At 41.3% G+C, this 60,948-nt stretch overlaps 1 protein-coding gene and 1 long non-coding RNA gene across 5 annotated transcripts; one reads left to right on the top strand and one right to left on the bottom strand.

Annotated features, from left to right (window-relative positions):
• Positions 1-2,226: 2,226 nt before the first annotated feature.
• On the bottom strand, positions 2,227-21,186 carry GVQW3 (GVQW motif containing 3). Of its 2 annotated transcripts, none has more exons than XM_079928431.1 (2): positions 20,207-21,186; positions 2,227-2,948 (listed from the first exon to the last, which is right to left on the bottom strand). In XM_079928431.1, exons 1-2 carry the CDS (start codon positions 20,669-20,671, stop codon positions 2,682-2,684), a joined length of 732 nt encoding a protein of 243 aa, XP_079784557.1. In that variant the 5' UTR covers positions 20,672-21,186; the 3' UTR covers positions 2,227-2,681. The 2 variants fall into 2 exon arrangements, with proteins under 2 accessions (XP_079784557.1, XP_079784556.1); XM_079928430.1 differs by lacking the exon at positions 2,227-2,948 and adding an exon at positions 17,907-17,952 and having other exon boundaries at positions 19,594-21,186.
• Positions 21,187-21,295: 109 nt separating this feature from the next.
• LOC307189754 lies at positions 21,296-48,271 on the top strand. 3 transcript variants are annotated; one of them, XR_013829307.1, is made up of 6 exons: positions 21,296-21,755; positions 34,997-35,117; positions 35,987-36,081; positions 38,755-38,862; positions 43,197-43,233; positions 44,742-48,271. It is a non-coding gene; the product is annotated as an uncharacterized lncRNA (long non-coding RNA). The 3 variants fall into 3 exon arrangements; XR_013829308.1 differs by having other exon boundaries at positions 43,197-43,291; XR_013829309.1 differs by lacking the exon at positions 35,987-36,081 and having other exon boundaries at positions 44,742-48,270.
• The last annotated feature ends 12,677 nt before the right edge of the window (positions 48,272-60,948 follow it).

Below are 60,948 nucleotides of genomic sequence, written 5' to 3'. Positions count from 1 at the left end.
CAGTGCTTTCCTCTGCACCATGACGGCAAGTGTCAACAACCACCACGTTATCTATGGGGCATCCCTTTTTACATGGCCCTGGCATCTTTCTTCAGTCTTGGGGTAACAGGGCCAAGACTGTGTGGACACCAGAGATTGGCGGTAAGTAGCAAAATGGAAAAAGCTGTATGATGACATATTCTTATTGCTTACAAAGCTGAGCAATAAGAATATGTAATTGTATCAGTGATCAAAGCTGCCCCCCAAAATTGTGCTCACAGTCAACAGCAGGAAGGGGCAAAAAGAAATGGAAACAGATAATGTGTGAATGGGTTATCTCTTTCTCCTAGTTTTGAGGTTTCTGTTCTTATCACTGTATTATGTGCACAATAAAAAAACAATTTACGGGGCTTCCCTGGTGGTGCAGTGGTTAGGAGTTTGACTGCTAATGCGGGGGACGCGGGTTCGAGCCCTGGTCCGGGAGGGTCCCACATGCTGTGGAGCGGCTGGGCCCGTGCACCACGGCTACTGAGCCTGTGCTCTAGAGCCTGAGAGCCACGACTGCTGAAGCCCATGTGCCTAGAGCCCATGCTCCACAAGAAGAGAAGCCACCGCAATGAGAAGCCCGTGCACTGCAATGAAGAGTAGCCCCCGCTCACTACAACTAGAGAAAGCCTGTGTGCAGCGACGGGGACCCAATGCAGCCAGAAATAAATAAATAAATAAATATTAAAAAACAAAAAACACCAATTTACAATGAAAAATGGAAACATGGAGAAAATATGAGTCGCTGGGGTGGCCCATGGCCATGCCTGGAGCCCAGCTGCAGCTCCTGGCCTTCCAAAACCATTCTGACAGCAACACACATAAAGAAGAAGTTGGCTTCTTCTGAACAAAGGAGGAAAGGAGAGAAATGTAGTGTGTGACCCATGCCAAGAGGCCTCAGGTCCTTGCCATCATGCTTCAGATGTTGGTGTCATGGCTGCATCTATGTGACCTTCTCACCTGGGCCAGGGATGTATGGTTGTGACCAGAGCTTCCCAGTCCAGGCCACTTTGTATCTGATGGTCGTTGCTGTTCCCCATTCATTTTTGTTGTTGGCTCTCCCACCTGGGGCTTGAGTTTGGCCTTGCTGGAGGAAGAGCCAGTACAGGATTCTCTCTGATTGAGGGACAGAGGCCAAGGTAACCTCAGCCAGCAAAGAGAACAGTGAAACAGCAACATCCATGCTTGGGTTTCAGAGCTGGGGCCCAGCGAGTCTTCTTTTGTTCATGCTCACACTCCCTATCTCACTCAGTTTTACTCTGTCCTCTAGATCACCATTCCTATCATGATTTCATGCACTTGCCCACGCTGTTCCTTCAGTCTAGAGCACCCTTTCTGGTGCTTCCTGACAGAGCTAAACCCTGCTTATCCTTTAATACCACGTCCTTGATGAAACTTTTCCCGATCTCCTTTTGGGGAATGAATCATTCCCTCCTCTGACTCACACAGAACTTGATTTGTATCTTTCCTATGGCAATTGTATTTTTCTGCAGTATGTTATAGTTATTTGTGTCCATGTCTGTTTCTCCCACTGAATGGCGAGCTCCTCAATGTGGCCAAGGAGCATGTCTTATCCAACTCTGATTCCCCACACAGCGTGGCCAACGCCTGCTATATGGTAGGTGCTCAATCAAAGTGTGGAATGACATTAAATTACAAGGGCTGAGTTCTTTGTCTTCCTGTGTCATGGATTCTCTGGGAAAGCTGTTGAGATTGTGGGCAGATGATCAATTGGTTTTATATCCCTTTCTTTCCTGTGCATTTTGAAAGGGGCTGGAAGAGGAAGAGAGTTAAAGCTATCTGCGGATCCATATTGCAGAGATTTCAGCCAGGGGTCCTTGGAGAGGGTAGTAATATGAATAATAACTAACGTGTGCAGGGACTCTTATACTTTTACACCCATTAACTCTGCTGGGTCTCACAAGGACTGTAGGATGTAGGCTGGGTAGGCAATATTTGGCTTGTCCCAGTGTTATAGCTGAGGAACCCAAGGCTCAGAAAAATGAAGTGATTTGCTCAAGATTACATCAACTCAAAGGAGAGCTGGGACTCAGACCCAGACCTGTTGACTTCAAATCATATGCTCTTGGGATTGCAGAGGCGACAAAAACACAGACTCTTCCTCTTGATAAATGTTTGCAGAATGAAGGAAGGAAACCAACAGTTTAACCCTTGAGGAGGTGTACCTGCATCAGACCCCACTTGTTATCCTCACACATGTTTGTTTGCTCATCTAGGGGTTTAGCTCCTCAAAGGTAGGATCCATGCCTTCTCCTTTATTTCTCTCCCCACAGCTCAGGCCTTTGGCAGGCGCCTCACTTTTGCTGGCTCTTGGCTTCCATGTCTATAAAATGAGGAGGCTGAGCTAGAAGTTTAAGTCGGGTCACATTCCCACCAGCGCCCAGCACAGAGCCTGGCCCACAGTTTCCATCAGCCTCCCCATGGACGACTCTCAGCTCCAACACTAGAGGCCTCCAGGACTCTAGCTGACATGATGGAGTGTGTACCCTGCACGTTGCAGCCTCTTCCCAGGCTGGCTTTGGAAACCGAGCTTCCTCCAGACAGCAGGACTGCTCCGCTCACACAGATCAAGTTGGGAACCTCATTAGTCATGTCAGATGACACAGTTAACACTTGGGGCTGGCATGACCAGTTCATCAAAAGCTCCTATATGCCTGGCTCCATCGCTGCAGCTGAGGAACTACTGTATGTGGAGCAGGCAGCACGTCAGAGGAGCAGTGCCAGAGAGCTTCCAAATTGGTTTTGATTAATTGCATGGACATGTCTTTAATTGGTGCCAGGCTAGCGGCCAGAGAACTTATGGGAAAGCAGGATGTTATGCTTTCATTCCCTGAAGTCCCATAAAGCAATGAAAGATGAGGAACAGAATCACTGCTCGTTGAAAATTTATTGACCGTGCAGACCCAGAAAACAAAAATTAACTATCTGAATCGAAACCTAACCTCATTTTCCCAACTCATTGGAAGCCATGCATGTTCCCCTTTGTGCCCCTGGCTTCCTGCTGAGATGTACAACTGAGTGAAAGGTGTGATTTCTAAGGAATGAGTGCTGTAGCATGGAGATGGTACCCTCAGCTTTCCCAGATGGGCGCAGAGGTATCTGGGAAGGTCCCTCGCTCAGAAACATCTCTTCCTCCAGCGCATCACCGTCCCATGAACTGATATCAGTCGTTGATCCGTTTTGGGTGAAGTATTCATTTACACATTCATTCTTTCTTTTCCATCCTTAGAGATTTGTGTTGAGTGTGTCCTAAATACATAGCACTGTTCTGGTGTCATGGAGAATACAGAATGGAATGGTGTCAAGTACAGATCCTTCCCTAAGGGAAAAGGTTATCTAGGAGAAAGGAGAGGATGGGTACACAAATGAACTGATGCATGATGGGTGCATCACAGAAAATGAAGCATTGAGATTTGCCATCAAGAGGACTTGGGTTCAAATCTCAGCCCTGATTCTTATTTCTGAGTCACCATGGAAGTCACTCCGATCCTCTGAGTTTTAACTACAGGATAGGATAATAACACTGCACCTGGCTGCCATGAGGCTTATAAGAGGTAGCAGAGTTGAAAGAACACAGTGCAGGACCTGGCACCGACCAGTAAACGGTTGCTAATTCTGAATAAGCAGTACCAGGGAGGTTCTGAGAAAGTGCTATATGACAGTTCATGTATTCAAGGAACAAATGTTTACCAATTACAGACTCTGTGCCAGGCTCTGTGATGGGCATTAGGGATTTAGACATGAAGTTCTGCCATTGACAAGACTGAGATCCACTAGGGAGTAGCAATGCTATAGTATGGTAAGAATGGCAAGTCGTTACATGTGTGCTGACAGAAGTCTGCTCTGAGCCAGTGGGGAGGAAAGGAGACAGTGGTCACTTTCACTCAGGGAAAATAAATAGGATAGATTTGCCTGAAGAGGCGATGCTTGAGCTAAGTCCTAAAAAATGAGAAGATTTTTGTTTGTAGATAAAGCACAAAAGGGTATTCCATGCGCAATACCACAGTGTTCTTTTTGTTTCTAGAACAAGCAGTGGTTATCCTCTGAGATTTTGGAGTTAGCTGCTTTCTTTGTATGGAAAGTTCTTCCCCTAAATTTCCCCAAAGGGGACTTCTTGACATTTATAACCTGGTATTTTCTTTTTTTTTTTTTTTTTGTGGTACGCGGGCCTCTCACTGTTGTGGCCTCTCCCGTTGCAGCGCACAGGCTCCGGACGTGCAGGCTCAGCGGCCATGGCTTCACGGGCCTAGCTGCTCCGCGGCATGTGGGATCTTCCTGGACCGGGGCACGAACCCGTGTCCCCTGCATCGGCAGGCGGACTCTCAACCACAGCGCCACTAGGGAAGCCCAACCTGGTATTTTCTTATTCATTCCTTTGTTTATTTTATGTCTCCCTGACTAGAATGACAGGTCCAAGAGAACACAAGATCTTGGCTGTCTTTCTCTCCACTCTATCACAATGTCTAGGACACTGCCTAGCATAGTGTAGGTGTTCAATACATGTTTGTTGCCTGAATAAATAAATAAACAACAGGAGGCACAGGAGGGCCTACTGCAATCAAAGAACCATAAGCACACAGCCTGGTGCACAGCGGGCATTGAATTTTTTTCTCATAAAATTGAACAACAAGGAATACCTAAGGCATAGGCTGGAGGAATTGAGGTGGGAGATAACAGAAGAGGTGGCCTCTGAGCTGCTCCCTGAAGGCCAAGAAGGATGACAATGTGATGGGGATGTTGGGAGGGGATCAGGAGGACTAAGTAAGATAACTTTTCAATCTCTTCCAACCTTGAGCTTCTAAGACTTTCTCCCAAACAAATCAGCTCTTGCCAACCTTCCGGGTCTCCTCACTCACACTCCTCCTTTCTACTCCACTCTGTCTGGAGGCTGTAAGGACATCTGACACACCATTTCCTGCCAGTGTAAATCACGGACTGATATGTGATGCTTGTTCTCAGTTTTTACCATCCCCCAGGTGGAGATGGCCCTATAACTCAGGGTGGAGGCCCCAAGCAAAGGCAGCCTTTCCACAGGATGGCAAATAAGGGGGAACTTGTTTACCCACCAGCACCTTCCTGGCCCTGCTCCCAGGTAATTTTATGTCCTCTGGTCCTGGATCTGCTTCTTAGTTGGATGCACCTCAGTTCACTTGCTGGAGCACTGATGTGTGACTGTTTAACTGCCGCTGCTTCCTGTCCCAGGGATCCTGGGCCTCAGGGAGCATGAGAAAGAGACAAGAAAGAGAGCTTTATATGAGGTAAGCTTTGACAGTCATAATAAAGGCCAAAAACTAACTTACACTTATATAGTGCTTAACAATTTACAAAGCCCTAGAGAACTCCTGTTCATCCTTCAAGACCCTGCACAAATGTTACCTCTTTTCACCCAACTTCAACTCCAGGTAGAGCTAATCCTTCCCTCCATTATAGCCCTTATTACCTTGTAATGAATTTATTTGCGTATGTGTCTCATTTCCTTCATCAAACCATCAGCACCTTGGGGACAGATCTCTTCTCTCTAGTAAAACACATTTCTTTTTTTCTTAAAAAGTAATTTTCATCATACATATTTTTCTAATTATGAAAGTAATATTTATAGATATAATGATAAAAAATTGTATATATAAAAGTATAATGAAGAAAATTTTAAATCACTTATCAATTTCATCACCCCGATAAAACCACTGGCACCATTTTGAGTATATCTTGAGTCTTTTTTTAGCATACAGAAAGTAAAAATGGACTATGTAATGCATCTGGTTTTATAGTCTGGCTTTAGCATCTATTCCATTGTGAACATAAACACGTCATTGACAGTTCTTCAAAAACATCATTTTAAATGGCTGCATTATTTTCATTTAATGAGTATACCACAGTTTACCTGACAATTTCCTCATTGTGGGACATTTGGACCAGTTACTTCTTTTTACTGTCTTACAAATAAAATCAATAACTGTATACATAAATCTTTGTCTGCATCTTTGACTATTTCCCTAAGAAAGATTCCTAGAAATGGAATGTCTAAGTCAGCAAAATGCCAGGGGTGAATTATCCATAAAGGCTAATAATGGAGAGAAGCCAGAGATACCAAGTCAACTTTAAGATGCCTAGATATCTTGCATGGGATTTTGCAAACAGACTGGACACAAAACCCATTTCCCCATTTAAAGTTTTATGGCTTTGGCAATTTGGACAACCATTCTGAGTTTCCATTTTCTTATCTAAAAAATGAAGACAATAAATGTCTTTCTCACAGAATGATTCCTTCTGATCTGGGAACTTCCAGAAACATGATCAACTATCCTAATATAGATGGGTTTCCCATCCCACCCCCTGCTACAGACACGTAGAGATGCTGGATGAACTATAACAGACGTTATATTTTTATTGCCAAATTTGAAAAAAATAAAGAGAAATCCCCAGATATCAAAAATGAAAAAGAAATGAAAAGCTCAAAGCCAGAACAGGTCATAGGTGACGTGCCTTAGCTGCCACAAGGATTTCACACTTAGCTATAGTTCCTGAGATCTGCAGGCCAGGGTTCCACCGAACACTAAGGAGTAGGAGATGGGGCTCCAGTCCTGGGCAGGTGAGAAAGCTGGAACTGAGCCCCTTGCATACAGCTCTGACATTGGAAGCTTTGTCCCCTTCCATGAAAAGGAGACTGGAAAAACTCTACCCCAAGGTTAGAGAAGTTCAAGGAACCTTGATGTCTGAAGAGGCCTTGGGAAGGGAAGAAATGGCACTCAAGAGAAGCAGAAATCCCAATCGGTGCCAAATGCATATGGAGGTTTAAATTTACTCTACCTGTATGTGCAGACAGCTAGTGAGATAAATTAACAGAAACATTGGTCCAGACCTTAAAATTCTTAGGTTAGGGCTGAAGTAAGACCTATTAAAATTCTTAGGTTTAGGCTGAAGTGAATTCAAAATAGCTCTGCAGGGATGTTTACCAATCCAGGGCTTGCAGAATCCACTAGAAAAAACAATCCCTGATGAAGCTGCTCCTGAAAAGTATCAAACCACATGAGGAAAGAAATGAGCAAAATGGAGAGTCAACCAACACAACAAACTAGAGAGAAGAAGGGTTAAAATAGAACCATTTAAAAGAGACTGTGGGTGGGAGGGAGTGTCAAGAGGGAGGGGATATGTGGATATATGTATACATATAGCTGATTCACTTTGTTATACAGCAGAAACTAACACAACATCATAAAGCAATTATACTCCAATAAAGATATAAAAAAATTAAATTAAACCTCTTTTCTATTCAACTATAAATAAATAAATAAATAAATAAATAAAGACTGTGGGGACTTCCCTGGTGGTGCAGTGGTTAAGAATCCACCTGCCAATGCAGGGGACACGGGTTCGAGCCCTGGTCCAGGAAGATCCCACATGCCACGGAGCAACTAAGCCCGTGCGCCACAACTACTGAGCCTGTGCTCTGGAGCCCGCGAGCCACAACTACTGTGTGCCACAACTACTGAAGCCCACGTGCCTAGAGGCTGTGCTCCGCAACAAGGGAAGCCACCACAATCACACCGCAACGAAGAGTAGCCCCTGCTCACCGCAATGAGAGAAAGTCCGTGCACAGCAGTGAAGACCCAACTCAGCCAAAACTTGTTTCTTTAATTAATTATTTTTAAAAAAGGAAGAAGAAAATTCAATCTAGAAAAATAAGTTAGATGTAAGGAGGGGGATGCAAGTGAGGTGCTAGAGTCAGCTCTTATCAGCCCAAAGAGCGACTGTTAAATTTTAAGGAATTTTGAGAACTGGTTGTAAAACACAGTCATTGCTAAAAATTAAATTATACAAACTTGCAATTAAACGAATTACTTTCAAAATAAAGGTAAAAAATCCTCACAGTGCATCACTTCTTAATTATTTTACTACAATTTTTCTATTATCTATGCACTTGAGGTTATTATCTCCCACATCTATATGGTAGACATACTATAGAATGGTGTGCTGCTGTGCATCTTTTTCCTTCTCTATATTTCAGTGATGTCACATTGGTAACTTGAGTATTTGCACCTCAGAGCTCAACAAATGCTACAAGTCAGGGCTCCCTTACTCCTACTACATGAGAACTGGTTGTTAAACATCTAAACACCACTGAATATAAGAAATAATGGTTTACACTGCTAGGTATATATCCAAGAGAACTGAAAACATATGTCCACAAAAATACTTGTACACAAATGTACGTAGCAGCCTTATGTATAATACCAAAAAGTGGAGCTAATTCAAAAGTCCACCAACTAATGAATAGATAAATAAAATATGGTTTATCCATAAAAGGGAATATTATTCAGGCATAAGAAGGAATGAAGGACTGATACATGTTCCCACATGGATGAACATTGAAAACATTGTGCTAAGTGAAAGAAGCCAGACACAAAAAGCCATATATTACATGATTCCATTTATATGAAACACCCAGAATAGGTAAATCCATGGAGACAGAAAGTAGATTAATGGTTGCCAGGGGTTAGGGATAGGAGGAATGGGGAGATTTCTTTTGGGGATAATGAAAATGTTCTAAAATTAGATCGTGGTGATGGTTGCACAATTTTGTGAATATGCTAAAAACTATTGAATTGTGTCTTTAAAATGATGAATTTTATTGTACACAAACTATATTTCAATGAAAAGAAAGGACTAAAGAAAGGTAGGCAGAGAAATTGGTATGCATGTTTGTAAATATAAATAAATTCTGGTTGTTAAAACATCTAATGGGGGGGTGAGTGGTTAAAAGTCAGTTGGAACTAAAATACTAAAAACCAAATTAAGTGGAAGATAGAGGGGGTGGAGAACAGAATTAAAGAACTCTAAAGTTCCTGAAATTTTCACAGTGTGCTAAAGATAGTGATTAACTTAACAATGTTAGGTTGAGTATGCACATTGATAACATAAGAACACCCACTGAAGGAATATAATTAGAATGTATAACTTCCAAACCACTAGTGAGGCAAAAAAGGGAGTAAAGAAAACAACCAAAGTAAAAGAGGGCAGGGTAAGAGAATAAAGCAAATAAAACACATGGCAAAGGACAAAACAAAGGGGGAAAATATCCACAATAGGTCATAAGTAGAAGAAATGTAAACACGCTTAAGAAAAGACAAAGATTCTCAGATTGGATTCTTAAAAATCCAGCTGTATGTTGGTTACAAGAATGCATTCGGGCTTCCCTGGTGGCGCAGTGGTTGAGAGTCCGCCTGCCGATGCAGGGGACGCGGGTTCGTGCCCGGTCTGGGAGGATCCCACATGCCGCGGAGCGGCTGGGCCCGTGAGCCATGGCCGCTGAGCCTGCGCGTCCGGAGCCTGTGCTCCGCAACGGGAGAGGTCACAACAGTGAGAGGCCCGCGTACGCAAAAAACCCCAAAAAAACAAACAAAAAAAACAGAGTTGCCCCCACTTGTTGCAACTAGAGAAAGCCCGCATGTAGCAACGAAGACCCAAGGCAGTTAAAAATAAATAAATAAATTTATTAGGAAAAAAACAGAAAAACAGGTGTTTAAACAAAAACTTGTACACACATGTTCATAGTAGCACCATTTATAAGAGTCAAAAGGTGGAAACAACCTAAATATCCATCAGACATTTAAACATCAACAGATAAACAAGAAGTGGTATATCAATACAACAGCCTGTTACTCAGCCCTAAAATGTAATGAAGTTCTGATGCACGCTACAACATGGATGAATCTTGAAAACATTATGCTAAGTGAAAAAAGCCAGACACAGTGGTCACATATTGCATGACTCCATTTATTTGAAATGTCCAGAACAGGCCAATCCACAGAGACAGGAAGTTGATTAGTGGTTGCCAGGGGCTAGGGGAAAGGGGGTGAATGGGGAGTGGCTGTTCAATGGATACAACGTTTCCTTTTGGAGTGTTCTGAAACTAGATAGCTGTGATGATTGCACAACACTGTGAATGTGCTAAATGCCACTGAAATGTACACTTTAAAATGGCTAAAATGGTGAGTTTAATCAGAAATTTAAAGAAGCAATTTCCATAAGTCTATTCTTTCATTCATCTATCAGACATTTATTGAACAGCTCCAGGGAAGCTTTATTCCGGATGCAGGCAATACAGAGAAATCAGATGTGGTCTTGGCTTTCAAGTTCATGGGTTGGTAGGGGAGGAAAAACATTCTGCAGACAATTAAGTGCAATTAAGTGTTAGGGTTTCCTTCACTTAAGAATGGGCATTGTACACTGTGGGGACTGCTTTGCCACGAAGTGAGGGGTAGAGAATAGCAACGGTAAGGCTGAGGCTTGAGTGCTGAGTAGGAGTTTTCTAGGTGGATGGCAGCAAGGATGGATTTGAGACAGCGGGTGTGACCTGAGCAGGCTCAAAAAGCTGGCATCAAAAAGCCTCCGGTTTTCAGCAAACTCCAAACTAAATAGCACGTGTGCAGCAGCGCAGAGGATGGACTTCAGGACAGTGACGTGAGAGGTGGGTGACCACCCTGTCCGGTTGCAGTAGGTGACGCTAAGACATGTTAGGGGAATGACCTGGACTTGACTGCATGTGAGAGTCAAAGGAAGTATGATGCCAAGATTGGGCTACTTTGTTGGTAGTGGAAACTGCCAGTCCCTAAAGTGGGTCTGCAGGACATTCTGTTCTCAGGGGACGTGAAACTAGAATTTACACTCCCCCCCATCTTATGTATTCTACTATTTTTTAATGATTTTTTTTCTTTTTGTATTTATATTTGAAACCTACTTCCCTTTTCTTTGGGCTTCCTCTGTTTTCCTGTTTGAAATATATGTTACTCTGGAAATGTCATGGCATAGTATAGTGGCATTTACAAGTGAAATGTAAAGAATTTTCAGAACATCTAGAAACGCAAGTCTAGGGTTTAGGAATATAAGCCCTAACGATGTGATAGCGTTCATGCCTTCAGACACTGTGTCATAAATATAAACACACCCGAAAATTTGAGACAGCATAGAAGAGATAGTTGAGAACTTTATTAGAATTTATGTGCCCAGATTTTTAAAAATGTATATGAGAAATATTAAAAACACAAAACATAACACACTAGGGAAGAACATCTGGAAAAAATGAATGACAGAATGCCAACATTTACTTGTGAATACACAGTCTGGGAGAAGGACCAGGGGGCCTGGACACCCCAGGAAAACTTGGAAAAACCTTTGCACCACCTTCTCTGTCATAAATATGTTCCCCACAAACTGCATGTAAATCAGTTGTTGGTAAATCATATTTATCAAATGCAAGGGTGACAATTATTTTAAAGTTATCTTAAGAATGTACACTTTAGTAAAGGATATTATTACCAATGGAGTAATGGAAAAAAACCTCACTGGACCAAGAGAAATTCAAGGTCCTTCATTATTATCCTGGCTCTGCCACCAACTAGATGTGTGATTAGAGAAAATTCACTCAATCTCCCTGGGCCAATTTCCTCATCTAATCTGGGTTGTACCTCTGAATTTTCACTTATTAGATTCTTAAAGCAAGATACAGGGGTACTGGCTCACAGCCTAATGTCTAGTTTCTTCTGAAAGGTGATACTGCAGGACAGAACTGAGGGCCCTTTTACATAAGAGGAGCCGGGGATGGCAAGGCCAGCAGGCCAGTTACCAATGCTTTACCAATGCTTTGTGTGTTTTGCCTCTTTATACTCCACTTTCTCATTCCTACAATCACCCTAACTGTGATGATAACAACTTTTGTTCCAAATTCTTTACAAAAGCTTGTTCCTTAGAGCTGTGCTCTGGGAGAGACTGACAGTCTAAGGTAGGAGCCCATTCCCAGTGGTCTCTCCACCTCTGGCCCTTTCCCTACCCCCACAAGGCTGGTACTGCCTAAGGGCAAGGGCTATACCCTCTATGCCTAGTACAGGCCCAGGCCTAAAGAAGGAATTCAGTAAATGACTATTCACTGGATGTTTTTGAAGGAGCAAGCTGAGGCAGAGAGATGGGTCTGGTGAAATAACTGAATCCTAGGGGTGAACTTTTGGCTACTTCTTTAAACATTTCTGAACTTCCCAAATTTTCTACAATGGGCAAAAATATATAGAAACCACAAGTATTAAACCCTCTTTTTCCAGGCTTTTAGTCAATGCCCTGGTTTCCCATAAATAATGTAAATTTTGTCCAGTTCTCCGATGTTTGGAACAGGACAAAGGTCACACATCTTTTAAGAGAAACAGCTAGTACAGTTTCCTAGTTCATTTTGCTTAAACAGCAAAGAAACAATGCATTTGTCTTTGTGGACAAATGCCGTCTAGCTCCAAGCAAGGACCCCTGCCAACTGGCTTCAGAAAAGGCCATTTATCAACAGTGTTTAGGCACCACCTTGATTAATCTGCCATACAGGAAGTACAAAGCACATCTGTAAGCATTCTTTTGTCTTCTTAAGCAAAATAGGTTTAGGCCGTATTAACTTGAAAGAGGTAGAAGGCAATGGGTCAGGCCTTCCGCTGATTACTACCATGCTGTAGACTAATTCAGGAACTGTTCGGAAGACTGAAGAAGCAAAGGAAATTACTCTCTGTTGAGTACTTACTACATGCCAGATATTGTGCTGGGCACCCCATATACATTATTTTAATGTAAGCCTCACATCTAACAATAACTATCTAACATACTATATTTTCACTCATTTATCTTATTTCTTGTCTGTCTCCCCCACTTAAATGTAAGCTCATAAGAAGAAACATTTTTTTTGTCTTGTTCACTGCTGTATCCTCAGTGTCTACAACAGGGTCAGATACATATAAACAATCAATAAATATTTGTTGAATGAACAAAGTGAACATCTCCATGAGACAGGTTTTATTATTCTCCTTTTATGGATGAGTAACCTCAAGTGCTCCAGTGGTGCAAATGAACTGCCCAAAGTCCCATGGCTTGTTAAGGAGCAGGACAAACCCCAGTCTCACTCCTTTGTTCTTTCTATAGACCAAGAGACTTAGACCTTGAAAAACTTTTCCAGCTTGACAAATCTGTAGCCTAGATGCCTATAAAACATGTATTTACTTTGGGTACTCATTTGAAAATCTGAAATTTCACCGAGGAGATATATTTGGCATTTTAATGGTAAACATTTTGCTAAAATAACAATGAAAGACACATTTTCCCAACAGAACAATTTCATCTATGGATATAGACAGGAATTATCTACATCATTTCATACCTGAAAATCCTGTGAATAATTACTCTTCAGATATAAATAAAAGCACAGTAATTCTGGACACCAACAAAAACATTTGCAAACCTTCGAGTTTCCTAAGTTACATCATTAAGATGACTATTGATATTCATGCGGTATTCTCAGTGTGGAATATCAAATACTCCCATGTACATCCGTGTTGAGTGTCCCAGCATGGGAAGAGGTAGACTCGGCACATCAAAAGCCATTCCTATCCTAAAGAAATTATATGGGAAGCTCAAGGATTCTTCAGAGAATCAGTTGTAATAAAATCCATCTCAAGAATATTCATTTTGTATGAGAGAATGGAAGAATGAGGTTAATTTTACCCAGGAGAATACTTCAAATCCTTTCCATTTGTCAGAATATATTTGATCCATATGTGCTCCTTTACCTCCCTAGGACCACATAACAGGAACATGCCGTTTGTGGTGTCTTCTCATATCACTCGGGATTTTTGTAGGGATTCTGGTCCCCTTCTCCTTCGGGGAAGGCCCCTTTCCCTTCTGTCCCACTCCTGCTACCAATACAATAGTATCATACAGTCTCCATGTGGACCCAGCCAGTTAATTGTTCCTGGACCAAACTAATGGTTTGGCCCCATTCTCTCCATTGCCAACTTTTGGTGCTATTGTTTTATTCTGATAATAAAAGTATTAATATTTTAGAAAAATATTTTTGGATTTATGTATATAATTTTGTATGTCACTCTTTTCACTTATAAGTATTTTGCCATGCTGTTTTAACACTTCACAAACATTAATTATAATGACTGCATAATAGTCTACTATATCATCATAGTGTAATTTACTTAACCAATTTTCTACTGTTGGACTTCTGGATTGTTAAAGCATAAACTCTGCCCACATTTCAGACCATTTCTTTTTCTTTTTTCTTTTTTTGCGGTACGCGGGCCTCTCACTGTTGTGGCCTCTCCCGTTGCGGAGCACAGGCTCCGGAAGCGCAGGCTCAGCGGCCATGGCTCACGGGCCCAGCCGCTCCGCGGCATGTGGGATCTTCCCGGACCGGGGCACAAACCCGTGTCCCCTGCATCGGCAGGCGGACTCTCAACCACTGCGCCACCAGGGAAGCCCCAGACTATTTCTTTAGGACAGATTCCCAGAAGTAAAATTAGAGGATCAGAAGTTATAAACATTTTTAAAGCTCCTGATAGATACTGCCAAATTGCTTTTCAGAAAGCTGTTGCCAATTTACACTTCCAACATTGCCAGCGTGTTTTTCTACCAATACAGATTGGTCTAAAGAATAATAAAATTTAAGTGGAACATATAGTCCTTAAATTATTAATGCAGCTGGAGAGGCATCATGACCACAGCAGAGAGGCCTGTGGCAAACGTCATACCTTTTTCCAGGTATGCAATTAACAATGAGTTAGTGTGAGCACATGGAACAGAAGTTTTGCAAGAGTAAACAGCAATATAATTAGATTTCAGACTCAAATCTAAGGCTTGTGTCTGCTTTGTCTGTTGCTGTACCCTAGCACATAGGACAGTGCCTGGCACATAGAGCCACTCGATAAAAATTTGCTGAATTAACACAGAATCTCCTTTCAGATGCAGTTTTTCAGCAGCTGTAGGATTTAGCCACTCCTGGATTCAAAGGAAACATGACTGGCTGGATTAAACATCCTTGCAAAGGTCTGTTCAATCCTGAGATTCTATTTCAACTTTGGAAAATCAGTTTAAGTGAAGGTGACACAATATGGCACTCTTTAGGAGAAAAACAAGTAAACATATCTAAAAGAACATAGCTTGGTACCAGTTGCCAATATATATATATATAATTTTTTTACAAGCATGCAAAAAAATATAATTCAATGAGTTTTGTCACCTCCATAGTAGTCCCTTTCATAGATGATAACAAACTTATTCAAATGCTGCTCATGGTCAAGGCAATTTTGGAATTACCTTCAGTTCATTCTGTTATCACTGGTTGTAACTTGGCACCATTTTCAGTATTGCCAATTTTTTTTGGAAATATTACAAGGGCAAAATATAGGTAGTAGTTTGTGTACTATAATTTTTAGCCGAGAACAGCACAAAACTTATTTTGTGAATCAGAATATGGTCAAGGTAATACAGTCAATCATTCAGCTCTAGTTCATGCTCCTGGCACCATAAAGACTACCTTCAATATTCCACAATTTCTATAGTAGTAAATTGTCAGACATTGCCAGATCAGTTTGGCATTAACAATGTTACTGATGGATCAATCATCTGTCATTTTTATATACACATTTTATATACATTAGACCAGGGGTCAGCAAACTATGGCCCATGGACCAAATCTGGCCCACCATCTGGTTTTCTATGAACTTACTGCAAGCTAAGAATTTTTTTAATACTCTCAGTGGTTTGAAAAAAATATTTTGTGACATGTGAAAACTATATGAAATTTAAATCCCCGTATCCATAAATGAAGTCTCATTAGGACACAGCCATGCTCATCTGTTTCCATATTAGCTATGTCTGGTTTTGCATTAAAATGTTGAGAAATTACAATAGCCACTGTATGGCCCACACAGCCTAAGACATTTCCTTTACAGAAGAAGTTTGCTGACCTCTTCACTAAATGCAAGTGGGACCTAAGAAGTACTGAAGTTTCCCACTACAGATTTTTTGTTTCTGGATATTAATACTGGGAGAAGGGTGATGCAACTGGGACAGTATTTGCAAGGATCTGATAAGACAGAGACTAGAGAAGATAAATATGAGTGTTGCCTCAAATAGGATGTCAAAGCCTGGCAGAATCTGAGGGGTCTGATCCAACTAAGGAGTTAGAGAACACAGGGTTACATATACAATCCCAGCAGCAAAGAAGACTCTTATTGAGCCACATAGGACCCTGGTGACCAATCCCAAGGAGCCTAGTGAGACTTGCTGGCAATGAGGTCTGTAAACGGCAGGCTGGCTGATCAGTAGATGTGATACAGCGACAGTTCCCAATAGTACCCCACTCCTGTACTAGATATCCTCAAGTCATTTAGCATCCAGATTTATCCGGGCACCTCCAAAGTCTGAACTCTAAGAAATGGATCTGAAAGGAAGACTCTGGAAAGCAGGCCCCATGTACACATTCTTCCCAAACAATAACATTTCAGTGAGAACTCAGAGCCAGGGGCAGAATTCAGAAGACTGCAGAACTACCCACGTTTTTCGAAATCAAAGATTGGTGAATACTTTATTCTTTCTGTTTTTGATCATTACCAGTGGGACAGGTGGAAGGTGGGATGATGGGTGGAGAACGGACTGGATAAACTCAATGATGAAATGATCTGCCCTGGAAAGTGTTTATTCCTCCCAGACTTCCAGCTGTAGTGTATAACATTCCATGTGGATTTTGAACCAGAATGGGGAAGGGGAAGTTCAGCCTGAAACCCAGAGAGATTCCTTGACTGTGTGTTTAGCTTGAGAATTATGGTCAAGGTTTGCAGATGGCCAGCTCTCTTCCTGACAACCTACAGAGAGCCAGGCTTCATCTCTTATGGTTAGATGGAGCTTCTCCTGCCAGGGAAAATACAGTTGCTGGGAGAGTGCGATTTGCATATTATATCTCTGAAAAACTTTCATAACTCCTGAGTACTAGAGGTAACCAAATTGCCTCAAGAAACTGGTAATACTGGTTGCCTCTGGGGAGTGGAACCCCTCGTGGCTAAGGGTGAGAGGGAGCTTTTTTGTTCCTTCCCAGTGTGCCCCTTATATATGAAGGCAATCTGGGGCCAGGGATGGAGCAATTTCTTTACTCAAGACTATAGGGCTGGGAATTCCCTGGCGGTCCAGTGGTTAGGGCTCTGTGCTCTCACTGCTGAAGGCCTGGGTTCAGTCCCTAGTTGGGGAACTAAGATCCCACAAGCTGCGTGGCACTGCCAAAAAAACCCCCCACAAAACAAACAAAACAAAAGACTATAGGGCTGAAGTGGGGAGCTGGAAGAGGGATCTAAAAATCAGAAGAGAGAAAAGTTGCAGTTGAGTGGAAAACCATGACCAAAAGGGGAATTCAAGGTAAGCATACCAAAGTGGCCAAAAGCAGCTATTGGAGGGTGCGGTCCAGAACCAGAAAACAAAGCCCAGGGAAACAGAAGAGCAAGAGCAAACTGGAGAATAAACTGAGTGATATCTGAGAAAAGTCAAGGACAAGGGCCTAGGGCATGATGGGTGGAACCCTGAGATTATAGGATCAAAAAGCTCAAGAGGCCTAGGCAGCAAGGTGCAGGCTGGGCAAAATTCATGTCAGAAATAAAACAGATTCGGCAGGTGGACAGATAAGGGGTACTGTTACATGAGAACTCTCTTGTGTGAGGACAGTCTTTTGAGATTATGCTCTAAACTGGTGTGTAGAGATTCTGAGCAGCCATGTGTGAATGGTTTGCTCTGCGTGAATATTTTTACTTCCCTCCAAACTCGAGGCTTCCTAGGGTGTATTATCATCTTATTGAATATTTTCTGAGAAGCCTTGCAAACGGGCAATGGGTTCAGGTAGTGCAGTTCAACCTGACTACCGTCCAGGAGATGATCTAAGGTTATAAGGTAAGTCCTTTTCATTACAGCTACTTGTAACAATTTGAATTCACCCTCCTGATTACCTGCTTCTGGTTGCTTTGCGTCCAAACCCTGTCTGGGACAACATGGCTTCCAGTATCCTACTCTCCAACATGGTCGTGGTCCAGCACCTTTGGCAGGGTCACTCCAGCCCTGTTTACAGGACAGGGATAAATCCAGAAATAAGTTCTCTCAGGACCTCTGTGTTATCACAGATTGGAAATAATGCCTGTAGGTACTGTTGTGGGAACCTGGCCTAGGCATAGGGGCATACAATTCTGCAACAATTACCCCCTGGGCTGAGCAAGGATTAATATTGGTTCAGTCACCAAGTGGCCAGCTGTGGCGGCTTTCTTCCAGAAGTGCAGTGTCCCTGTTGCAAAGGCCTTATGGGGAGCCCAGGGCCTTATCCGATGTAGGAAGATGTAATGGTCCTGAGATGGAATGTCTAGAAATTGCTAAGCAGGCAGACGTCTGTGAGCTGTTGCTTGGTTTGAGAGCTTTCCTGAACAATATCTTTTATTTGTGAGATAAGGTCTAAGTTTCAGAGTGCCTCAAAGCTGACAGGTATTAGTGGGAAACTTGTAATTTTTTGAAGGTGACAGAAAAGAACTAAAAACAGCTGTGTTGAATAAATGTTGGGCCTCTACTATCAACCAATACTGTTTACTAACTTACCAGTTAAATAATAGGAATGTAAGAATCCTTGGGTTAAAACATAGACATTGGCCAATCCTGTGAAATGCTGTTACTAACCATTCCCCCCACCCAACACACACACACACACACACACACACACACACACACACACACACACACACACACACACACACACACACTCCTCCACCAGCCATTCTGAGATGTTTCCAGTCTATGTGGTATTACTTGGAACCCAATTGGGAAACGTTCCATTCCATAAATCCTGGCAGAGAGCCAGAAAGAGATAAAGGAGTCTCAACTAGGAAAGACTGCTTTTTTGAAGGTTTGATGAGAAACTTAGATAATCAAATAAGTAGGCTATTATATAAACCTACCCACAGACTCAGGGGAAGCAATTTATAAACTACTAGCATAGAGTTGGGGGCAGAGAGAGGAAGCAAGTCATCCCAAATTATTTATCTTCTGTATAACACCATTATCTTCCTCTTTGGACTTTGCTATTTCAGCCAATAGTGCCCTCATTGTCCTACTGACGGAGGTTCGGAGCCTCATGCTGTTCTACCCGCCTGGGAAGCATGCCCTCATTTCCTAGCCTCCTTGTCCCATCCTTCCTTACGGATCCAGTCCAGGAACTACCTCATCCATGGAGTCCACCCAGCCCTTGGTGACCTTATTTCATAATATCACACTGTCAATGCTCAGCAGTGTTCTAAACACTGAAGGTGCTTAAAAAAAAAAAAAAACCAACAAGGTTGATATTAGTTACTAGAAACAGGCTGCGGTGTGGGAATCAGCACGTAGGCAGCAGACTCCCTTAATTCAAGGTCTAGAGTGTCACCTTGTCTTCCTCCTCACATATCACAGCCTGGACCTTAGTGCCCTGGTTTCTATTTTCCAGGACCAGATCCTCCTCCTCCATCAGAGGGGATACACCCAAATGAGGGGGGGGCGGGGTTCCAAAGCACAAGACTAGAATGAAACAAACCCAGCACTTCTGTGAGGGGTAGGTCTGTGAGAAGGTCAGGATGGGTGGCCAACCCCTGAGTTCTGAGGGGCTCCCACTGAGTCATTTGGGAGGGATCGGCCCTTAGCATTGCTCACTATGTCAGTATGCCACTGCCTCCTGTACCATACCTCAGGCCCTGACTGTGAAGCAGGCTGGAACTGTAGGCCTTCTTTTGGGGTCCTCCCAGCAGAGTATGCCTCCCTGGGCACAGAGAGAGAGACTCCAAGAGGTCCTGCTCCCACTTTTCATTCGTATGATCCCCTGAGGCAGAATATTGAGAACAAAGGAAGAGGACAGTCACAACAAGCTAAGGTCTGGACAGTGAAGAAAAAACTTGGTAAGGAAAAAAAAAAGAAAAGTCAAGCACAAGCAAGTACCAGAAGCCAACAACCAGAAGTTCTTCAAAGTTGTGGAGAACAGCAAGGAAGATGACCCAAGAGTCCAGCAAAGAGTAAGTTGCAGGGCCATGACATGTAGAGAGGAGTCATAAAGAAGCTGAAAATAGATGAGCGGCAAATGAAGGTGCCTAACCTTGAGGCAGCTTTCTAGTTTGGGTTCAGCTACCCCAGATTCCTTTCACCACGGTGTGAACCAATCCTGAGCCGCCCTGCTGGGAAGGCTTGTTGAAGATGAAGTCTGCAGCAGCTGGCTGGCAGGAGGGATTTTGGGATGGGATACAGGCAGAGGCATTTCCCCACCAGCTTCGCACTGGAGATGACTCCATGGTTCAGAATTTGTTACTTTTTCCCTTACACATGAGCTATTTTTCCTAGTTTCCTTTGAATGATCAGACCGAAAGTCAAGTTTTCGAGGTTTAGGCTCATCCTTCAAAATACCCGATATAACTTTTGCAGATACCTTCCTCATATTCAAGTTTTCTTTCAGAATGAGCCTAACGGTTTCTTTATCTAAATTTAACTCTTCAGCCATCATCCTCACAGTTAACTGCCTATTCGAACAAACCAAGTCCTTGACCTTCTGGATATTTTCATCCGTCCGGTGGGTGACTGGACGACCACTTCGGGCATCATCTCGAATGTCTTCCCGCCCTTCTTTAAACCTTTTATGCCAGTCGAAAACTCTGGCCCTTGACATGACTTCATCCCCATAAGCTTCTTTTAAAAGATGGTGAGTTTCACTTGCAGACTTGTTCAATTTCACGCAGAATTTGATACTAATCCTTTGTTCTAGATATCGGTCACTCATTTTGGCACTCAAATAACACAGGAACGTTAAAATGCCACGAGTGTGAGGGGAAGACAGAGGGACCAATCTCTATAGGGCTGCAGGTGGAATCATGTCGCTATTCTTGCTCCTCTGAAGACTCATCAGGGAAGAGTAATTGCTTTTCTGAGTTTCAGACCCTCGGCTTCCAATCTAGAAGCTAACGGGGCCAAAGAGTAGCTGCAAAGCTGGGGAAAATGAAAGCTCCTAGAACCCACGTCTGCGTCCAACTCCGCGGCACGGAGATCTGCTGGGGGTGTGAAAACCAGTTACTGAGGCCGTCCCGTTCCGCGGCCCTTAAGAGTCTATGGCGATTTCCGCAATAAAAGCCTATGTGGTGTTAATTTAAGCAAGCAAGAAGCGATGCACCGGTGATGTAACGTGCAAGCTCGCCCCAGACCTGCAGAAACCCGCGCACGCGAAACCTACCGGAGCTGCCCCGGGATCCGAGGCTCTAGAGGCCGGGAGACACGCCCGCACGCGCCATTCCCTCCACTCTCGGGGTAGGCCGTGCGCAGGCGCACTGCGGCAAACTGGGCCAGGCCCCGCCTCCGCCTCCGCCTCGCCACGCCCGAGCAGGCGCGCTTCCTTGCGCGTGCCCGCCTACGGAGAAGTCGGCGGAAAGGAGGGGACGGGGAGGAAGGCTGAGGGAAGAGAGGGCACCCACGGGCGCCAGGGTGCATTGTGGGAAGGAGGCGGCAGCGTCCCGGGCGGGCGGGAGGTGCACCAGCGGCGGCGGCGGCGGTAAATCCTCCCGGCCGCTCACAGCACTGTCGAGCCGCATCCCCAGCCCGGCCTCGGACCGCGGCGCCCCTCCTGCCCCTCGCGGCTTCTCTCCCGCCCGCCCCTCCCCCCGGCGCGCCGGCCCTAACGAGCCGGCCGGCCGGCCTGGCTCCCCTCCCCGGCCCCGACGGGCGGGCGGGCTGCCCTGAGGAGGCGGGGAGGGGAGGGCTGGGCCGGCCGGCGGGCAGACAACGATGCCGAACTTCTGCGCGGCCCCCAACTGCACGCGGAAGAGCACGCAGTCGGACCTGGCCTTTTTCAGGTTCCCGCGGGATCCAGCCAGGTGAGCGGTGGGCGCGGAGCTGGCAGCCCGGGCCCTCCTCCGCGATGCGCGCTGCCAACCGCCGACCCCGGGCAGGCTCCGGGGCTAAGAGGGGCTGGGGGGGCACAGTTGTCGACCCCAGTCCGGCTCCGAGGTGGGGAGCGGGCCTCTAGCCGTGGGCGGGGTGGCGCTCTAGGGCCTTGGAGCACGTGCGCCCGCGGGGGCTCGGCGCGTAGGGCTCCACCCGAAATTAGAGGCAACTGGGGCGGCGAGGGCGGGGTAAGGTGGGTTCTCGCCCTGATGAGCTCGTGTGACCTCGGACAAGTCTCTGTCCTCCCTGGGCTTTAGTTTCCCCAGCTGTCAAAAGACGGACTTGGATTCTATGGTTGTGGTCACCGGGGCCCTTCTACCCCTGGGACAGTGTTTCTTTTTGGAGTCCGGCCACCTTTGATCTCAAGTCAGGTCACAACTACTCCCTCCTTCGGACTTGTTCATGGTTCATATTCTGGCTCTGACCGTTACTCATTATCTCACTTGGTTAATGTGGGGATAACGGGGGGTGGGGCGGGGGCGGGGTACGCAAGAGGGCATGGGAGTTGGTATTGAAACCTCTTCTCTGAGGTAACCCACACGCTCTGACTTGTATTTAGAGAGTGGTAGAGTAGGGACTGTGTTTGAAAGGCTGAGGATTTTTTCCTTGGCATCCCTTGTTGATTCATTCATTTCAAATCAACACCTACTGTGTGCTAGGGCACTAACATTAGAGGTACTGGAAATTCACAGTGAACGAGGTAGCGGTGCTGCCTGCAGAAAGCTTACAGTCCATTAAGGAGGCAGATATGTAAGCAAGCGATTATAATATAGCATGCTGTTTATTAGTTCTACAAATATCTATCGAAGGCCTACTAGGTACTAGGCATTATTCTGAGCACTGGGAGGGTACAGATAAATAAATCGAAGTCCCTGCTGTCATGGAGTTTACGTTCTAGTGGGGTGAAATAAGTAAATATACCTTGTGTCAGACGGTGATAAATACTATGGAGAAAAAGCAAGTGTTTGATGGGAGATAGGGTAGGGGAATAGGAGTAGCAGGGGAGGCACGATTGCTATTTTAAATCGGATTATCAGAGAAGGCTTCACTAAGAGGGTGTATTTGAGCAAAGACCAGAAGTAGGTTAGGGGGTCAGCCATGGAGGTATCTAGGGGAAGAGCATTTCAGTCTCTGGAAACAGTAAATGCATAGGCAGGGCATGCTTGTTAGAGGTCAACCAGAAGTCTGGTTGGACTGCTAAAGCTGGTTTAAGGAAGGAGGGAGAGGAAAAGATGAGACCAGAAAAATGTGTGTGTGTATGTGGTAGGGGCAAATTGTGTAGGCCATTGTAGGCGGTGGAAAGCACTATGGCATTTATACTGAGTGAAATAGGAAGTCGTGGAAGGGTTTAGAGGGGAGAGACGTATACTTTAAACAGGATCACTGGGTACTTGTTAAATACATTGTAGGGAGGCAGAGGTGGGAGCAGAAAGGCCAGTTAAAGGCAATTGCGATAATCCAGGTTAATAGAGGAGGAGGTGGTAAGTAGTTGCATTTGAGATATATTTTGGAAGGTGAAACCAACAGGATTTGTTAATGGTGTAGATGTAGGTTGTAAGAGAAAAACTGAAGTCAAGAATGACTCTAAGATTTTTAATCTGAGCCTTTATTGAGCTATGGAAGACAGGGAGGAGCAGGTTTGGTGGAGGAATATTAAAAGTTTGGTTTAGGACATGTGAAGTTTGAGAGGCCTGATAGACATTCAAGAATAGATGTCTTCATACTATATACATCAGTGAACTCAAAATGGTCCATATTTAGATCAATGATCTAAATATTTAAGAGCTAAAACCATAAAAAGATATACAAGTCAGGAATTTAGAGACTTCCAGACTGGAGATTGTAAATATGGGTGTTCTCAATTTATAGAGGGTATTTAAAACCGTGGAACCAGGTAAATAAAGCAGAGTAGGTATGAGGATTGAGCCCTGGGGTGTTCCTAGTGTTTAAAATTCCGGGAGATGAGGAGGAACTAGCTCAAGAGAGTGAGGAAAAGCTGTTGGGTTCTGTGGGAGCAGAGAAGAGGAGCATCTTAATCTGCCTGAGCCTCACTCCATTCAGCATTATCTTCCTTTGAGACAAATTGGGAGTATATTTCACTTGCGTAATGAGGACACCACTAGTCAATTCTGGACCACAGGTTGTTCATGTTCCTAGGTAGTGGATACTCTTTTCATTATACTTCTTAGTCAGGGAGTATGTCCTTTAGGGGCTTACAGTCTCAGATTTGGAAGGAGTTTTTAGATCTAGTGCAGTATCCTTTGAAGTGTCAGAATTCCCTCAAGAATAGTGGCTTTTAAACCTTTTTTGGGTCTCTGTCCCCTTTGGGAATCTAATGTAAGGACCGTTGAGAGAAGACATCGACACAATTTCATGTCAAATTTTTTATGGACCCTTTAGGGATCCTGCGCATTTCTGACAGGTGAGCCTTTGCTAAAACACCTCCAGTACCAGTTTCTCTGCTTTGTGAGGGGATACTTGAGGATTCTGGACAGCATTGGCTATTGTTTCTTCCTTTTATTGAGTGGAAATGTGCCTTCCTATAATTTATGTTTGGGAGGTCCTAGTTTTGTTCTTAGGGTGACAATGAACAAAGCTGTTCCCTGTTTTATTTTATTTTTAAATTTTATTATTTTATTTAATTTATTTTTGGCCTTGCCGTGCGGCATGCGGGATCTTAGTTCCCCAACTATGGATCAAACCCGTGCCCCCTAGAGTGGAAGTGTGGAGTTTTAACCACTGGACCGCCAAGGAGGTCCCTGGTGCCCTTTTTATGTAAGAGCCCCTTGAGTATTTCAAGACCAAATTATGAACTTTTCTTAATTTTTTTAAGAAAACATCTTTATTGGGCTTCCCTGGTGGCACAGTGGTTAAGAATACGCCTGCCAATGCAGGGGACACGGGTTCGAGCCCTGGTCAGGGAAGATCCCACATGCCGCGGAGCAACTAATCCTGTGCGCCACAACTACTGAGCCTGTGCTATAGATCCCGTGAGCCACAACTACTGAAGCCCACGCCTAGAGCCTGTGCTCCGCAACAAGAGAAGCCACCACAATGAGAAGCCCATGCACCGCAACGAAGAGTAGCCCCCACTCTGCAACTAGAGAAAGCCCGTGCCCAGCAATGAAGACCCAATGCAGCCTAAAATAAATAAATAAAATAAGTAAATTTATTTAAAAAAAATCTTTATTGAGGTATTCACATACCGCACAATTCACCCACTTAAAGTGTGCAATTCAGTGGCTTTTGGTATGTTACATTATTAATTTTTAAATTTTTTGATAAAAATATACTGTTGTCCCTTGGTATCTGCAGGGGACTAATTCCAGGACCCCCCCCACCACCGCGGATACCAAAATCCATGGATGCTCAAGTCCCTTATATAAAATGGCAGTAGTGGGCTTCCCTGGTGGCGCAGTGGTTGAGAGTCCGACTGCCAATGCAGGGGACACGGGTTCGTGCCCCGGTCCGGGAAGATCCCACGTGCCGCGGAGTGGCTGGGCCCGTGAGCCATGGCCGCTGAGCCTGCACGTCCGGAGCCAGTGCCCTGCGGTGGGAGAGGCCACAACAGTGAGAGACCCGCGTACCGCAAAAAAAAAAAAAAAAAAATGGCAGTAGTATAACATAAAATTTGCCATTTTAACCATTTTTTTAAAACTATTTTTGAGTGTATAATTCAGTGGCATTAGTTACATTCACTGTGTTCTGCAATCATCACCACTCTCTATTTCCACAGCTTTTTCATTACCCTGAGCAAAAACTCTAACCATTAAGCAATAACTCCTCATATCCCAGTCAACTTTTCAGTCTCCATGAATTTGTCTGTTTTAGGTACTTTCTACTCATACTGTGAGTGGAATCATACAATAATAGTCCTTTTGTGTCTGGCTTATTTTACTTAACAGTGTATTAAAGATCTTAACTTTTTTCTGAACCAAAGGTCAATACTATAGGATTTCAAATTCTACTGAATTTGACAGTTTTTTTCCACTGTGCCCAGAGTTAATTATAATAAAGGAGTACATAGTTTCCAGAGTTGTTTATTGAATTAATAACAGTATTCTTAGGGTTAGTGATTATAACTAGTTTTTTTTTCTGTAAATGGGTTGTAGGGAGGATTGATAAAAGGTGACATTGCCACCCTACCTATTATTCAAAAGTTAACTCACATTGTTAACTAACAGTAAAGATAAGTATATTTAATGCTATTAAATAGTACATTTCCCATTCATATTTATAAATGCCTTGCACACTTTTAGAAACATCTATTTAGAGGTAACTTAAAATTCAAGAGTGTAGGGCTTCCCTGGTGGCGCAGTGGTTGGGAGTCCGCCTGCCGATGCAGGGGACACGGGTTCGTGCCCCGGTCCGAGAGGATCCCACATGCCGCGGAGCGGCTGGGCCCGTGAGCCATGGCCGCCGAGCCTGCGCATCCGGAGCCTGTGCTCCACAACGGGAGAGGTCACAACAGTGAGAGGCCCGCGTACCGCAAAAAAAAAAAAAAATTCAAGAGTGTAATCAATAAATGGCACTATGTGGAATTTCATACTCTAATATCTCATTGGTTTAGAAAAAGTGGCATTAATGTACTTTTTAAAAAATATAAAATAATAGAATCAACTCACCTTAGGGCAGTGGCAGGGAGATAGATTACCTAAAGTTAAAGTTTAAAAAGAAAAACGCCTGAATCATGATTGCCCCAGGATGGCTTGACTAATAATGCCCAAGCTTGGCAGGAACCTGGGGGCAGGTTACAGTGGAACTCATCCCCAGACCAGGTAAAGGTAGAGCTAATGAATTGCTCTTATTATTAGAGAGAGTTGGGCAGTTAAAGGGCTCTCCTTCCTCCTCAGGCAGTTAGTACTGACTCATCCCTGAGCTAGTGAGGTCTTCCAAGTTTCTTTGGTAATTTAATCAAAGTTAATTGAGAGTTGATGTGCTCTAAGATGTAAAATGTAAAACGGTGGTTTCCCAGGCACTTGTGAGGGTCTCCAAGACCCTTTCAAGGAGTCTACAAGGTAAAAACTACTTCATAATAACACTGATATTATTTGCTTTTTTCATGCTCATTCTCTCAGGAGTGCACAGTGGAGTTTTTAGGGGCTAAGTAACATTGTGAAATCACTGCTCAGATAAATTACATTTTGTGTTCTATAAAATTTTCTAACTGTGATTATTCAGATGCAGGTGTTTGGTAGATATTTTCTTGGAAATGAACAAAAATAAGCCTGCCACTTCAAGGAAAGCAACTGACAGCCAAGCATTAAAGGAAAAATTAGAATTTTGGAAAATTTATATTCATCACTTTGAGCTTGACAGCTCTCTAATATTTAGACTTTTCTGATGCGATCAGTGGTGATATTGATAAATGTGACTTTTAATATATTGTATAGTGAAATGTGTTACCATTCCGATGGTCTGCCTAACTCAAACTGATAAATTCATGATTTTACAAAGACATGCATGGATAAAAGTTCTATTCAAAGTGCAAGTTAGACTAATGGATTTTAATGAAACAGTGTGAAAAGGCTCATTGGTCTGGTTTCAGATTCCACATTGCAGCTAATCTTTAAGAAACCACCACTTGTGGACTTCCAGTGTCCTATCAAAGAACATCCACAACTAAATGGGAAACAGAGGAATATTGTAATAACCTTTGAAACTACATGGCATTGAGGAGTCATTGTCTTTGGTTGAAGTCAACCAGAATAACATTTGGCAACAGATTAAATACAAAAGCAGATGTGAGAATCTAGGTATCTTCTGTTAAGTTAGACATTAAAGAGATTTGCAAAGATGGTGAACAGTGCCATTCTTTTCACTAAATGTTTTTTGTTTTGGAAAAATAGTTATTTTATTAAAATGTTTTCTGTGTTAACGTGTAATGGGATTGCTATTTTTAATGAATTAATAAATATTTTTTAAAATTCTAAGTTTTAGTTTCTATAATTATGAACATTGTTAGGTAAAATGCACATAAACAAAAGTTCTTTAGATAGTTAATAATTTAAGAGCTAAAGGGGTCCTGAGATTACGAAGTTTGAGAATCACTTCTGTAAGGTACAGTCTTAAAGTACTTTCATATGCTCTCATTTAATCCTCCAAACAATGCTGTGAGTTGTAATAATAACAATAATACTTAGAGAATACTTTATTCTGTGTGCCAGGTACTATTCTATGTGTTTTATGTACACTATTTCAATTAACCCTTGCAATAAATTTTGAGATAGTTTGAAACAGGAGGGAAGGGGGCAGGGCACAACCTTTAAAAGAATGACATAGCCATAGGACATGACAAAAACTTATTAGAACCAGCTAGCCATAGGACATGACAAAAACTGGTTAGAACCAACTAGATCCAAGATGGCGGAAGATTCAACTTCCAGTAGACCTTGAGCCTCATTATATGCTCATTGTAATATATTAGCTAAATGACACACCCACCAGCGCCATGACAGTTCTGAGGCCAACCATAAAAGGCCCAAAAGTGGGAGGTGGCCTAATTTCTGGAAATCCCCGCCCCCTCCCCGCCCCCCCCAAATAGTTGGAATAATCCTCCCACTTATTAGCCTATGAAATTACCCAGCCCATAAAAACTAACGATGCCATATTTTGAGGTTCTGTTGCCTTCTGAGATGGCCCACACTCTGTCTATGGAGTGTGTTTCCCAAGGCCTCTCGCCTTCTGAGATGGCCCACACTGTAGAGTGTGTTTCTCTCTAAATAAATCCCATTCTTTTTAAAAATTTATTTAGTTATTTATTTTTGGCTGCATTGGGTCTTTTGTTGTTGCACACAGGCTTTTCTCTAGTTGCGGCGAGCAGGGGCTACTCTTTGTTGCAGTGCGTGGGCTTCTCATTGCAGTGGCTTCTCTTGTTGTGGAGCACAGGCTCTAGGCACCCGGGCTTCAGTAGTTGTGGCTTGCAGGGCTGTAAAGCACAGGCTCAGTAGTTGTGTTGCACGGGCTTAGTTGCTCCGCAGCTTGTGGGATCTTCCTGGACCAGGGCTCGAACCCGTGTCCCCTGCATTGGCAGGCGGGTTCTTAACCACTGCACCACCGTGGAAGTCCAGTAAATCTACTACTTACCTATCACATCATCTTCACATTCTTTTGCGAGGAGGCAAGAACCTTAAATTCACTGGAAACACTTTCAGATGAGCAAAGCAGACACAGAGAGGTTAGCTAACTTATTCAAGGTCCTACAGGAATATCTAAAACCCCAAATGTAGGATAAAGTATGTAATATTATCCGAACTTACTTGACCGTGAAACCTTCTTTTTTTTTTTTTTATTGGAACAGTTCTTTGACTAGTGTTCCTTGGAATATGGTTTGGAAATTCTGCATAAGTTGAAGACCATTGAAGGAAAATATTACAAACAAAACTTAAAAAGGAGTGGTCAATGATGGTTGAATAGTACTGAAAGAGTGAAAGTGAGGATAGAAAGTGACCATTGGATTTGGCAGGATGAAATTCATAACTTTTAGCTGTCCTGGGTAGCCATGATGAAATCTTGCACCGTCCCACTCTGTCCTGCCCAGAATGTGAATCATCCCTTCGTCCAGCACATCCACACTGTATACACTACCCACCCGTTAGTATTGGAAAAACATAGTATATGTAGGGTTTGGTACTATACGTGGTTTCAGGCGTCCCCTGAGGGTCTTGGAATATATCCCCACGGATAAGGGGGAGACTACTGTACAGAGAGGTAGAGGAGTTTTACCTATCTGGGTGTGTGTGTGGGGGTACATACTCTTCAAATCTGAAAAGTTTTCCTCAATAAGTGACGTTTGAGCTAAGATCTGACGGCTGATGTTTGCAAAGGCTTTGGAAAGGAAGTGAAAAGCAATGAAGAGGATTCTAGGTTGAATAAACAGCATGGGGAACAGCTCTAGGATAAAAGGGATCACAGTGCATTCATGAAACTGAAGTAAGGCATGTGAGGCGGCAGAGTGCAAGGGTGGATGGCGATATGAAGAGGGAAAGGTCGACAAGATCTAGATTGTACAGAATCTTATGAGACGTGAGGTTCTTTATCCTAAGGGTAACGGGAAGTCACTAAAGGATCTTAAGCAGGGAAAGATATTCTCAAATTGGCTTTTTAAAAGCATTTTACGCTTGGAGAAGGGGTGAGAGAAAGGGAAGACTAGTTTGGAAGTAGATGGATTTGGGGAGTCATTACACTCTGCCAAGGGAAAAAAAAAAGTCTACAGAATCTGGAGTACAGGGCACAGAACAGCGACAAGGAGAGCTAGGACAGGGAAGACATTGGTTAAAAAAAATAATTGAGAGATAACTGTAAGTGTGTGTATACATCTTAACACATACACAAATACATGTATGAAAAAAACCCCCAAGATGTAGCCACAAGTCTCATAACTACTACTAAAACAAAACAAAACAAAACAAATACATGTATGCATGTAAAAAAGGCTTGTGGTTATATGTAATTTTTATAACTTATTGATGTAAAACATATATATACAGAAGATCACAAATCATAAGTGTATGGCTTGTTAGATTTTCAGAGTAACATGTCCATGAAACTTTTACCCAGATTTAAAAAAAATGGAATGTTACTAACATCCCAAACTTCCTCTCCCCTGTGGCCCTACTCTCCCCCATAATAGATGCTGTTTGACTTCACACACATTAGATTAGTTGGTTATTGAGGAGAAGGGGAAGAGTGATGGGGAGCTGTTTTATTGGTATATGACATACATAGGAAAAAGTGCAAAAATGGTAGTCTAGAACTTGATGAATTTTTACAAAATGAATATACCCAGGTTACATTCGAGATGTAGAACATTACGAGCACCTCAGAAGCCTCCTTTGTGCCCACTCCTAGTCATTACCTCTCCCCAAATGTATCCACTGTTCTCACTATCATTACCGTTTTGGGGGTCTCCAAGCCACCCCCATATCCAGAGATTTACCAGGACTCATGGAACTCAGTGTTTAATTGTACTCACAGCTAAGATTTACTACAGCAATGTAATAAGAACACACATCTGGATCATGAGCGGAAAAAGACACAGGTAGAGTATGGAAGGATCCATGTGTAGGCTTCCTTATGCTCTCTCCCTCCCTTGAGGGGTCACTCAGATCCCACTTTCCCCACCAATGAAAATGCAACATGTGTGCCATGTTTCTGCCCAGAGAAGCCCGTTAGAGACCCAGTGCCCAAAGTTTTTATTGAGGTCTGGTCATTTAGACACACTCTGCTTAGCATATGCTAAAATTCCAGACTCCCAGAAGGAAGGCAGGTGCTCATTAAAGGTCATACTGTTTGCACAGTCTAGGCGCCATAAGTCACCTTATCAGTTAGAAGAAGTTTTATGTCAGTGTAGGAAACTGTTTACCAGCCAAGTTCCCAGACATCAGCCAAAAGACCAGCCTTAAAAACAAGCCTTTCTGAGGATAGCAGTCTCAGGCCTGCTGTGTTAACTCTTTTTCTGCACAATCACCATAGATGAGTTTTGCCTACTCTTGAACTTAATATGAAAGGAATCACATAGTGTGTACTCCTGGCTTATTGTGCTCAACATTATGTTTGTGAGATCTAGCTAGTTCATTCATTCCCATTGCCATAGTAGTCTATATATAATAGTATACCACAGTTTATCCTTTCCACCCTTGATGGGCCAAGTTGTTTCACCTTCTCATCAACATTTGGTATTATTTCTTTTATATCATAGTCATTCATATGAGTATGTAGTAATATTTACAGTTTTAATTAGTATTTTCCTCATGACTAATGAGATTGAGCTTTTGAAAAAATTGTTTATTATTTTTTTTAAATTTATTTATTTATATCTTATTTTTGGCTGTGTTGGGTCTTCATTGCTGCATGAGGACTTTCTTTAGTTGCGGTGAGCAGGGGCTTCTCATTGTGGTGGCTTCTCTTGTTGCGGAGCATGGGCTCTAGGCACACGGGCTTCAGTAGTTGTGGCACGTGGGTTCAGTAGTTGTGGCTCGCACGCTCTAGAGTGCAGGCTCAGTAGTTGTGGCGCATGGGCTTAGTTGCTTCGCAGCATGTGGGATCTTCCCTGACCAGGGCTTGAATCCGTGTCTCCTGCATTGGCAGGTGGATTCTTAACCACCGCTCCACCAGGGACGTCCTATTATTATTATTTTTTTTTACTGAGCATTTTTTTCATGTGTATTGGCCAGCTTTTTATTGTTAATTGCCTGTTCAAGTCTCTTGCCCATTTTTATATTGGGTTGTCTGATTTATTTGTAGGAGTTCTTCATATATATTTTGGATATGAATTCGTTGTTGGATTTGTGTATTGCAGATACCTTCTTCCATTTTGTGGGTTGCCGTTTCACTCTTAAGTGACTTCTTTTAATGAAGAAAAGTTATTAACTCTAAAGTAGCCTGATGTATTCATCTTTTCCTCTAGAGTTTATGTTTTCTGTTGCCTTTTTAAGAGATCTTTGTGCCAAGGTGATGAAGATGGTCTAGTGTGTTATCTTTTAGGAACTTTGTTTTACCTTTTATATTTAGATCTACAATTCACTTGGAATTTATTTTTTTGTATATGGTGTAACAATACAGGTCAAGATTCATTGTTTTTCATATGGATATCCCATTCAGCACTATTGAAAAAATTTGACTTCACTGCTGTGCAGTGTTACCTTTGTCTTAAGCATCCACAGCTCTTGATTTTGTTCCATTGTTTTATCCTTGTGCCAATACCAACCACACTGTCTTAATAACCTTTATAATAAGTCTTACTGTCTGGTAGTATAAGTCTTTCAACTTTTTTTCCCCAAGATTGTCTTGACTATGCTTGGTCCTTTGAATTTCTGTGTAAAGTTTTAGAATGATCTTTGTCATTTCTCTCTGTATCTCTCTCTGTCTCTCTCTCTCTGACTCTCACACACACGCACACGCGCACACACACACACACACACACACACACACACACAGAGACATGCCCAAAAGAACTTGTTGTGATTGTATTAAATCAGTAAATCATTTGGAGGAGAATTGATATCTTTTTTTTTTTTTCTTGCTGCTTTGGGTCTTCATTGCTGCACACGGGCTTTCTGTAGTTGTGTCAAGTGGGGGCTACTCTTCGTTGTGGTGCGTGGGCTTCTCATTGGGTGGCTTCTCTTGTGAAGCATGGGCTCTAGGCCTGCGGGCTTCAGTAGTTGCAGCACGAGGGCTCAGTAGTTGCGGCACATGGGCTCTAGAGCGCAGGCTCAGTAGTTGTGGTGCACGGGCTTAGTTGCTCCGCAGCATGTGGGATCTTCCTGGACCAGGGATTGAACCCATGTCCCCTGCAGTGGCAGGTGGATTCTTAACCACTGCGCCACGAGGGAAGTTCAGTATCTTTAGGATTCAGTGTACCAATCCATGAACTTGTATATCCCTCCATTTATTTAAGCTATTTAAAAAATTTTTTTCTGTTAGAGGTCTTACACATCTTTCACTAGGTTTATTTCTAGGTATTTGATATGGAACATGTAGGTGTAGTTAATTGGCCTCTCTGATCAACCTTTCTCTTTTTTTAAAATATCTTTATTGGAGTATAATTGCTTTACAATGGTGTGTTAGTTTCTGCTTTATAACAAAGTGATGCTCAACCTTTCTTGATTGAATCTGAGTGTTCTTTTTACCAGAAAGCTACTTCAACTTAGTTCAGAAATAATACAGACCGTAGTGTTCTGTGTAGAAGGTCTTCAGAGATTTAAGTATTAAAAAACAAACTTAACTCTAGCAATATGGCAAATTATTTTATGGTAAGAGTTTTTATACCAAATAATTTAGATGTTGAAACATGAAATATTTATAGTCATATTGTACAGCTGTGTAAAACTATGATTAAAATATGGACATCTTAGTCATCATTACTGTGTATAGTATTACTTCTTGGTCAAATGAGATGCTGAACAATTTAGGTGTGGTTTTATTTTAGGTTAGGTAATCGACATTTCACCATGGTTTTACATATTGAGAGTGGAGCAAATTAAGTGTCAGAGTGTTGTGTGTGTTTAGGGGTAAATTTGTAATGTTAAGACATAAGAAAATATACTATGATGTAATTATAAAATAAATATGTTTTCAAGTTTGTGACACTATATATTCATGGTGGACTTTTATTCTTAGAAGCTTGAAGAATGAAGGAAAGATCTAGTTGTAACCTTTAACAAATTACTTAACATTTCTGTGCCTTCGTTTCTTCATCTGCACAAGGGGGATAATAATAATAGTACTCCCTTTGTTTTTGTTTCTTTTTTTTTAATCAACTTATATTCAATTTTGTTTTCCTGAAATTTCTACCAGTAGAGCTTATTTTTGCCTTTTTAGGTACATAGAACATTTCTATCCCCTTTGGAAATAATTTAGAATAGTGTCTGGCTCTTAATAAGTGCTTAATAAGCATTGTGATGATGATGATGATGATGAAGAAAAAGAAGAAGAAGTATGATGATGAAGAAAAAGAAGAAGCATGATGATGAAAAAGAAGAAGAAGCATGATGATGAAGAAGAAGATGATGATGATGTTTTTTTGCAGATATTTAAGCACCAAGAGGACGTGGACTTTGTCTCATTCACTATCTTTAACATTGTCTGTGTACTAGATTGTGTAGACACAATCCATGCATTCATGGAGCTTGCAATCTAGTTTGTACATCATTGTAGATAATCATGTTTATAATAAAGCAGATGAATACAGCCATCATGCTTCCATAATCAACTAATTATTTATAGAACATCTACTTACTAATTTTCTACAATGACCGTGTCTTTTCATATGCTTGTTTAAGTTGAAATCCTGAGGGGAATGTTAAGCCATTGGCCTCATGGTTGCGCAGTTTTTTGCTTGTATTGCTGATGATTGAGTCCTCTCTGATGCTAGGATGTCCTGGGAGTTGAAAGATTCAGGTTTAGGTTCTAGTTTTGCTGCTGATTTTGTACATGACTCTGAGTGAGTTACTTCTTAACCTTGTCTTTAATTGAACGTACTAAATGATTTCTGAGGTTTCTTCCAGCTCTCGTTTTGTTATTAATCAGCTTCTCCAAATTATGTTATGTTCTTTGGTTATAGGGGAGCAGGAATCCATTGTCCATAATAGATATTTACCTTAAAATTGAATGCTGAAATTTAAGTGTTGAGCTCATATTCCATTATTGTATTTTGGTTTTACTTTTATAGATGCCAGAAGTGGGTGGAGAACTGTAGGAGAGCAGACTTAGAAGATAAAACACCTGATCAACTAAATAAACATTATCGATTGTGTGCCAAACACTTTGAGACTTCTATGATCTGTAGAACTGTAAGTAACCAGAGGGCTTGTTTTTTTTGTTTCGTATCCTCTCACTTACTATTTGGTTGGAATGTAAAGCTTTATATATTAATGTTGGAGAGTATCCTTACAGCCTGCCACTTTTTTTTTTTTAAGATGAAGACAAATTTGGAGCTTAATAGTATCTATTTTGTTCTTAAAAACCTGTTTTTATTTTCTAAACCCTTCTGTTTCTGATGCCCCATTCCTACTCACCAGAGGTAGCCACTTTTAAACTTCTTTTGTAGCCTTCAGAAAATTTTAGATGAGTATAAATGTGTATATTTAAAGTAAAGTTGGCATTTTTATTTGGATCAGCTTCTCTAGAGCTTTTTTATGAGTGAAATCTTCATCAAGGAATAGAGCTCTTTGTTTTCAAAGTTTTGTATGTACTGTTAGAACCAACCCTTAATTTTTATTTGCTGGACACAACAGAAAGCAAATCATGCAATTAATGTGAAAAAACGTTTCCATCAGTAATTTGCAATTTCATATCAAAACCTGACTCTCTCAGCCTTGCTACTGTTAACTGTGATTTTTGGCCAAGTTACTTCCCCTCTCTGAGCCCCAATTTCTAATGAAGAAATTAGATCAGATAATTCTTGAGGTCTAAGACTTTTAACCCTCTGTGATTCTGTTATTGCTATGATTCATAAAAGGCACAAATAGGACAGATTTGATTGAAATGAAGCAGACTTGAAACACTTAACTAGTTAGGAAGACAGTTTTGTTAAACAAATAATATATTCTTGTTTAGGTATTAAAACATGTATCATCTCAGTTATTGGGATAGACATAAACTTGATTTGAAGGTACACTATATATTGTTATGCAGCAATTTATTTTGATATTTTTTTCAGATACATTTTGCAGAGGCATCAGAAAACTAAAGAATGATTGGGTTATTTTATTTCTCAAAATTAATTGAAGCAGATACTTGTGAAGTCATTGGGAGGTGAGCCAATTCCGGTTCAACAGTTTAATCACAAATATTTGAGGGATATTTTTGCCTTGCTTTGTTAAGAGGGTAATAATGATCAAAATAAGAGATTTCATATGTTTAAAAGGCAAACTTTATGTTCTTGACATTAAGTAAAAATATCCCAAATTATTTTAAATACACAAGCCGTATGCATTTTTACATTTTTATTTTATTAATAAATATGGTCTCTTAATTAGTTAATTCCAATAAGACTAATGTGAGAAATATAAAATATAGTTCACTCATATTCTTGCTTATAGTTAGAGGATAGAACAGAACTATTTTCGCTTTTTAAATTTCCACATAATTCTTTAATCTTGGATCAATTAATGCAAATGTGAGATATTTTCTTTCAACACATGTAGAAGATATTGCTGTTAAATCTGGATTATCTAATACTTATACCCAGATGTTTTAAGAGTTTTGACTTCATTAGTTTGGCATTTAAGATCTCCTCAGTAAACATTTGTGGCTAGTTCAACGAGAGCCAGATATTATCTTTGATGCTAGAGTAAGATCATTACTTTATGCTCAAACCTTAAATCAGCTTAATAAAGATTAAATCTTGATACTGAATAAAAATTATCATGCACACGAATTGAATATAACCCTTATTGGCATGTGTACTTATAAATAGATGTAAAAAATTGCATGTTTTTTATTCATATATTGTTTTCTGGTCTATAATATCTTTCCTTGGTAGCAAATTAATTTTATTTGAATTTTTAAAGTCTTTACAATGTTTTATCCCTCCTCTCTTTATTTAATTGGTAAAATATCAAGAATTTACTGTGTATGTGGATATCTTTGCTTTTGAGATGTTTGCTAAGTAGGAAAGATGAGACACTTGGGGTATAGTATAGTTTTTGTTCCCTTCACTGATTGTGTCCAAAATCAATCCCTGATTCAAACTCCGTAGTAGACTCAGGATATTTGGCCCAACACTAGAAGCTGAACATCCTTAAGAAATAGATTTTCTTCTTTGTGTTTTCTATGAGGCTTGGGATTGAACTAGAAAACATTGACTGTAAATAGAAATTCTTCCCAAATGTGTTTAACAACTCTTCAGATGAAACCTAAGATAGTGTGTTCCCTTTAATTATATATTTTTCCATCATATTTTCCTAACCTTTCCTTGGGTGCAAAAACATAGGAATTGTTATTTTTGTTTGGCATATACTTTGAATACGCTTTATTAGTCATCTTTTTTTTTTTTTTTTGTATTTTTTTTTTGCTGTACACGGGCCTCTCACTGTTGTGGCCTCTCCCATTGTGGAGCACAGGCTCCGGACGCACAGGCTCATCGGCCATGGCTCACGAGCCCAGCCGCTCCGCGGCACGTGGGATCCGCCCGGACCGGGGCACGAACCCGTGTCCCCTGCATCGGCAGGCGGACTCTCAACCACTGCGCCACCAGGGAAGCCCTATTAGTCATCTTTGAGACAATCACTGCTCCTACAAAAGCTTTTTAAACTGAAGTGTATTTTGTTTTTATCAGTGCAAATTTGGGAATAAATTTCAGTGCAAATTTGGGAAGAAATTAAAGGCACTGTTTCTTTGGACTAGCTAGGGAAATGTAGTAGCAGTTATTCATCTGTTACTCTACCTCTTAATAAACTTCTTATCCCTACCTGACCTCCTCTGGTCTGGCTGTGGAAGACTGTCACCATCTAAGTATGCATCCAACTTCTAGCCAGGTTGGATTAGGTTAAGAGGAATTAAGATAGAGAATGGTCATCCTTCAATGATAAGAACATTAGAATTAGAAGGGAATTTAGAAATACCTAGTTCAGTGTTTGCAGAAGTGTGATTATGTATATCACTTGTGGTATATGAGTGATTTCAGGTGGCACATGAACCAATTTTTATTTTAGAAGTTTTGTAATATGTGTTAAAAGTATAACTAGCTCATCAAATCATTATTGTATAGTTTTTATTGCTTAAGATAATGTTAACTAAAAAAGTGAGTGGATTATGAAAAAGTATAGATGGTTGTGTAACTGAAATGGCAAACATTATGATCATTAGTATATGAATAACTTCATTTTGGGAAATACTGATCTAATTCAGTACCTGAGTTTTATTAAGAAGAGGAAACTGAGTCTAGAAAGGGAAAGAATTTAGTCAGGGTCTGAGAGTGAGTCACTGGTAGGATTTGGACTAGCCCCTAAGTCTCCTGTGTCCTAGTCCAATATTATTTCATGGTGCCTTGATGCTTCTCAGTAATAGTAGCAAAGGTGGAGTGAACAGCAGGTAAAGGAGGGAAGAATTATTATAAAACATACAGGCGGATAGATTATTTGAGAAACTTTTGTGCCTGCTGTGTTTTGTGGGCTCATAGAAGAACAGAAAAGTAGCTGGGAGATTGAATCAGAAAAATATATGTAAAGTGCAAATACATTTTATTTTTTATGCCTACCATCAATTCAGTTCCTTCATTTATAGTAGAAAGATTGCCAGAAGGGCAAATGCAAAAATAGTTAGAAATAATAAGTGGATCTGGACTGACATCATCCATTCTACAAGTCTCTACACTTTAGAATTAGAGTTGAAGGAGTGCTGGGGAAATCATTAACACTAGAATTTTATTTATGTGTGATACATTCTTAAGGACAGTCTCTGAATTAACACATTTTTCTTTTTCAGAGCCCTTATAGGACAGTTCTTCGAGATAATGCAATACCAACAATATTTGATCTTACCAGCCATTTGAATAATCCACACAGTAGACACAGAAAACGAATAAAAGAATTGGTATGTCAGTGTGCTTCCAGATTTCCTATCCTCTATAATATTATGAAATCAAATATAGATGCATTCATGTAAAAATGGGACCAAGTTACTATCTACTCCAGAGGTAGCATTATGGGAAATTAATGCTATGGTTATTGTTGAAGTAGTGTGGACATAAGATGATTAGTTTGTTTTAGTATTTACGTTGGAAAATCTTCTTCAAATTTAGCCAATTGATACTCGTTGACTTGAGCCAAAGTATGCTGTTAATTACAGGCTCCTAACTCATTCTCTTCCAGGGAAGAAGAAAAAAAAAACCCACCTTTTCTTTTGTAGTAAAGAAAATGGGGCTGAGGTATATATCCAGAATTAAGCACAAAGGGATAAGTGAAAGTTAAGACATGGGTAGTTTTACTAGAAATAAGGATTCTATCACTATTAAGTACTGACAGGGTTTACAAAAAGCTTTTAAATCTCTGTATGTGGCATCTTTTTGCATGTTTTTACAAACCTTTGATAACCTTGAAACCTGTCTGTTTTTTATTGACCTCAAATGAACAGAATTAAATTACTCAGACTCCTCAGACCATTGCTTTCTGTCATCATTGCCACCAGGAAGTCCTTTGTTTGTTTATTTTCTTTCCTTCTTCCATTATTACCATTTCCTTTCCTCCCCTCCCTTTTGTATCCATGCTAGTGCACTTAATATGTCATTTCAGTCCACCGACTATGCGCTTTTTTAATATAACTGTCCAATTTTCCTCATTTTCTTCTCTGTTTACCTTTCATATTTAGATCTGTGATCCATTTAAATTTGTATGTGTGGTGTCCAGTAGAGACCTAATTTTATTTTTCTCTTAATAGAGATCAAGTTTTCCCAACATGGTCTGTTAATCCGTCTGGTGTAAGGTGCCACCTCTGTCGTATACCAAGTTTACATATATGCAAGGCTGTTTCTGGGAACTCTGTTATGTTCCACTGGAAGATTTGTTTGTTTACAGCTATACCACACTTTTTAAAATTACCATCGCTTTATATTATATCTTATTTTCAAAAAGGATGATTTCTTAATTCTTCTTTTTCAAAATTGTCTTAGCTATTTGTAGACCTTTATTTGTCCATGTGAATTTGAGAATCCTTTTGTCATGTTCTAGAAATTCTGTTGAGATTTTCATTATAAGTACTTTGAATTAATATTTTTACAATGTTAATTAGTCTTATCCATAAACTGAAAAAAAAAAACCCAATAGAATAGCTATCAAGTAGTAGCAATCATTGACAAAACTACTGGTTCTTTGAAAAGACTATTAAAACACTTTCAGGAGTGCAAAAAGTAAAAAATTTGAAAAAAATTCAGGGTTTTTGTTGCAGTTCTTTTTTTTTTTTTTTGCGGTACTTGGGCCTCTCACTGTTGTGGCCTCTCCCGTTGCGGAGCACAGGCTCTAGATGTGCAGGCTCAGCAGCCATGGCTCACGGGCCTAGCCGCTCCGCGGCATGTGGGATCCTTCTGGACCGGGGCATGAACCCGTGTCCCCTGCATCGGCAGGTGGACCCTCAACCACTGTGCCACCAGGGAAGCCCTGTTGCAGTTCTTTAGAAGAGAACGTGTACATCCTTCCTTAGATTAATTTTTTTTAATTTAATTTAATTTTTATACAGCAGGTTCTTATTAGTTATCTGTTTTATACATAGTAGTGTATATATGTCAATCCCAATCTCCCAATTACCTTAGATTAATTACTTCCTAAATACCTTATGGTTTTTGTTGATATAGATAATGTATTTCTGGTTGAGAGATTGTTTCCACCAATTTTGAAGATCCCTTTTTATTAATTCTAATAGTCTACTGAGTTTTCTATGTAGTTGATTGTATCATCTACAAATAAGGACAAATTTGCCTCTTCTTTCAGTTCTTCCAATTTTAATTTTTTCTGTAGCCTGTCTTATTGTTTAGTCAAGATCACCTCTAGTACTGTATTGAGTAGTCCCAGTAATGTCACTGCTGGTACACTTGCCTTATTCCATTAAGTATGATAGTTTTGTTGGTATTGTTAGATAATTTTTATCAAGTTAAAGAAATTCCCTTCATTTCCTTCTAGTCCTCACATTCACAGTTTTTATCATAACTTGTTGAACTTATCAATACTTTCATTGCATCTGTTGAGTTCTCATTTTTTTTGTTCTTTAATGCTGTGAATAACATTGATGGATTTTCTGTTGTTGAACCATCTTTGCATTCCTATGATGAACCCTAATTGATTGCAGTATATCTCCCTTCATTTTCATACACTGTTTGATTCAGTTGGTCAGTATTTTATCTACGGTTTTGCATTTATAAGTGTTGGCCTATAATTTCTTTTCATGTATTCCTTTTATCCAGTTATGATATCAAGGTTCTGTTAGCCTCATAAAATAATTTAGATAGCTTTTCTTTTTTCCCTCTCCTAATTTTTCCAGAAAAACTTGTATAAGGTAGCTATTGTCTGCTCTTGAAAGTTAGGTTGAACTTTGGTAAAACCATTAGCGCTTTGGGTGGATGAGGGAATATTTTGATTACCATTTCTGTTTGTTTATTAGTAGTTTCTCTTTCTTCTTGTGTTCTATATGTTTCCAAAAGTTTATGAACTTCATCTAGGATTTTAGGATGCTTGCCTTTCTCTGCTCCTAAAATTACTTTAGTAGTCTTTTCGAAGAAACAGTAGTGAGTTTTATCACTGATTGCCTTACTTATGAGCTGTTTTATTGGTTTCTTCTTGATTTGAAGGATTTACTTTTTGGCTCTTTTTTAGCTTCTTGAATGTTTAACTCATTTATGTATATTCAAAGCTATAAATGTCTAAATATATTTTAGCTATATCCTACAATTTTAGACATGTAGTGCTTTTATTGTTCATCTGTATTTTGTAATTTCCCCTATTTCTTTAGTATAAGATTATTTTTGTTCTTAGTTTCTAGACATGGGTTTATTTTTTAAAACTTTTTTCCCCCAAATGTTGTTAACTGATACATAGAGGGTATGTATAGTCTATGTGATATTCTTTCTAGTTTTTTTGCATCCATCATTGGTATTGAAATCTGATGCCAGCCTGATTCTTGTTCCTTTTTAGGTGATTGCGTTTTTCTCCTTCACAGCCTTCAGCATTTTTCTTTATATTTGATATTTCAAATTTCACTAAACTGTATCTAGATGGCAGGTTTTTTTCTTATCCAGATGTACATCTTAAAGTTCTGAGAAATCTTCAGTTTTTATTTCTTCATGCATTTCTTCTCATCTATTTATTTGTTTTTTTCTGGGATTTCTTATAGTTGAATGCTGACACTACACAACAGTCTTCCACCTCAGCTTTTTTCTTAGTCATATGAACCAGGGGTGAAGAGCTCAACGACTTCCCATCCTGTAGCTACCATTTCCCTGCTCTGCCCCTCAAGGAACCTCAGATATCTTACAGCAGGCACACTCTTCCAGAAGTGCCATCCTTGTAACTCCACAGCCCATAGGATAAGGAGGGAATGTTCCAGATTGGCTAACCTGCTGACATTCTTGTTATCAATATCATGTCCCGTGCTACCCAGCAGGCACCTTGACGTCTCCAGCTGTCACTGGTACTGCTGCTTTCATGCCCCACAATAGTAATGGAATGGGTTATGATCTAAGAATTCTAGTGGGTTAGAGGGAGAGAAAAGGACATAATTGAAAAGTTCTTCCTCAGTCTAACCCTGTATATGTCACTTGGCTCTCTATGCTATATGTATCCATTTCTCTTCCATATTGACACTGTCACTTTCTGCTTCCCAGAGGTTTCTCATAGCTTTTGTATTAGGTTCTGGGATCCAGCAACTCCCTTTTACATGGCAATCCCAGGGGTTAGATTGGGCGGGGGGCATGGTTTATGGCCCCTTGGATTTGACCTCAAATGCCATCATATACTTTCATGCCTTTTATTAATATTAGCCAATACACACTTGTAACCCCAAATTATGATGATATAGGTATAAAAGTAAGTTAAATGATGTATTCTTTACCCTCTAGTATTTTATTATAAACTTGGAGTCATTAACAAATTATTGTTCCAGTTTTCCTGTCATCTGTCTGTTTGAAGAATGTATTCTTTATGAAGAATTCATGCTCTTAAAAGAGCTAAATTTGGGACTTCCCTGTTGGTCCAGTGGTTAAGACCCCGCGCTTCCACTGCAGGGGGCACGGGTTTGATCCCTGGTTAGGGAACTAAGATCCCGCATGCCAAAAAAAAAAAAAAAGTATTAAATTTGACTCATAATATACTTTTTACTTGTGAGTCTGTGATGATAATACTAGAGTTCAGTTTTCTCAAAGATATTTTTTTCTTGTCATTTAGAGTGAAGATGAAATCAGGACACTGAAACAGAAAAAAAGTAAGTGATAGTGTTAATGACTCAACTTCTGAATGCCTTTTTAAAAGGCCTTGACCTGGTAAGGACAAATAAATATGTTTTATGTCCAAAAACCTGCTGTGAGAATGATGTAAGAGTGTGATAGGCATTGTCCTGTGGTCTGAATTGTCTGTGAGATAAAGTCTTAGTTTGTCTTTATTGAGTGCCACTATGGCATGCACTTGGCCTTCTCTCTCTCCACTAGGTGCTCCCAGTGTGATAAGGATGGCAGGCACACAGGCAGAGTGTCCTAGTGTAGGGAAAGAAAGGAGCAGAATCTCTGTCCACCCAATGTGTAGTGCATACTAAGTTCTTGGTAGATATTTAAGGAATAAATGCTGTTGAGACACTTGGGCTCACAGAGAGTAGGAGTCACAATAGCTGTTCTCCAGGTACTGATGCCTGAGCTGTGTCACTAAAGAATGAGGACTGGAAGGTTTTTCTGTTCTTGTCAGTTATTACCATTACTCTTCCTTTCCTATCTCCTCCTCCTACTACTATTATTATTAACATAACTTTTTTTATTGAGTGCTTACTGTGTGCCAAGTCATTATTATAAGTGCTTTACTTATATTAATTCATGTAATTCTCATAGTAGCCCTGAGGAAAGTACTATTATTTTCCCCCTTTATAAATGATGAGACATGGACTCAGGCAAAGAAAGGAGGGAAAGATAGTCTGTGCAGTGCCTTGAAACAGGATGCCAGATTTGGGAAACTACACACATTTTGTTGTTGGAGTGTCTAATAACCCGTGATGGTTAAAAAATAAACCTAAAGGGACCACAGGGGTCAGGACTTTCAGGGTTGTGTGTATGACTATGGTCAGGAGCCTTATTAACCTCAGGGCCGCAGTTTTCCCATCCAAATATGAAGAGATTAGGCTAAGATTTCTAATATTCTAATATAGCCCTAAAAATTGCATGAATATGCTTTATATTGTATTGTCTCATCTCCCATAGAAAAGCGTAGATTAATGGTTTGATAGAAACAATGTCAGCAGGTACCTTGGAGCTAGAGAAGCTTGGATTTGAATTTCACCTCCATCTGTGACCTTGGACAATTATTTATTGTCCTCATTTGTCAAATGGGGTTGATACCACGTGCCTGTACAGGGAGCAGTGTGCTACGTATAAAATGCCAACGCAGTGCCTCAGTACATATTAGTTCTCTTCCCCTTCCTTTTTGTGAGGACGTGGACTATCTTTTATTACTCTGTATATATGATGTGCCTTATTAAGTTTATAAGAAATTGTTCCTCTCATGATAGCATTGACATACAGGATTAAAATATATCCATTCACAGTGTTTGTCTCCTCCACTAGAGTGTATCTTAACCTGTGTATCCTAGTCTGTGGTCCAGTAGGTACCCAATGAGTGTTGAATGAATGAATTTGTGGGTTTTAAATATTTAACCAATCAAAAATGTAATTTTTTTGTTTGTATGATTCCTTATGAGCCTGTTTATAAAATTAATTCTTTGTTTTCCAGTTGATGAAACTTCTGAACAGGAACCAAAACATAAGGAAATAAACAACAGCAATGCTCAGAACCCCAGTGCAGAAGAAGGGGGTGAAGAGCAGGATGAAGACATTTTACCTTTAACCCTTGAAGAGAAGGAAAACAAAGAATACTTAAAATCTTTATTTGAAATTTTGATTCTTATGGGAAAACAGAACATACCTCTGGATGGACATGAAGCTGATGAAATCCCAGAAGGTCTCTTTACTCCTGATAACTTTCAAGCACTGCTGGAGTGCCGGATCAATTCTGGTGAAGAGGTTCTGAGAAAGCGCTTTGAGACAACAGCAGTTAACACATTGTTCTGTTCAAAAACACAGCAGAAACAGATGCTAGAGATCTGTGAGAGCTGCATTCGGGAAGAAACCCTCAGGGAAGTGAGAGACTCTCACTTCTTTTCCATCGTCACTGACGACGTGGTGGACATAGCAGGGGAAGAGCACCTGCCTGTGTTGGTGAGGTTTGTTGACGAAGCTCACAACCTGAGAGAGGAATTTGTGGGCTTCCTGCCTTATGAAGCTGATGCAGAAATTTTGGCTGTGAAATTTCACACTACGATAACTGAGAAGTGGGGATTAAACATGGAGTACTGTCGTGGCCAGGCTTACATTGTGTCCAGTGGATTTTCTTCCAAAATGAAAGTTGTTGCTTCTAGACTTTTAGAGAAATATCCCCAAGCTATCTACACACTCTGCTCTTCCTGTGCCTTAAATATGTGGTTGGCAAAATCAGTGCCTGTTATGGGAGTATCTGTCGCGTTAGGAACAATTGAGGAAGTTTGTTCTTTTTTCCATCGATCACCACAACTGCTTTTAGAACTTGACAATGTAATTTCTGTCCTATTTCAGAACAATGAAGAAAGGGGCAAAGAACTGAAGGAAATTTGCCATTCTCAGTGGACAGGCAGGCATGATGCTTTTGAAATCTTAGTGGACCTCCTACAAGCACTTGTTTTATGTTTAGATGGTATAAATAGTGACACAAATGTTAGATGGAATAACTGTATAGCTGGCCGAGCATTTGTACTCTGTAGTGCAGTAACAGATTTTGATTTCATCGTTACCATTGTTGTTCTTAAAAATGTTCTATCTTTTACAAGAGCCTTTGGGAAAAATCTTCAGGGGCAAACTTCTGATGTCTTCTTTGCAGCCAGTAGTTTGACTGCAGTGCTGCATTCACTAAATGAAGTGATGGAAAATATCGAAGTTTATCATGAATTTTGGTTTGAGGAAGCCACAAATTTGGCAGCCAAACTTGATATTCAGATGAAACTCCCAGGGAAATTTCGCAGAGCTCAGCACAGTAACCTGGAATCTCAGCTAACCTCTGAGAGTTACTATAAAGAAACTCTAAGTGTTCCAACAGTGGAACACATTATTCAGGAACTGAAAGATATATTCTCAGAACAACACCTCAAAGCTCTTAAATGCTTATCTCTCGTACCCTCAGTCATGGGACAGCTTAAATTCAATACATCAGAGGAGCATCATGCTGACATGTACAGAAGTGATTTACCTAATCCTGACACACTCTCTGCTGAGCTGCATTGTTGGAGAATCAAGTGGAAACACAGAGGGAAAGATATAGAACTTCCATCCACTATTTATGAAGCCCTTCATCTGCCAGACATCAAGTTTTTTCCTAATGTTTATGCATTGCTGAAGGTCCTGTGTATTCTTCCTGTGATGAAGGTTGAGAATGAACGCTATGAAAATGGACGAAAGCGTCTCAAAGCATACCTGAGGAACACTTTGACAGACCAAAGGTCAAGTAACTTGGCTTTGCTTAACATAAATTTTGATATAAAACACGATTTGGATTTAATGGTGGATACATATATCAAACTCTATACAAGTAAGTCAGAACTTCCTACAGATAATTCAGAAACCATTGAAAATACCTAAGAGACTTTTAACATAGGCTTTCTCTTATATTTGATATTTGAAAAAATCTGTAAGAAATTTGAAAATATCTTACAGAAAAGTTGTAAGGTGTACGTAGGCCACTTAATCACTGAATATCTTGACCTGTAGGCCTCCCTTTGAGTACATTAGTCATTGATAATCTGCCTGTTTAAATGGCCCGTTTGAAGGCCCATGCTTTGGAGACCTAACTGTTCTTCCAGAAGATAGCATTGAAAGTACCATGTTACACTCTGTGTGATCTCTGCTAATGGCACTTTGAAATTGTATTAGTTAAGTCATTTTAGATATAACATTTGTCACTGTGGATCCAGTTGTCAGGTACTTAGGTATCATTTCTTTGAAGAAATAAATTTTGAGGAGGTATGGGAGATAGGAATACATTTTATAAAACATTACAGTGAAGCTCATGACTGACCTTTGAATAGTAGGAGTTTTAAGTATGCTGTTAAAAATCTGTAAGGGACCGTTAAAATGATCAGACTGTAAGAGAAACGTGTGAGCTCACCAAACAGGGATTTCAGTGTAGATTTTGCCTTTATCAAATGAAGTTGAAGGAACAAGTTATAGTTAAAGTTTGAATGGAAGAGCCTGCCATTGTTGTTCCACATCTGATTGTTGCTGTTTACATTCCTTTATTGAGCCTACATCTTCATAAGCTTTTTGACAGGTATATGTTGAACACTTCTGTTTCATGGTCAAGACAGGATCAGAGACCATGGATACTGACAACTGATTTGTCTGTTTTCTTCTGTCTTTTTCCATGACTATATCTACTGCCTCATCTTGATTTACAAACAAAACCTAGAAAACCTACAAAAATAAGTGTTTTGTGGTTTATCTAGGAATAATATAGAAAATATTGCTGTTATTTTTGGTGAAGAAAATCAATTTTGTATAGTTTATTTCAACCTAAATAAAATGTGAATTTTGTTTAAAGTTCAGGTACATTGTTTTTGATGGGGACAAAACAGATTCTTGTGGTAAATTCTCTTTTCAAAAATATTTCTCACCTTCACAATTGAAGATCAGGTCTTTTTTTTTTCTTTTGGTGTATGGTTTACTACTTGGGGGAATAAAAAAAAGCCATTTTAATTGTGAAATTATTAAATGTAAGATTTATCTAACGTTTTAAGTATTATATGCTGTATGACCCCTGATATAAATTGTTAGTGTTTGCGTAATTGTTGCTGGCTAAAATGTAAATGAATGAATATTGCAAAGATGTCATTGCATTATTTTATGTTGGGATAAGTTAGTGTTATTTGAGTTTCAGAAAACAGGATGGGGGTATATTTGCGGAGTGCTGGGTCTTACTGATAGCAGTGCATTTCCCTGTTGTGGACAAACCTGGCAGATGTGTCAAATCAGGACACATTTCCCATGCAGGCTGTAAAAAAGATAACAGAGTTTATCTTATATCCAGAGCTCTAAGAGGTGCCTCTGTCCTTGACAGAAAGAACTGATGGGTTCATGATGGCAGGATGACCGAAAAAGAGACACAGAGCTGGCCTTTTAATCGCTGCATACAGTTCTTAGGACACTTAATAGTGGTGTGACCTTGGCAGATTATATAATCTGGGTATATTTCCTCAACTATAAAACCACACTTAAGCTTGTGCTATGAGGGTTAAGGTAATTTATTATCAATTATCTATTACTACTTAATTGGTGCCTCAAAACCTAGTGGCTTAGAAAAAAAGTTTACAGTTTTGTGGTTTAGTTGAGTGGTTCTTTTGCTGGTCTCATCTGGACTCTGCATTCAGCTGGTAGATTGGCTGGGGGCCTAGATGGGACAGCTGGGCCTGTCATGTGGTCTTTCATCTTGGGCTTATGGCACGGTGGTCTCAGAGTACCAAGAAGGCAAAGGCAATAGCTTCAAAGCCTGGGCTCAAGAACTCACAGAACGTCACTTTCACCACATCTTTTGGTCAAAGCAAGTCATGAGGCTGGCCCAGAAGGGGTAAGGATAATAGACACCTTGTCTTGATGGGCGGAGCTATAAAATAGGGCCCTGTTTTCAGTCTACTATACTAATTTATCCAAAACATTCATGCTGCAAGCATTGGTTAAGCTTTAAAGGTGCCCACCACTTGTTTTTATAATCTCTGTATGTTCTCAAAGTTAATTTGCGAATTTATTGAAAGCTTGAAAACCCTAATTTGTTAAGAAGCATCTTCACAAACTCTGGTCTTTGAAGATAGATTGAGTCAATGGTAGTCTCCCCATAGATGAAACAGAGATTATCGTTTTTGCAAGTTAGATAGTCAGAAAGAGGTTGATGTAGTGACTGTTTGTTCCTCAAATATTAGTTGAATGCTTACTGTGTGCCAGGCTTCTTCCTGGGTTAAGTGCTGGCAATAACATGCACTTTCTTACAGAGCTTACAGCCTAGGGTTGGCCCATAGGACTACAGTTGTACTTATTTATAACCACACACACACAAACACACATACCTTATAGTTAAGTGGATCAGATTATTGAAATGAAAAGAAAATAACACATTAGGGTATCTATAAAAGCCTTGTGCGATTTAAAAAAAAATTCTGGGGACTTCCCTGGTGGTCCAGTGGTTAAGAGTCTGCACTTCCAATGCAGGGGGCCCGGGTTTGATCCCTGGTCGGGCAGTTAGATTCCACATGCCGCAACTAAAGATCTCACACATGGCAATGGAGACCCCGCGTGCAGCAACTAAGACCCGGCACAGCCAAATAAATATTAAAAATTTTCTGTATCATATCTAAACAGTTTTCAAAAGATACTAGGAAATACATTCAAGATTTAATATATATAATTGGAGGAATTTTTGCTTTTGACATATCCACTCTCATTTTGGGGGGAAAAAAGCTGAAGCCTAACATAGAATTTGTTACCTGTAAATTGATGAGAACAAATGCATTATTAATAATTTTATGTAATTTTTATTTAATTCTTAACAATGGCCCCTTGAAGTAAATAGTAGTTGATTGAGTTGAAAGAGACCCCCCCACTGCCCACTCCTCTTGTGGCCATTTCCTCTGCAGTAACTTCGTTGGATCTGGTTTTTGTTTCATATTAGGGACAGCCACTTTTTAAATGCTATTTAAAGTGAGTAATTCATAAAACAGGAAAATTGTACTTGCAGTGTTTATTAATATTTATACGATACTCTAGAGCTTACAAAGCACCTTGATTGTATCATTCAAGTTCTAAGAGAAATTCAGGCAAGAATTATCCCCATTTTTCAGTTGAGAAGTTCAAGCTCACAGAGGTAAATGAATTGCCCCGAATTATAGCTATTAAGTGCCAGAGCCAGGTACTTCAATCCAATCCTTCAATCTTAAAACTGATTATGAAAGCCACTTCATTCTTAAGGTTTGTAAGAGAAATATTTGCTTTAGGAATAGGCTTCTTTTATGTTCTTGCTTTATCCATTGCCAACTTTCAGCACAGCATCTCTAAAATGTGCTCATTATAGTCAACGTGGGTTCCTTGCAAAACAAAAAAACAAGCCTGAAACTTCTGAGACTTTGCAAACTAGGTGTAGAAATGCTGCCACCTTTGTTTGGCTGCCAAGACACTACCACAAAGGGCTGTAGATCCAGGTCCATTTACTTCACTAGAGTGGCTGCAGCTGTCTTCTTGCTGTAATCAAATGTTCCTCTGTAGCCAGCTTTTTGTGGCCAGAAAAAGCAAAGTAATTTTTAGTACAGATTAGCATAAAAATCTCTACTAGATCAGTTTCAGGAAACAATTACTAGCTTAGAAACAAGTGTGATCTATAGGTTGGCTAAAATGGCAGTTAATTTCCAGACCTTTTAAAATGCCCCTTATTTCTCACCGTGAATACTATATAAATAGAATACACTACCTGCCACTGTATTTGGTTTCATAAATTATTCGGACAGGGTGAACAACAGACTTCAAAATTAAGTAGAGGTAGTAAATCTGCCCTTTTTAATGAGTTTGAATTTACAGTAGTAGTTTAAACATCTGGAAGTTTAAAGTCTTAATTCATTCCAAATGTTCAAGAAGGATACACTGCAAAGAGGATATTGTAATTGAGGGATAAAGAAAACTACTGTTGACTCAATCTGAAGCCTTTTCTAATTTTCTCTATATACATTAATCACATAAAACTTGAGAGGCTGACAGTTCAAAAAGAGAAGAGATGGACCAAAATATCCAAGTTGGCATGCTTGTAGAAAAATAACTTTTAAAAGAGGTCATAGTTATAACAAGGATGAAGTTTAAATGCTGTTAATTAACATGTCTAGGATATGGCCAGGTAGTGCTGCTGTGTTGTATGTTCTGTTCTTGTGGATATGAGGTGCGGTTTTCTTTTGTTATTACTTAAACTGGACTTAGAAGAGTCAAACCTTTTGACTTATAAATTGTAATTTTTTTCTTTTTATTTTTGGCCGCAGCATGTGGGATCTTAGTTCCCCTACCAGGGAATAAACCCGTGCCCCCTGCAGTGAAAGCACGGAGTCTTGACCACTGGACCGCCAGGGAAGTCCCACTAAATTATAACTTTGATTAATGCATTTTGTAATCCAAGAATCTGGTCTGCTGCCAGCTTGGTCTAGCATAAGACCAAGTATTCGTTTAGTGCACACTTATTGAGTGCCTACTGGATGCTTGTTAGGTGTTGGTTTACATTTCTTAGAGCAGAGTTGCGGCAGCAGGAGGAGTGTTCATCATTGTCTGGTAGCAGCTGCTGCTAGGGAAGAGTGCTCGCTGTATTCCAGTGCTGTGCTCAAGCACTTTACCTGAATTATCTCATTTAAACTTTTTCACCCTATGAAAAAGGTAATATTGTCCGTATTTTTTTCAGGTGAAAACCTAACGATTAGAAGGCCACACAGCTAGTGAAAGGTGGAACCGTGATTCTAACGTGATGTAAAGATTTGCAAATCTAATTCCTTGTCTCATATTTGCTTTTCATTCTTATTTCAAATATTGTATTGAATGCCTGTGGTGCTTAATCTAAATTTAGCCTCAGGCATGAGGCTAGGGTCATGGATACAAAGATGAATGAGATGAATCCCATGCCATGGATGCAAAGGTAAGACTGAGCCCGTACCCTCAGTGAGCTCAGTCACATGGGGGAGCCAGACATGCAAGCCAGGAGCTGCCAGGAGCAGGGCTAAGGGTAGGGTAATCCTATCACTGATCATCCCAACCGGGACACTTTTGATAGTGTAAGGGTACGATTATTAGTTATGCCAGAACAACAGATAAAGCAGGACTGTCTGGAACAAACCAGGACGTATGGTCACCCTAGCTGGCGGAAAACCCACGGTGTGAAGGGAGGGCCCTGAGTGACTAGAGGAGGTGATGCCCTAGCTAGACCTAGAAAAGTGTGAGACACGCTCTTGTCTCCAGTCATCACCTGCTATTTAAGGCTTTCAAGATACCCGATTGAGTTGTGATATTTCTTCCTTAAACCAGTATTATACATATTAAATTAAAATCTGCATGGTAGAGTTTAGAGCAGTAGAGTTACACAGATGACGCTTCATTTTACAGAGGACTAGACAGGACAGCTTGCTCAGGATCACACCACTCGGTGGTGGCAGAGGCCAGGGGAGAACCAAAGTGTCCCAACAGTGCTGTGCTCTGTCCTACCACACAGACGAAACTGAAGATGGAAAGCCTGAAAGAATCATTTCTTGGCAGGTGAGCAGTGTCCACCCTTCAAACTTATTAATGTAAACAGTAATCCCATAAGTATGTCAGCTTTATAGGAGAGAGGTTTATTAAACAGGCCAGGGTCTGGGGTTAGTTCTTGGCACACTGCTGTTTTGCATACCGTAAAATTTTGGTTTTAAAAATATTTGATATTGCTACATCTTATTTGGCAAATTCCTATTCTTGGTATGATTATTTTTCTTTGGAAGGATACATGTGGTTACAGTGTGGGTTTTCAAAGCCTTTTTCCTAAAAAATGAGATGTTGAAAGCTTTCCTTATAATTGTGCCTTGTGGGATTTGGACTTCCTTTTATTAATAGCAGCTACTATGTACTGAGCACTTACTATGCTCCAAGCATCATATTAGGTACTTTGTATGAATCATCTTATTTAGGCTCACAGTAACCTGAGGCAGTAGGTGTTACTATCCTCATTTTATGGATCTGAAAGTGACTTGTAAAAGGCCATGCAGCTGTGGAGTGGCAGTCAACCTGGCCAGCTATCGCTGGTAGAGCAGGCTGCTCCTCAGAGTGGAAATCCTCGCCTTTAAAGAAAAATCTGTGTGAAAAGACTGGGGTGGGAGGAAGTACACCAAAATACTAATGTTCGTCTCTAGGTAGGTGGTGGGAGTATGGGGGATTAAAACTTTTCCTTATTTTCTACAATGTATTTATTTTTCTCATTTTCAGAAGGATTGTATAGCATTCTGAAATGGAAAACTCAAGATTAGTTACATGAAAATATTTTTCTTCCAAAAGATTTGTTGCCACTTTTCCAGTTCCATTTAACACACATCATGCCAAGCATTATTCCAAGTGTTTGGGCTACAAAGATAAGTCATTGGCCCTGATGGCAAGTTGTTAGGCTGCTGATTCTTCAAGGCCCAGCTCAAGTGTCTGTCGCCAGTGCATCCCCATCACCGGTGCCCAGTTGCTTCTCACCACCTCTGCTGTTACCACCTCAGTTCAAACCACTATCACCTCTCACTTTGTCTTTTTCTCCAAGTCTGTTTTCCATGTAACAGGCAGAGTTATGAACCTCCTTTTCTCAGACCCTTCCAGTGGTCTTAGGCCAGAATCCAAACTCCGACCATGACCCTAAGGCCCTACGCAATCTAGTCCATGCCTACCCCTGGCCACATCTCCTAGTCTGATTCCTGTTCACTCTGCCCAGCTACTATGGTCTTTTTTGTTTCTCCCACTCACCAGGCACATTCAGAGAAGCTTGTTCACGACCTTTACACTTGCTGTGCCATGACAGCTGTTAGCCCAATTAGTTCCTAGCTCATTTTTCACATCATTCAGATCTTTGCTTAAACATTATCTCCAAAGAGCAGCTTTCTCTGATGATGCTTTTGAAACTAGCTTATCTTTTCTAAAAATAAGTTGACTTCCTGCACTAGTATATAAGTTCTACAAGGGCCGGGACCTTGTAATGTTTGCTGTGGTTGTATCCCATTGCCTTTAATAGTGTTGGCAGGTAGCTGGTGCTCCATATTTGTTGAATGAATGGACACATGATGTGTTCCAGGACCAATGGGAAATTCAGAGTGGCTGGAAGATTGAGGGAAGGGGAAAGCAACTGGAGATAAAGATGTAAAGGTAGTTAGGGGCCAATCCATGAAAACCCTTGAAATTCCCACTCAGGAGTTGGCCATCACCCTCTGGTCAGGGGAATCTTCCAAGAAATGCTGAACCTCAACCCCTTGTCTATGTGAACTGGCCATAGGAATAGAGCCTTTCAAAGGTGAGGTGTGTGGTGAAGTCTGGCCTGCAGCTTCTGGGCATGTTTAGAAAATGAGAGAACATGGTTGAACTAAAAAAGCAAACCCCACATTGGTCACTGTTAATCATAATTAGTAATGTCTGTGATTTGTATAATCTTTCTTCCAAAGTGTTCCAGGTCTTGAGACATGTTCCCTTTGGTCCCCCCAGGCCCTGCCACAATAACAACCTTGGCGTGTGACTCACCACCCTCCCCTGCCATATAATACCCTTCTATTTATCACCTGTCTTACCCCTTCCTTTCTATGTCAAGTAATTTCTGCCTTGTTTTTTTCTTCTCTTCCTTCCCTTCTCAAACCACAGCCCATATAATTTTCATTGCCCTCTTTAGAACCTTCTTGTGTCTCAGCTCCAGCCTTTTTATAGGGAAGCGGAGCAGACCTGAAACAGTGTGGAGAGGGAGATGCACATTGTTAATTTACCTCCATTACATAGTGGCGTTTTCCTCTGGACTGCAGTTCCTTTTCCAGCTTTGCAGTCCCCCTGGAAGATAGATGACTAAACACAAAGGTGGTTGCTGGTGCTTTAAAGTCATTGGTAATCTCAGTGCTCATTTGAGGTTAGCGTCGCTACCCACAGCATGAGATTTGTCAGTGTGCTTAAATAATAGAATTGAAGTATTGATTTCTGCTGTGCTTCATGTAATGCTGCTTATACTTAGGGAGGAATTGAATATTTATTGAGTGCCTCCTGTATGCCAGGCACTGTGTGAGATGCTTTATGCGTATATTCTCATTTAAGACTCATATTTTGATGAGGTTGATATATTATCCCCATGAGAGAACTGAATTTCAAAGAAATTATTTGCCCGCCGTCACGCAGTCCACGTCTGTCTAAAGCCAGAGCCTGTGTCCTTGCATACACTGCACAGCCAGCCCCAGCCCTGCCACAGCACTTGACAGTGCATAAAGGGTCTTCACAGGCATCGTCATTTCAGTCTTCATAACAGCCTGTAGGGTTGGCAGGGTCGTCCCCAACTGACTTGTGAAAATGCACCATCACGGGCACCTCCTGCAGCCCTGTTGCTCTCTGGTTTGGAGTCTGGGGCTTGGGCAGGGTCCTGTGCTCGTCACTGTGCTGGATGCAGGATTCGAATCCAGCTCTAGAAGAGTTAGATCATTGGTGGGCAATGCTGGAGGGGCCAGACCACAACCCCTGTGACATCATGAGAGCAGGGATGTGGGTGCTCGCAGGGATGTGGGTGCTCGTTCTCTGAGGGAGGCCTGGAAGAGCTGCTGTCCTTTTCCTGCTTGTGAGAGTGGATGCAGGCCTGCCCAGGAGCTGGAAGCATCGGAGTGAGAGAAGGTTGGACAAGCCAGCAGTAAGGAACAGGGGAAAGAGCAGAGGTTTGGTGTGAGGAGACCCAGTCTGAAGGCTGCTACTTGGGAGTTGTGGGGCCTTAGGCAAACCACTTCACCACTCTGAGCACAGATACCACGGCGTTTATTGTACAGTCGTGGTCAAACCTCACTGCAGCATGGAATAATGCTTTCTCCAAGGGAAAGTCTCTGCTAACCTGACTGCTAACCAGCTGGTTATGGTTAACTATCCCAGAACAAGCTTGAGTACTGATATGAAGGACCTGGAGACTCACTTCTCTTCCCTGCCCTTGAGAGAGAGGCTAGGCAAGTTGCTGCCCCTCTCTGGGCCTCAGTCTTCTCATCTGTAAAGCAAGGATGCTAGTATCACCCATGATTAAGGAGAAAGTGTTTAGTCAGCTATATGTTCCATCATGTCCCTGAAATGCTCTGAAAGAAAAAAAGTCTGTAGATGAAATTAGAAAGGGTGAGCTTCATGCCAAAGGACCTGGAAAGACTTCTCGGAGGAGTGTGGTATGAGCTAGGTTACAAAGGCTGGATAGGGGTCAGCAGGGAAGGAGGCAGGGTTTTGGTGGAACAGCTGGCGTAGAGGACCAGGCAACATCCCAGTACAGGAAGGGCTACTGCTCTGTCTTTCCTTCCCATCTGACTCCATCAGCATCTCCCACATTCACAGCTCCTGCCCTCAATTCTCAATTCTAAGAGGCTATTAGTTATGAGACACAATTTTAATTAAATAGCAGCTTTGGGGAGAATAAAAAATTTTCTATGTAAACAAATATTGGTTTTAGTTGCATCTCATTTCCAAACTATTAAATTGTGGGGAGAAAATGTATCTTAGAATTGAGAAGATACAGAATATGTCACTTTAGAATGAATACTACCAGAAAAGTTTGTCATGTGGACCTTGAGACTGATGTTCGTGTTCTTGTTCTGCGACATACCAGCTTTGTTATTCTGGGCAGGTTGCTTGATTTTCCTAAGCATCAATTCATTTTTTAAATGGTCTATAAATTGCCTGGGCATAGGAGGTGAGCAGTTAAGGTTGTTTGAATCTGAATGTTGATTCATTTTGGAAAGAGGTCTACAGAACATATTTTGTCTGAAATCAGAGGTTGCTATATTAAAAAAAAAACTGTACATATTATCATTTTAGAATAACATAACAGAGCAGTAGTTTTCAGCCAGAGGCGATTTTATCTCCCAAGTGACATTTGGCAATGTTTGGAGACATTTTTGGTTGTCACCACTATGGTGGTAGTGGTGGTGGGGAAGCTACTGGCGTGTAGTGTGTAGAGCCTAGAGATGCTGCTGAACATCCTACATCGCACAGAATAGGCCCCCAGAACAGAGGATTTTCTGGCCCCAAATGTCCGTAGCACAAGGCTGAGAAACCCTGACGTAGAGATTAAGAATGGGGATTATGGAGCCCACCTATCTGGATTTGAACCCTAGCTCTGCCACCTGCTAGAGCTGTGTATCCTTGGGTCAGTTACTTGTCCTCTGTCATCTGGGAAAGAATAGTAAGTTTCTGCCACCGAGGGTGCTTGTGAGGGTTACCGGGACTTAATGTTGGTAGAGCATTTCGAATGGAGACTGGCTTCCATGAGGCACCTAGTGAGTATCCGCTTTTATTTTAAGTCATTGAATAAACGCTAGAGTTTGTGAAAATACCTTGCCTGGTACCAGGACCTCAGGTAAGTTACTTAACTCCTTGTGCCTCAGTTTCTCCATCTGTTAAAAAATGTTGTGGAGGTCAGATGAAATTAAGGATATGACAGCACGATGGAATCTGGAAAATCTTACAAATACACTTGTATCATTATTATTGCCTCAGACTCCAGTAAGAGAATGTTCTGGGGCTGAAGTAATAAACTCTCCTGGGCCAGGCTGTAATTCAGCAGAAGGGACAGCCAGAGAGAGGAGGTGCTCAGAGCAGAATATCGCAGGCCCAGCAGTGGATTGCATCTTAAGTACATCCTCAGCTGTGAATCCCGGAAGCTGCCTTTATTGCACTGTTATGTGCAAGCTGCGCCCCAGCTTTACATACCACTTTCCCCAGAGGAGTACTTGGCGAATCGGCATGCATGCCTGCTCTGCAGGCTCTAAGCTTAGGGAAAAACAACAGCTCAGATGGAAAGAGTGCCCTGAAAGCCCCTGGCCAGGGATCTGTTCCTGTTCCTCCTCTGTCTTCTCTGGTCCCAGTTTTTTCAGCTCTCAGATGAAGGAACTGGATCGCTGGCCTGGACTCCAAGGCTTGTTGGGGCCCTGGCTCTACCCACACAGGACTGAGTCAGGATTATTATTATCTTTAACAATTATATCTGTAAACAGTAATCTAGCAGGAACTGTGTCAAGCAATTTACATAAATAAACTGATATTATTCTCAGAACAACCTTGTGAAACATTGACCTTACTGCTGATGCTATCACTGAGGCTCAGAGACGTTAAGCAACTTGCCCGAGAACGCATAGAGCCAGATCCACATCACTCTTGACCAATACCCTGCAGTATCACAAGCCAGAAAGTGCAGAGAGCCTGGCGAACACTAGGCACTTAATATTTGTTCATTGTGTTGAATGAATGAATGCCCAAGGGCAGATCACAAAGTAGCTTGTCCCTCATCCAGCTCTGTCTATCCCTGCCTCTCACAACCTCATCCCTTCTCCTTGCCTGGGCTACCAGCGCCTGCTCTCTCTTGCCGAGAGCTTGGCACCCTCTCGGCAGCAAGTAAAACTGTTCTTTAAGGGACCTTCAGTGACAACTGAAGAGACTAGCCTTTTCCACTACTCCGTCTGGTGAGCCTGCTCTGTGCCAAGCACTGAGGGGGGCTTGGGGACCTAGAGGTGAGTCATCCCCAGCACCTGATCTGAGGGGAATCTACATCTGCGGAAGGTGGGTGGGGATGAGAGGGGAGACTGACGAGAAAACCAGCTGGTCACAAGCCGAATGATCAAAGCAGCCCTTGAAGGGAAAGGCTCAGGGAAGCCTTCCCTGGGGCTGAGGCTGCTTTTGAAATTTGCCTACCTGTACTTGGCACAGACTGGGCCACAGCTGCCTTCTCCCATCCGTCCCAATTTATCCTTCTTTCAGTGTCCTGACACCACACAATGGAAAACGAAGAAGCAGTCTCTAGCAGCTCAGAATCCACACTGGGGAAAAAGGGAGAGAGAAACTGCTGCAAAAACCCTACTATGTGCCAGATACTTTCATCTACTTTGTTTAACTTATATTCATAAGTAGTCAATGAGGTAGACATGCCCATTGTGGAGTGAGGGGAAAATAGGGTTCAAAGAGTTAGGCACTTTGCTGAAGGTTCCAGAGGAAATTGCTTATGAGGAAGCTTGCTTAAAGATAAGCAGGTGAATTGGCCTCTCCATTTTGGATCCCTGTGCTGGTCTACTCTCATAGGGCCCCCTAGAGGCACAGTGTTGGGGTGTCTAGCAGGCTGCAGAGTCGGGTGGGGAGTGAGGAAACCTCAGTTTCTACAGACCCCCACAGGTTCTCTGTTCAAAACAACTCAAGGGATGCCCACTTCCTAGGGAGTGCCCATGCAGACAAGGGCAGGAACACATAATGTGGCAAGACATCCCCAGATCCACATCCAAAGGTGGGCATTTTTCTTGGTGGGGCTTTGGATAGGGATGAGGGCCCAGGGGAGAGGCTTGGGAGAGAGGGACCTCGCCCCTCTTCCTGGGACTGCCCAAGAACAGGCCAACAAGCTGCTTTGGGGCAATCAGTCAGATCTACAGAGCTGAAGTTCTGCCGGTGCCATCCACGATGAACAGATCTGTGGACACAGGTATAACAAGCTACTGCATCCCCACTCATTAACCCAATCACAGTCACCCACAGCAGTCTAACCCTCCACCCATCCAGCCCTCTGTCCCTTTCTCCTCCCTCCCTCAGGCATTCCTCTATTGCACTCAGTATCAGCAAGGGTCTGGGACCCTTGTCAGGCATCTCTAGGATTTTGCCAGGATCCAAGAAGTCTTCATCATGGTGCAGAAAGCATGAGACCCAAGCCTCGACAGATAAGCTGGAACTTGGCAGGAAGAAGTGGGTTAAAACAAAGAGCAGTCCAGATGGAAGGGATGGTGTGAGCAAAGGCAGAGAAGCTGTAAAATCTGTGAGAAGTGTAAGCGATAATTTATCATCTGCATTGGCAGAACAGCGTTTCCCAAGAATATGTGACCACAGAGCATCTCATGAGATCAGTCACCTGAGGAATGCCCTTAAGGAAGTTCTTTGGTACCTTATGTGTGTGTGAGTGTGTGTGTGTGAGTGTGTGTGTGTGTGTGTGTGTGAGAGAGAGAGAGAGGGAGAGAGGGAGAGGGGGAGAGAGGGGGAGGGAGGAGGGAGGGAGGGAGGGAGAGAGAATATAGTGAGGGTGAAGGCATTTGTGCTTGCTCTTAGAGGTCTAGTCACAGAATAGTAGACCCCAGAGATGCTCTGTGGAAACATGGTACCACAATAAGCGTAGGAAGTGCCACATATAGTGTCTTCCTTGGGAGTCACAAGGCGCAGCAGCATATTAAAGGCCACACACCCCCCCACACCCCTGCCCCAAGTCCTGCGCAAAGACACTTTAACTTTGCTTAACCCTGTATGGACCGAACTTATTTCACCACAGGGCCGTTTGTTTCAGGGAACATTTTTGTTTGGGGGACTAGGGGACTAATTCTGTTTTTAAGTTAATGTGTGTTTACAGTATGCGTACATTTCAAACTGAGCAATGGGGTATGCTTTGCAAAGCTTTCCTCCCACACTTGCTCCCTTGGACTCCCAGTTTCCTCCTTCCAGAGGAAGTTATTTGTGGCTCTTCTGTATTTTCCTAGGGAGTTCTAGGTTACACAGGATGTGTTCCTTTCACAACGTAGTTGGAGACAACTGATGAGCACATTTCTTCTGCAGGCATGTTCCATCCTAGGGATATGTCATGTGTGTTTAGCCATTCTTCTACTGATGGACATGGAGATCATTTCTAATCTTTTATTAATCTGAACCAGGGGTTGGCAAACTGTGGCCTGCTGACTAAATCTGGCCCACTGCCTATTCTTGTAGCAATGAGCCCGTATGGTCCTCAAGCCTAAAATGGTTACTATCTGGTCCATTATTGTTCTAAAAAATACTGCAATGAATATCCTTATCCATTATTGCAAACACATGCAAGTAGATCTCATAAATAGCATCCTATTTCATCTAAGCCAGTCTGAGGGCCACAGCTCAAAAAGTACATTTCGCTGTTATTTTTAGTTGATTTTTCTTTTGTTTTGAGTGAGGTTAAGCATCTTTTCACAGGTATAAATGTTTACTTTTCTCTTTTTTGTAGGTTTTACTTCTTTCCAATTGGATAAAAAAATATGAACAAAGGTATTTTTCCTATCACTTTATAAAATGTTAAGGGAATTAGCATTCTGGCTTGTGTATGTTTTCTCCATTTGTCATTTGTCTGACTTTATGATTTTTTTTCATGT

This window comes from Stenella coeruleoalba (assembly GCF_951394435.1).
Source record: "Stenella coeruleoalba genome assembly, chromosome: 8".
NCBI classification, from domain to species: Eukaryota; Metazoa; Chordata; class Mammalia; order Artiodactyla; family Delphinidae; genus Stenella; species Stenella coeruleoalba.
This window is presented reverse-complemented; position numbering and strand designations above follow the sequence as displayed.

Coding starts and splice junctions, on each gene's coding strand:
- GVQW3 (XM_079928431.1), bottom strand. CDS start 20,671: ATGAGTGACCGATATCTAGAACAAAGGATTAGTATCAAATTCTGCGTG. Junction 2,949..20,206: donor GCTCATGTGTAAGGGAAAAA/GTAACAAATTCT, acceptor TTTGTTTTCTGG/GTCTGCACGGTCAATAAATT.